General features: G+C 46.3%; 1 protein-coding gene across 4 annotated transcripts; it reads right to left on the bottom strand.

Moving 5' to 3' along the window:
• Positions 1–19970: 19970 nt before the first annotated feature.
• Positions 19971–66537, bottom strand: LBH (LBH regulator of WNT signaling pathway). Of its 4 annotated transcripts, none has more exons than XR_007889077.1 (4): positions 66321–66537; positions 65472–65574; positions 56289–56907; positions 19971–19987 (listed from the first exon to the last, which is right to left on the bottom strand). XR_007889077.1 is itself a non-coding variant. In XM_051615151.1 (3 exons), the coding sequence occupies exons 1-3, from the start codon at positions 66344–66346 to the stop codon at positions 56722–56724; spliced, it is 315 nt and encodes a 104-aa protein (XP_051471111.1). In that variant the 5' UTR covers positions 66347–66537; the 3' UTR covers positions 55828–56721. The 4 variants fall into 4 exon arrangements, 2 of the variants coding, with proteins under 2 accessions (XP_051471111.1, XP_051471112.1); XR_007889076.1 differs by lacking the exon at positions 19971–19987 and adding an exon at positions 54467–54753; XM_051615151.1 differs by lacking the exon at positions 19971–19987 and having other exon boundaries at positions 55828–56907.
• Positions 66538–71833: the final 5296 nt, after the last annotated feature.

Here is a 71833-nt window from a genome sequence, read left to right as displayed (position 1 = left end):
GCACTAGGAAATACAAAGTGGGTGTCACTGACAGGCTAAAATGTGACAATTCCATATGGATACGCTGGCACTGCTGCAAGAACCCGACAGAGAGATGAGCTAAGAACAGCACAACCAAGATTTGAAGGGATTACAATGGCTGATAAAAAGTATTAGGCCAAACGTAGGTTTTGCATTTTCTGCCGCTAGTGTCAACCTGCCAGAACCTCTTTCCTCAGTACTACCTGGAGAATGAGCTATGACTGCAAGCAGTGACTGAAAAGAAATTATGTAGTTTATGAACAAGAGAAAACTGGGGTGGTGAGATACACCTGTCACGCTACCTGGTGGCACAGAGTGGATAAATGATGGTAGGGTAAAACAGCTGGCCCTGGCAGAAGTCACAGAGGTGTTCCCGGGGCAGCCCAGGCACACAGGCAGTGTTTGGGCTGGCTGCTGCACTATGTAATCATCACTTGCTTCCTTGCTGGAAATCTTCCTCCTGCTTGGAGGTCCTCTCTGTCTCCCTCAGTTTTTCTCTCCATGTTTTAATTCTTGTTTGGGGGAGACAGAACTTTTTTTTGCTTTTAACAGCAGAGGAAATCCACCAAATGCTGTTAAAAGTGGGATGCAGTGTGCTTGTTCTGTAATGGTGAGTGGGTAGTTGTGAGATGCACAGGGGCTGCCTGGAGATGCTCAAGGAGGTGTAGGAAGTCCCTACTCAAAGCGAACTTTGAGCAGAGACCTAAACTATGATCTAAGATAAGCGAGTACAGAAAAGCCTTTGTGATATTGCACTAAGTTTAAAGCTTTGGCTTCATCATTGTGGAAGCCCCTTGTGGGGTTTGTATGGACAGGGAGCCCTAGGAAGGAGGACTGAATATTTTCAGCCAAAATGTCCAGCAGGATCTAAAGTGCTTAGGTCCCACAGAAGCCAGATCCTAAACCTGGTGGAGATGATCTCCCTTGCCAACAGGGGAGAGCAACCCAGTGTAGCAAGATTACGATGGAGCTTGGGATTTTCAAGGGAATGGCAGCATTTTATTTTGTTTCCCTTTCCTTTTAAAATCAAGATCAAAGTTGTTCCTCCCTTCTTAAACCACCAGGCTGAAGTTTCAATCTAGCTCACACCCACAAATCCATACTGATTTCAGTGTGTGAGCTGAATTTAGCCTCTAGCCTTAAACCCCAGTAGTCGAGACACCTCCATTCTGAGTTTGGCCAGCCCATTCACAATGCAGCCCTGAAAAATAAAGGAGGAGAAGCTGCTGCAACCTTGTTTTTTGGTCATTCAGGTTTTGCTGAATTTCATGCAGCTCAGGCTGGCTTAACTCTATTCTAACAAAGGCATCTACACTCCAGCATGCTAAATGGGGTTGTGTGGGTTTCAGCCAGGATCCATTATTCAATATTTAAACAAGACATTGTAGCTGATGGCAAGAGTTCAGGGCTTCAGAGAATTTGCTGTGGACTATTTAATCCCAGGGATTTTTTTAAAGGAAAGCCTGATGGCTTTTTGTTTGATTGTGGCCTCTCTGAAACATTTTCTATGAGCATGTACTTCAAAAAGCTGTGGTCTTTTTTCCACTTCCCATTTTGGCAGGTGGTGTTGAGAAAGCAGAGCTGAATTCAGATTAATAACTGTATTCTGTCATCTGGATATGGGTATCACAGTTTTTAACTGATAAACCCAAGATTTCATTGGACTGATATTTTTCAGAGATGCTGTAAGCATGTGTGGTCCTTTTCTGACTGCACTTGTAGCATGGGCATTTACCTGTTCTCAGGATCAGGGCGTGAGCGTGTTGGGCTAGAAACCTGGACACCACAGCTCTGGGAGCGCACCCTGGAAAATTTCCCATGGTAGTCTGAAGCATAAAACTAGAGGTGGGAGGAAAGGCAACTGTTTTCAACCCTGTTCTTTGTTTTCTAGCTCTTTGAAGAACTCTGAAATTCTGGGACCAAAGGAGTCTGAATCTCTGGGTGACTAATGTTGAAAGTATTCTCCACTTGCATAAGACCTTCAAAAGTTGCTGATCTTTGGATGAAGGAAATACAGACTTCTTCCACTGCAGGAAGGATGAATGTACAGGTTTGATGGAGAACCAGGTTTGACTGGGAGGTTGCGTGAGGCTGAAGTCTGCCTCTGTCACAGAGTTCCCATATGACCATAGCCAAATCCCTTAATTTCTATCCCTGTCGAATGCAGTGAAAAAACTCAAACTTCACTAGAATGGGAAATTTGGCTAAATAGTTATAAAATTAGTATATATTTGATGATTCCTCATAGGAAATGGTATCTGTTGTTGAACCTGAGGTCTGTACAAGCTTGTGTCTCTGATGTTGGGCAGCAGTGAGAAGCTGGGGATAAGGACACTTAAAAGAACAAGGCCGTGTGGGACAATAACTTTTTCTTTTTTTTTTTTATAACATGCTTGCTATCATCTTAGCAAATCCAGCATTTGAGTCATTCTGTTCACTCTGTTCCTTCTTGGTTATCTCTTTGCTGCTGGTGAAAATGATTTGACATGCAGCAAGGCCAACACAGTGTGAGGAGCAGCCTTAATGAAATTAATTGAAGATATTGCAGGGGGTTTTCTCCCACCTTCAAACAGACTGTTAAGGGAGCAAATCTCATCCACTCCCAGGGCATTGCAAGCCTTGACTTTGCTCCAGATTAACTTCAAGGCCCACTGGTAGCACAGGAGCCATGGCTGACTAATTCTGAAGCTGCTAAAACAAAAACGCCTGAGCCCTGCTGTAGACTCTGGCCCCTTTGCTCCTGCAGGAAAGTGCTTTGAGAGCTGCCTGGCTGCCCGGCCCCCTGCACTTGGATGTCTCCCTATCAGCCTGGACCACTACCTGCCCACATATCAAAGGAGAGATTTGCAAATGGCAGGGATAAGGGCAAGATTTCTGCAAGGCAGATCCCCTGGACCCCATTATCACAGCTTCTTTTAAAAGCAACAGTTGTGTGCAAGGAGGGGGTAACATGAGGGATGCCTGAAATTCTTTCCAAACCACAGCCATTTTTGACTGATCACAAATTTCCGCTTACTCTGGCCTGTGAACTCTGGAAAATGCAATTAAAAGGGGAAACGCAGAGGCCTGAAGCCTCTGATTCAGGCAGGCTCTCTGGCACGCATGAATAAGACCAGCCTTACATGACAATGATTCAATAGGAGCAGCTGTCTGCTTCCAGCCCCAGTTCATCAAAAGTTCATCAGCCCTCCCTTCCAATAGAAACTCGCCCAAAATTCATGTTGCCATCCCAGAAGTTGAGTGAGCAGATTATTTGTTTAATGCAGCTGAAACTGCCATTTGCTGGACTGACAATGGAGATGAGCCACACTTTATGTACACTTTTATATATGTATATGTATGCATGTGTACTTTTATAGATACACTATAACTTCCCTCTTAGAGCATCTTCTTCCTATACCTGGATGCACTATGCACCATCCAAATCCTGGCTGCCCAGGGGACAGCAGGCATCTGTGGCTTCCACCCTGGTGTGAACCGGCCTTTTGGAGAGGGCACAGGACACACCTCCATCATCATCAAACTCAGGCCAGCAACTGCTGGGAACATTGTCCTTCCCCCATCTGCCCACATGTCAGCAAGCAGATCCTGATACTGCCTCATGGATTTGTTGTTTGATATTTGGTTCCCGCTCTGCCCAAGACACATAGAGCAACAGGCACCCAGCTGTCTCTGAACCAATTGTTTTTAACTGTGGAGCTCATTTCCAGTAGTGGCAGGAGTGGAAAGCAGTTGCAAGATGAGATGGAGGGAAATGGATGGCTTTGGCATGTTTGGAAGTAGCCACAAAAAAAATAGTTATAATATTGTAAAATGAAGTGAAGCCCTTGGGCTGAAGCAAAGGGGCTGCACACTTCAGAATAAGTGAGTTTTATTGTGAGCAGTCCATCCATTCCAGGGCATCAGCCTCTTTCCCCAGTCAATCTGTCCCCTACCTGCTGGGTCTCCATGACATCCTGAGCCCCCCCATGGCATGGGAGGCTACCACTGCTAACTCAGGTTGTGCCACACAAAGCTCACCACTTAATCCCCCAAGGTAACATTATCTCCCTCTGTTTAATACCATTAAGCAAAACTACCTGCATGGGACCACCTGAGTAACAAGAGAACCTCCTGTGGCCACACACCAGGGTGTCCCCTCCCAGCCTGGACCCACCACTGGGACAGAATAAGAACTATCCTGGGAAGGGATACCCACCTTAGCTGGACTGTGGGCTGCTCCAGCTGCTGGTGAAGCAGGATAGAACCGCATCTGACCAGGATCTGCAAAGAGCATTGGTGATTTAGGGGCTGATGCATCTCTCCCTGAATCTGTGGAATGACACCTGGATCTGCCCACCACTGTGAAAATGGGTGGAATGGCTTCTCTGGAATGATTGGTTGGGCTTGATTTTTGGGGACAAAGTCTGCTTGGAAAAAACAGGTGATTCCTCTGCATTTCAGTGTGCAGGAGCATGCCTGCTGCCTGCAGGAGGAGCTGCCTCTTACTGCAGGCTGGTATTTCAGCCCCAAAGAGCCTGAAATGTGTCCTTTCAGGTATCTTATTTATTTCAGTTGAGAATAACTGAGCTGAGAAAGCATAGTATGGCTGGGATGAGACCTTGCATCTTACCCTGATACTTGGTTTCCTCAACAGAGAAATGCTGAAAACCGACAATTATAACCAACAGCAATATTACTTCCATCAATATTTGGTTCAATGCAAGGCTAAAACATTATAGGAATAATTTATTTTTTAAGTTTTACACCATACCAAAATTATAGAGCTTTTACAAACCACTCCCCCCCACCCCCCCCAAAAAAAAAAAAAGGTTGAACATTTACCTACTTCTCTGTATTTCACAGAACAGGATTAAGAGAAAACTGTAATGGATTTGAAAAACAGAAACTCACTCAACTTGGAACCCACTGGCTGGTTTCTACCCCAGCCTCTCAGAGCACTTTTAAAAGGTGATTAAGCATCAAACTCCATTTTACAGGTGGGAAACCCAAACCATATTTTGAATAAGCATCTGAAAACCAGTCTAGCAGTCAGTAGCAGTGTTGGAAAAGCCATCCACATCTGTAGAGAAATCCATGGACTTCTCTACAGGTTTGTCACCCAGGGACTAAACAAGCAAAACAGACTTCAAACTGGTCACAAAGGAAAGCAGATAGAGCAGGTGAGATGCCAATTAAAAAGATACTAAATTTTACCAGCTAAAACATGCAGTTAAAGCAATTAATTCCTTCCACAGACAGAAAAAAATGCTTTTGAAGTCTGTAGCTCTGTTGACAGATTCCTCCTCATGACCTGCAAATGAGAAAAGATGGCATGAAGGGTTTTTACCTTGCCTGCTGCAGTGGTCTGGAGAGCAGGAAGTGCTGGCGAGGATACCCAGGGCTGCTTGAGGAGACTGGATGGGTTAAAACACTGCATTAACAGTGGGACTGAGATTGATGGAGCTTCTGATCTTAATTTGTGCAGAGTTTTTTGAAAAGTGTTATGGTCAGATGCCAGTTGCAGCATTTTAGCTGCAAGAAATTATTTTCACTCCCAGCTCGGTGGAGTGGGCATCACCAATGAGGTGCGGAATTATAAAAACACAGAGAGAAAACCCATGCTGGCTATTCAGGCCAGACATCCACCTGTAACAAGCGCTTTCAAAGTGAGGTTGTGGCTTCTCCACCTGATGATATTTCTCTACATAGTTCCAGTGTCTTTAAAAAGGGTCTCCTGAACTACAAGGAACACCAATGTGTATTTAAAAGCTGTTTCTCACAAGCAACTGGAGGGAGGGCTGTTGAGGCAGGAGCAGCTGGAAGGAAGGCTACAGGCTCCTGGTTTGTTGCCTCCAGGAGCTCAGGTTTTGGTTATTCAGGCCCATTACACAGAAAATTACTTCCTAGAGACACTTCACTCTTCAGATATTTGGTTTTGGCTGCCTGTCTAGCCCTGTAATTTGGCTGGCCTAGGAAAGACTGATGCTAGGACCAGGCAGGGTTTGCCACATCAGGGCAGGGGTGGTGTACCACAGTACAGTGGGAGAAACATCACTCAACACACACTCCCTACAAGGGGTATGGTATATAGTTGGCACTGCAAAAAAACAAAGAAATAGCCCCAACAATACTAAAGGATCAGCTATATTTTCATTTACACCAACTTGATTTTTTTTTTTTTAAACACATCTAGGTGTACAGCCATAATTGTATTTACTGGGTCTAGCAGCTGAGTGCCAATCATGTTTCCATGGAGAAAAGAGCTGGTCCAGCTCATTTTCACATGCACTCTTATCTCCAGGTCCCTCAGAGGCACTGTCTTTGCTGCTGCCAGAGAAGTTCCTTTGCACTGAAGACAGGAGTCCTGGGGAAATAACCAGGAAGACAGAGACATGGCATGCTCACAGCATCCCAATAACCTTGTACATAGGTCTGAGGCATTTCTTTTGCAAGCCCTTCCAGGAGCAGACAGCACAGAGCTCCAAGAAGCAGAGCATCCTGCAGACACCAAGCCTCCCCAGCTCCACTTGGACGCCTCTTCTGCACCAAAAGGTACCTTATGCAACAGAAAAAGCAAATACTCTTGGCACACACTTTCACATGCAGCATCATACCAGTGAAGCTGCCCTTCCTCTTTAAGATGGGGCTGCCAGAAAGCCACAGCTAGACTTGCTCACATCTTTCATACCTTATTGTCAACAAAACTGGCTTTGAGAATCACGATGGGTCTGGCTGGTGTCTGCAGCCTGGGTCTGCTCTGTGCTGCCTTGGGAAGCTGCTTTTCACTGACCTGTACCACCTCATGCTCTTGAGAACATCGTGTGATACCCATGGGGCTTGGATGCCTGTCCATATGGAGCAGGGCTGGCAAAACCAACGTATTTCACTTAGGGCTAAGGGTGGATCCTGGCTACACAGTGGTTGTAGCCCTTCTCCCATGTTAGATTTTTTTTTAATTATTTTTTTTTTCTCAGGTTACCCTGGCAAAGTTTCTTCAAGTGCACCAATCTGTAATCCACAGCCAGCTTGGCTTTCCATCAAGATCCAAAAGAGACCTCAGGATGCTTACAACCCCACTGCTCCCCATGTTTGCTAGAATCCAAAATGCTCTCCTAGGCAAGTTCTGGAGGCTGCAGCATATGATGACAGGGAGAGGATGCAGTCTGCATGGAGATTTACCCAGGATTTGTCCACAACCATGGCACAGCAGTGGTCCTGCCATCTTGGGCATCCTGATGCCCCATAGCCTGTCCTCTTGTTGGCAGCTGCTGCCTCTCGAGCCACCTTTGCAGCCTGGCTCTGCACCCACTGCTACCAATGCCAGGCAAAGGGTGTAATCAATGGTAAGCGGGCTGTATTTTAATTACCCTTTATATAATGCAAATGTGACTGCATTAATAATCCTTGCAAGCCATGTGACCACCTTACACAATCTTTAATTACTCAGGGAGCTCAGCATTTTCCATTGTTGTACAGTTTGCTTTACCTTTTAGTATCTTACCAGGCTGCCAAGCCCTGACACACAAATGCTTTCTGCAGCTTCTCCCAATTCAGGCATCTGAAGACTTTGTGCCTGTCCCAAGATATCATGGTTCTTTGTCTCTCTCTCCTGGCTGGCTCACCAATAATGTCATGGTTTTGGACCCAATATGACGACAAAGGAACAGCCCCATGGCTGCTTACTCAACTCCCCCCCCCCAACACACACACTCTGGGATGAGGACAAAGCTCATGGGTTGAGACAAAGGACAAGGAGGGTTCTTCACCAATTAAGGTCCCGGGCAAAACAGACTCAACTTGGGGAAAAAATAATAATTTAATTTTCACACTAATCAAACACACACAGGACACAGACAACACAAAGAGCAGGGCTTGCATATGCTACTCCACTCCTCCCTTCTTCCCCAGCCCGAATTACTTTGTTCCCGGTTTCTCTCCCTCCTTTCCCCCAGAAGCACAGGGGGACAGGGGATGGGGCTTAGGCTCAGTTCACAGGCTGGTGGTTTTTGCTGCACGATCCTCCTCAGGAAGAAGGATTCTTTACAGTCCTTCCCTGCTTTCCCACGGGATCCCTCCCATGGGAGAGAGTCCTCCACGAACCTCTCCTTTGTGAGTCCTTCCCACAAGGTCTGGAGCAAGCTGCTCTAGTATGGGCTTCTCACAGAGTCACGGGCTGCTTCGGGAACAAAATCCCCTCGTGCCAGGGTCTTCCAAAGCTGCATAATCAGAGTTCACTGGCAGCAAATCCACTGGTCACAAAATCCAAGTCCACTGGCCAAGTTCACCCCTCCTGGTGCCCCCAGGGAATGTTCTACCACGTTCCTCCATGAGTGCAGGGGGACAGCCTGCTATCTCACCATGGGTTGCAGGGAAACTTCTGCTAGGGCACCTTCTTCCAGTTCTTTCTCACCAACCACCAGCACCGCTCTCCTTCCCCGGCACTGCTCTCATCCTCCAGCAGAGCTCTTCTCCCCTCAAGCCCTTCTCTGCTCAGGCATTACATTGATTCTTTCATATGTTAATCGCTGAGGGGCATCTCTTGTCCCTCTAATGGCTCCTTGGCTGGGTTTGGAGCAAGGGGAGCTTCTCAGCTTCTTACCAGAGCCACTCCTGGCACCCTTCCCCTGCTACCAAAGAACCCACCAAACCAGAACACAAGACCATCATATTTCCCTCCCTTCTTTTCCTCAGAGCAGAAAGTCAGAACATCACCCAAACACATCATTATTAGTAAGTGCATATGCACAGGGTGGCTTCCCCTCCAAAAAAAACCAAACCAAAAAACCAGCTTTGTGTTAAAAAGGTTGTCTCCAAGGAGATATCTATAACGCAGTGATAAAAGATGAGACTAATGGCTGCTTGACGCATTGTGTGGGGCCAGACCCAGCAAAGCACTTAAGAAAGTGAATAAAGGTCTTAAGCAGCACATTTTCCCATTTGCTGGAGCTTATCTTTTATTAAGCACTGAACACGAGCATATGGATGTTTGCAGAAAAGAGAATTAGGCTCTGACATGACATCCTGGATCAATCAGATTTTCCCAGTGGCTTCAGCAGCAGCAGAAAAAATAACTACTCATCAGTCTGTCTTGGAAGTTGTCCTAATTTCATGGTGACTGGCATGCTAAAGGCCCCCCACGGGACAAGAAGCAGAGCTCCTCCGTCCTCTTGCACTCCATACAATTTATAGCACTCAGGTGCTCCTTAACCTTCTTGGCCTCCAGGTCTTGGAGGAGGGTAAGATTTGCTTCATTTCATTCCCTGCCTCCCTATGCAAAGTCATGATGGACAACTTCATATGAGCCCTTACGAGTCCTGCCAGACTTGCACCTGGGGTCTACTGTAATGCTTGTAAGTCTGCTGAGATACTGGATAGTATTTGATGCAAAAAATCCCCATCACATTTTGCAAAGCATTGACGTGATCACCAGAGATTTTATCAATATCACTGCTCATGTGCATCTGCAGAAACAAGCCTAAACATAAATAAAATAAGCAAATTTCAGTATTTAAAGCATATGTGGATGCTTCCCACTGCTCCACCCCCAAACCTCTTATGTACAATTAGCTCTCCTAAGGTCCCTATTGGGGAACATTTAACTAACAAATAGCTCAATGTTGGGTTACAGAAATGAGTCTATACAATTTTACAAGGCATGTTAAATGATGCATGTAAATAAACTAGGTTAGTGGGGGAAATAGCGATTTCTGCTCTCTGGAAGGTCACACATCTCGCTCCAAGGGACATGACAGAAAGCATAGATATGTAGGAGGTACCATGGTGGCTGAGGCTGTTGGTCCTTTTCCTTCTTTCCCTTGGCCTGGCAATCAGCACTGCCAGATGTTTCACTGCACAAAACACTCCCGAACAACTTTACTGAGGCAGAACTTCTCTGAAGCACCCACAAGTTAAGACTGCCAGAGAGTTTAAGGACTTACAGCTTTCTAAATGCTCTTTAAAATATATATGGTTATTCCTGCAGATGTCTTTATTATTTGTGGATATTTTGCTCTGTTTGGCCTCACTTTTACTTTACGGTGATTTCCACATAGATTGTATTGGGGAAAAAATACTGTTTCTTTAAATGAGTTTTGAAATTATGCTTTTATCTGCTCCTTTTAGTCTTCAAGAGTACTGTGTGATACAGGTGGGAGAGGAAATCAGAGGAGGAGATACAGGAAAATCGCAGATGAACAGCAAGTGAGGCTGTAGCACAAAGCGTTAACAAGATCTCTACATACACATTCAGAAGAGTTTTAACCTGGACCCAAAGCGCAGCATATGTGTCCTGGTGCCCATGGTTGCAAAGAGAAACAGTAAAATTAAGAACAGGGCAGAATCAGGCCACAAAAGCAGCTTCAGAGCTGGAGAAGATGCCTATGGGGAGACATCTGGAGAGACATCTATCTTACTCAGCCAGTGGATTCAATTACTGTGCATGAGCACATGACTCGAGGCACTAAAAGGCTCTGACAGAAAAAGGAGAACAAAAATAAAAAGCTGTAGACTGAAGCTGGACAAACTAAGTCAGAAATACATCAACAGCATAAGCTTGAGAGTCAGAGACAAACACCAAAGGAAACAGCAGTCTTCATCTTTTGAGATGGTCAAAGCCAGTTTGGCTATCTGCCTGGAAAACATGTTTTAGCCAAAAAACAAGTTAGCAGACTCAGTACATTAGGGATGAGATGTGGTTGCATGGCCTCAAACATGGGGAGGTGAAACTGGCTGTGCCTTCTCACCTTGTGCTCTGTGGGCAGTGTATAGCAGCCTGTAAGGGCATCAGTTCAGTACAAATCACTTCCCCAAAATGCATATTTGCCTAAACATTGTACTGCTGTAGAAGCCACCAAACCACAGCTATCAAAAAAGGATTGATTTCATGGATAAGGGTGTTGAAAGGAAACAGAAACACCTCCAGGAATGTGTCATGGGAAAAGAAGGGTTATCCCTGCCTATCACAAGGAGGCAGGGACTGGGAACAGACAAGCGAGGCAGCTGCACCTCATCCATTCCTGCAGGAGAGGAAAGCGGAAGGCTTCCAAAAGAGGTTTCTTTACTATAAAGCTTCAGCAGAGCTGGTGGTTAGTAGCAGGGATGAAGATGTCCTGGCATCTTGAGCAGTCACACATATTGTGTGCCTGGGCACACTTACCTGCAGCATCATAACACCTCTCACCTGCTTCCCAGGATACCAGGAGACTTCCTTAACTTCATCACAATCCTCTGGTTCTCAACAAACAGTAGAATTAACTCCCAAACTGTAGTTGATACCCAACTATGGTCAGAGCTTTGCACATAGTTATGCTTGCAAAAAAACCCAAAAAACCAAAAAAACCCAAAAAGGCTCCAGCATGGATGCTACAGGGGCTTTCTTCAGTCTCAAGCCACCATAGTGGTCAGAGTTAGCTCTGTGCCACTGCTGGGGTGGCACAAGCACTGCCCTGAGCTACTGGGCTCAAACCCTGGTGGAGCAGTACCACATGGCCCTCACCCACAGCCCTTGGAAATGATAAAATACCGCTTTCATTCAAGGATGCAGAGAAGAAAATTCACCACATAGGCCCTTGCATGAGCAAGGAAGTCCAGGTCTAGTGAGCTCTGCCTTCTTCTTTTATTAGTTTTAGGCATGAAAATGGTTTCCTGCTTCATTCAGCTTTTCCTAGTATAGTAATTAATGTGCTTTCCTGCAGAAGGAATACCAATTGAGAGGTAAAGCCATTGCCTGGATAGAGCTAGGCTTCTAAGGAACTGCTAATTAGTCCCTATTTGAGAAATCTGGTTAAAGCAAGTGAGCAGGTGTTGCTAGAAATTGGAGATAATCTGTATAAACATGTTCTTTGCTATGTGACAGCACAACCTCCTGGAAAACCAAAATGTTGACTAGGGGAAGGCGACAGTTGACATGAGACAGGATGATGCTGCAGCAGTAACAGAAGTAAAGGCAAAGCTAATTATTGTTTATCTAGAATATTTTGCATGCAGGCATTCACAGATTCAATGGTCTCATTGCATTAGCTTGATCTCAGGCTAGTGTGAGGTGTCCACAAAGATGGAATTGAGAAAAATGGGAACCGATTGCTCAGTACAGGCCAGTGGCATGGCCATGAGGCTGGCAGAACTGCTATAGGATGGCAGCATGGCCATGGGACCAGCAGCAGGATAACCGAGGCCAAAGCCAAGCAGAAGAGGTGTGTGCGCTCTTCAGTGATGCAGCTGCCATTGCAGTTGCTCCCAGCTCTCCTTGTCCCAGCAGCTGATCATGGCTGGGCTGGATACAAAGGGAAGAGGGGGCCAGACACCCTTTGTAAAGCTGATTCCAAACACCTTGGTCAACACACACACCCTGCAAAGAGGCCTGTTAAGTCTCAGCTAATCAGAGCTGGGATTGCACTGGGGATGAAGCGGCAAAAGCATAGTGGTAGCTGGTATTGAAGACAAAGGGGTGAATTGTATCCTCATAGAAATGCATGGTTTGGCTTCTGTTTCTCCTCTCACCCTCTTTTAACTGCTTCAGAGGCACAGGGGGAATGTGCCTTATTGCCTGCAGAAGAAAACAGCGGCAGCTGATCAGGGAGGTGTCTGTCCTTCTCTCTCTGAGGAAGAGCCCACACTCATGATCAGTTTTTCCTAAAGCCACTTTTGACGTCTGACTCTGCATCCACTCAAAGCTATCAATTTACACATCAGAGGGACTGAAATTACAGCATCTGATTACTTGGTCTGTTAACATGTATAAAGCAGAATTAAGGTGATGTTCCCATTCCTGAGATGAGGAGCAGAGATATAGAAGAAGTAAAATATTTCTTCACTGAAGTCTTCGTCAGAGCCAGAGCTAATGCCGACTGCCCCGTTGTCCCTTTTCAATCAGGGATGTCCCTGTACTGGATCCCACGGAGGTGGGATGCAAGAGTCTTCAGTCAACAGCAGAAACATATCTCCCCCTCTCAGATGGCATGTTGTGCCTTGGAGACATGTCCTTCCCTCATCTTTCTCTTCTTTCAGTCTCAGTAGGTCTTGCTAGTTTAATCTTTTCTTGTGGACCACATTTCTAGTACAATGTTTATCTTTTTCATAATATCATTTCAGTGCTGACTCATGTAAAATTAAAGTTCAAGTCTTATGCAAGAGGCTTAGAAATGTCCTACCTGAGACATGGGAACTGGCTCCAGACTGAAGACGGCTGCAATTCAGGCCTCTCCCATCCATGACGCTGGCTTTAAAAATATAACTGGTGGGGATTAAAATAAGAGCATACCTTGGATACACCTTCAGGTTTTTGAGCCACCTAGGTCAAAGCTGTGAAGGCTGGGTATGTGATAATTTTAAGTGAAAGCTGAGATTCATCATTCAAATGACATCTGAAAATGAGATTTTAAGCAAGTATAAACATTTCCTAGGGCTTCTGATAAGTACATTGGAAGTACTTTAAAACCCAGTGCAAGCCGGGGTCACCATACATGAGTTACCCCAGCCCTGAGGCCCTACTTTATCCATAGGTGACTCACCAGCTCTTGACACTATGGAGAAACCTGGGCTCTGTGCTGCTGCACATTGTGACTTATCCAGGCATCCTGCCTTTGTAACATGGGGCAAGGATGGTGAATATAAATCTGAATTAGCTCAGCTTAAGAGATGAAGAACACAATACTGACTCAGTAAAGCTTATGTGAAGAGTGGTTTCAGAGAAGTCCTGCTGCCAGCATGCGTGTGTGTGTGACACTGTCAAGCTTTCTGCTTAGCAGCTCCTCTTGCCCCTTCATCCTGGAGCAGCTCCTGTTTGCTGCACAGCCACGTGATCTGCTGGCACTCCGAGAAGAGTCCGGAGCCAGAATGGACAGGATTTGGGATCGGTGAGGGAGAAGGCCAAGGTGCAACCCGGCTACCTGTTATGACTGCAGAGGAAGATAAAATAGAAGCACACTCTCCGCTGCTCCAACAGTCACAGTCCAGCTGCCGAGAAGCGTGCTTTTCTCCTGCAAACAAAGCCTCTTTCCCCTTCCATCCCTGATGCTGCTTCAGTTAGGAAAGAAAGGCTGCTAACATGCACACCTGTTGACAGAGCAGACTTGCAGGATATTTTATGGCATGTACTGTACTCTCAGCTCAGAGCTGTAAAACAATATTCACTGTAGCTACTGTGCAGGACTTGGCTAGTGCAACCACATCCAAAAGTATCCAGCACAAAAAAAAATAATGAAGCTATTAAAAACACTCACACACGAGCCAGGAAACATCTTATTATAGATCTTGTTTTGAAGAAGGGAAATTAAAAACCCCTACCCACACTCAGCATATGCCCAGCTATATTTGTCTGATCCATTTATTTTCTTAGCCAATGCAGTTTCAGTATTACACTACTCCTGTCTTTCACATTAAAAAAAACCAAAACAACCCAGCACACAAGATGTCACTGCTGGCTTACAGCTGTGGCCTATCCTGTTTCTCTGAATATTTGATGATTTGGCATTGGTACAATACCGACGGAAGCAGAGGGTGGGGGCTGGGATTTGACTGTAAGATGTGGATCACAGATCCACTATATTTATAGCAGCATTCTGTTAGAAGGGCACTAATTTGTTTGTGCACAGCTCTTTAACATTGTGGTGGAGAAGGCATCACTTTGAATGAGTTGTTTCACTTGTGTATGCATTTCTTAGGCCACAGAACTGAAAAGAAAAGTTCTGGCAATGGCACACCAGACATACAAAGTTAAGTACACAACGGAAAACATTACAGCTTGGCTAGTTATTCCTCCCATAGTGCAAAGACTGGAAATTGATACTACAAGTGTTTCATGAAGAAATAGGAAGCTTGGCGCTGGATTAAAGAAGTGTGCATGTTCATGGGTAAAAGCGTGGAAGAAGCCTGACTGTGTTACAGGCTGGGATTCTCCAAAGCCAACTATGGGCATAGCCAAGCAAAGCCTTCAGTCTCCATGGGACAGTTCCAGGGTGCTCCATGTTGCTTCAGGGGGAGGAAGGCCATCCTGTAACCGCACCCCTAGGGCAGGTTTGGACCAGCTCCTCTTGCAGAGAGATGCCAAAATGTTGCAACTTCAACATGAGCTAGAGCCACTGTGTTGTCTGGAAGAGTCAAAGTGGTTTGAAGAGCTATTTCTGTGTCCTTGATGCAGCAAGCCTATATGGGGCTCTGCAGCACTCACTTTTATTAATAGCCTGGACATGCTGAGCATTTTTCTTTTTTGATTCTCACAAGTTATTTTCACTACACAGCTTCCCATGATCACTCAATTTTGGGAGCTAACTAGACCAACTGTGGGATAAATCCTTACAGATGAACCCACACCCAGAGAATCAAGACTGTATCTATAAAAAGTTACGAATATGTGCCTGTTATTGTGGGTATAAACAAGACTCAGCATGTATCTGTCTTTCCTCTGCTGAGAAAAGTTCATTTGGTTACATGGAGTTTTAAATAAAGACAGTTCTGGCCACTTTTGATGATACATGGCCCTTGACTAGCCCCCTCTTGGTGCAAGCACTCAAGGTACTAAATGTAAGGGGCAAGGAAATTACATACATTTCCATGCTAGTTCTGTTCTCCTGTTTGTAATACAGTGCTAGGGATCAGACTTGTCTGTGTCTTGCTTTTGCAGGAAAATCTGTCCTCTTTTAATACTTTGAACATCCTAAGAAAGACCATTGCGCAGGGACAGAAAGTCCTCTTAAGATGCAATAGGGGTAAGTATGTTTGCTTTATTCCTATAGCCTGCCTAGGCAGAAATGTACAGTTGCCCAGCTATAGTAGTCATTTTAATGATGACATCTTGGTCTTGTAAAAATCAAAAACAAAACCTTCTTTTATCCTGGACTGTATTCAGGCTAAGGAAACAATTAATTGTGCATAACAAGCTATCATTAGACCAGAGATGCAGCCCTGGCTGCAGCCCTGCCTTTCTCAGAATCCATCAGCTTCACAGTAAATGTTTGTTTGCAATCATGCACATGTACACTCACCACTGCTTGCCTCTCATTGATCGGATGGTTCCCACATGTCTCTCCCCCTCAAAACATACATTTCCCTTCAGACCAGAGAAAGACCAAAAAGGTGATTGACTTGAGAAGGTCTGATAGCAAAAGGAAATCATTTGGCTTATCCCCATGATGGGTTTCTGGCCTTGATCTCCAGTGAATCCCATGAGCTTCTGTGGTTAAAAATGTCTTCCCAGGAAGACATTTCTTCTTCCTCAGCGCAGGGAGGTCAGTTATTTTTAACCAAAACCTATTCCACCTTGATGTTTCAGGAAACCATACACGCTTAGCAGAATTGGTCCTTTAGAGTCAACAGGTGCTATCACAATCTAATGTTACTTTTGGCAAACAAACAAGTATCACCTAGTTGCCCAGGCTCATCCATGTACAGCATGGCCGCCAAGGGAAAACAGGATGAAGAAAGGATGACATATTACTAACCTCTTAACTGTGCATGTTCGAAGTACAGATGGAAAAATTGAACACCCTTGACCCTACACTCCTGTTTATCACCAGAATGAATGAAGCCTGGCTGTGAGCGAGTAACTTTCCTCATAGCACAATTCTATCTCTGTTCTGGGCAGGCAGTCAAGGAGAGAGCTGTGGTTCCGGAGCTCTTCACCCAGAGCTTCTTGGCTATGAATGTTAATCACAGCACTCAGGGATGCAGGGACAGTGAAACTGGGGCTGTATCAAATGACCAACAACTCCCACTGCAAGGCAACAGAGAACAAGAGCTCAGTGACTGGACTCTGCCTACCATTCAAGAAAACCTAAACAAAGTAAAAACCAGGAACACACATGAACGCACATGAATGCACAGGAATGCAAATCTTTCCCTCATCCTTTCCTCCTCCTGCCCAGTCAGGGGCAAGTGGGAAGAAAGAGGACACATTGCCTCATCTGCATCTTTCTGCTCTGGACAACAACCTGCCTCGTCTTTATTGCAGTGGACCTAGGATGCTGCTTCACACGTGACATGACATGCCTTGTGCAGAGAGAGAATCCTGTGTAAGCACTGCAAATCTTGACTTCACATTGTGGAGAAGTGCATACACACCTGAGTCATGGCTTTCATTTGATCAACAGCTCTGCTCCAGAAGCCTTCAGAGAGCCTAAGCTGTGGGAGTGTTTTGTTAGCAAGGATGTTATGTGAGTGGAGAGCTATTTGTGTTTAAAGTTTAGCTCTGTACTCTTCAAGACTAAAAATACATGCACACCAACCTAAAGAATATGTTTCTAAAACACAGCCGTGGCCTTTGTCCCGTGATCCTCTTTCCTCTTTGTGGCAACTGTGAAAGGTTTTCTGTGCACTATGGAGAAGGGAGGCTTCTCTTTTATAACCAGTTGCCTCCTCTGCCTTCATCATCGTCCAATACCACTGTCCAGCACTCAGGACACAACAAGCACCTCCGCCACAAGACAAGTGGTCACAGGCAACTGCTGCAGCTGTGTAACCAGCCTAGGCTCAGCATTTGGGGTAGCCCCTACCTGACAGCTGCAAAGTCACTTTTGCTAAGTGGTGGTAGTGTGACCCCAGGCAATGGGGAGAAAGGTTATCCTGCCAGGTAGATGAGGGCAGCACAAAAACTTGTGGGCTCCTGGGAAAGGAAAGGCAGCTTCATGACTAGCAACTACTTTATTTTGGCAGAAGTTAGTGCTAGAAGGATGCAGGTCCCCCACAGGTCCATACCCTGGTCTCAGAGCATCATGTAGAGATTACATGGCAATGAGCATTGTCACTTCTCTGCTCTGCCCAAAATTTTCTGAGGGATCTTGAGTCAGTGCACAGATCCACAGAGGTTTATAGAAAGGCCTTTGGGAGACAGACAAGCTGACAGAAGTCAGCATGCCTTGGTTCTTCCCTCTGTAAAATTCAAATGGTAACATGGCTCTACCTCCCCCAGGGTCAGCATCATACATATCTTTTTGGCTGGGAAGTGATCAAGGAGGTGGGAGTCAGGAGCCAAAATGAATAGCGTGTAGCTGAAGTGTAAGCTAAGCCTTTGCTTCTGTCCCATGACATTTTGTAGATAGAATAAATCAGGCCTGTTACCATTTAGATGCTTTGGGGGAAAAAAAATCCCGCAGAACTTCTAGAAGATCATCTACTGTTAGATAAAGACTTCAGACAGTTAAATGATACTTGCTAATTCTGGTGCTCCACTAAGTCCAGACATCTATCCCTGTTGGCAGGTCTAATGAGGACTTTAGTCTGCACAAGAAATAGTTATTCATCATCAGATCTCCTTGCCCTGTATGTAAATGTTGTGCTTCATTTCAGAAGAAAGGAAGGGGGGGAGGGAGGAAAGAGCTATAAATAAAAAGTGGTTATTTTTGGAAAATAATTTTCTTCCTGGTGCATGTGTCTGTGTGCATGTGCAAATAATTATCTTCTGCATTTCTGTCAGTTCATCTAATCATTTAAAAAAATACCAAAGTTGTTGAAGTTTTTTTTTTTATGGCTTGGTTGTCTTCCTCAGTCTCTCTGAAGGACTCCTTCAGAGATGGGGTTCTCCAAGCACCACCACGTATCAGTAGTGCCTGTCACAGTAATCAAACTACAACAGATGCACAAGGCAAAATCTGGCCCTTGAAGCTATTGCTTAATCCCATGTCCTGTAAAGACATAATTCCCTACAGCTATTGACATGTATATTTATACCTGATTATTGCACGTGCTGTAATTTCAGTCACCATCATGTTAAGAGGGTACACATAGGGGTGACATTTGGCTGTGGGGAGCTGCTCTCCATACCGCCAGTCCCTCTGGCCATCATCAGCATCCTCTGAAGCTGCCTCAGAGAAGGCAGCCACTGCCTCAGAGAAGACTCTTTTCAAAGCTCTTAGGTGGAGGACACTGGCCAAGTGCCCCTGCAGCAAGCTGGAATAGCCGGCCCTGGGCTTGTGGGAACAGGCAGGCAAAAAAGGATAACAAAGAAAATGAGGTGGCTGCAGCTAGAGATGGATGAGTACCTTGTGGAGGGGAATGCACAAGTTGTATATAAAATTAAAAGCAGCTTTAGGAGCCGAAACAATCTGCTAGTGACAACGGAAAAGCTCTCCACAAGAGACATCAGCCTTGTGTGTGCTGATAAGAGATAGGGTTAACTTGAGTGGAATATCACATGCCCAGACCCTTCATGGCTCTCCTTTCTAAGAAACCATCAAGCTCTGGAGGTTGAGAATGCTGGAATTTCAATGCTGAGCTAATAAAAAAAACCCGTCCTGTGCACTGCTTTAAATATCCCCAGGAGCTTGGGGCTTGCTCTGAAAGCATATGATTCAAAGCATAGGGAGGGCTCTTCACTCAAGATTGAGATAACACTGCTTACCATGCTGGAAGGCAGGCAGAGGCAAGGAGACTTGAAACACTGTGTTGGCCTTGCTGCATGTCAAATCATTTTCACCAGCAGCAAAGAGATAACCAAGAAGGAACAGAGTGAACAGAATGACTCAAATGCTGGATTTGCTAAGATGATAGCAAGCATGTTATAAAAAAAAAAAAGAAGAAGTTATTGTCCCACATGGCCTTGTTCTTTTAAGTGTCCTTATCCCCAGCTTCTCACTGCTGCCCAACATCAGAGACACAAGCTTGTACAGACCTCAGGTTCAACAACACATACCATTTCCTATGAGGAATCATCAAATATATACTAATTTTATAACTATTTAGCCAAATTTCCCATTCTAGTGAAGTTTGAGTTTTTTCACTGCATTCGACAGGGATAGAAATTAAGGGATTTGGCTATGGTCATATGGGAACTCTGTGACAGAGGCAGACTTCAGCCTCATGCAACCTCCCAGTCAAACCTGGTTCTCCATCAAACCTGTACATTCATCCTTCCTGCAGTGGAAGAAGTCTGTATTTCCTTCATCCAAAGATCAGCAACTTTTGAAGGTCTTATGCAAGTGGAGAATACTTTCAACATTAGTCACCCAGAGATTCAGACTCCTTTGGTCCCAGAATTTCAGAGTTCTTCAAAGAGCTAGAAAACAAAGAACAGGGTTGAAAACAGTTGCCTTTCCTCCCACCTCTAGTTTTATGCTTCAGACTACCATGGGAAATTTTCCAGGGTGCGCTCCCAGAGCTGTGGTGTCCAGGTTTCTAGCCCAACACGTTCACGCCCTGATCCTGAGAACAGGTAAATGCCCATGCTACAAGTGCAGTCAGAAAAGGACCACACATGCTTACAGCATCTCTGAAAAATATCAGTCCAATGAAATCTTGGGTTTATCAGTTAAAAACTGTGATACCCATATCCAGATGACAGAATACAGTTATTAATCTGAATTCAGCTCTGCTTTCTCAACACCACCTGCCAAAATGGGAAGTGGAAAAAAGACCACAGCTTTTTGAAGTACATGCTCATAGAAAATGTTTCAGAGAGGCCACAATCAAACAAAAAGCCATCAGGCTTTCCTTTAAAAAAATCCCTGGGATTAAATAGTCCACAGCAAATTCTCTGAAGCCCTGAACTCTTGCCATCAGCTACAATGTCTTGTTTAAATATTGAATAATGGATCCTGGCTGAAACCCACACAACCCCATTTAGCATGCTGGAGTGTAGATGCCTTTGTTAGAATAGAGTTAAGCCAGCCTGAGCTGCATGAAATTCAGCAAAACCTGAATGACCAAAAAACAAGGTTGCAGCAGCTTCTCCTCCTTTATTTTTCAGGGCTGCATTGTGAATGGGCTGGCCAAACTCAGAATGGAGGTGTCTCGACTACTGGGGTTTAAGGCTAGAGGCTAAATTCAGCTCACACACTGAAATCAGTATGGATTTGTGGGTGTGAGCTAGATTGAAACTTCAGCCTGGTGGTTTAAGAAGGGAGGAACAACTTTGATCTTGATTTTAAAAGGAAAGGGAAACAAAATAAAATGCTGCCATTCCCTTGAAAATCCCAAGCTCCATCGTAATCTTGCTACACTGGGTTGCTCTCCCCTGTTGGCAAGGGAGATCATCTCCACCAGGTTTAGGATCTGGCTTCTGTGGGACCTAAGCACTTTAGATCCTGCTGGACATTTTGGCTGAAAATATTCAGTCCTCCTTCCTAGGGCTCCCTGTCCATACAAACCCCACAAGGGGCTTCCACAATGATGAAGCCAAAGCTTTAAACTTAGTGCAATATCACAAAGGCTTTTCTGTACTCGCTTATCTTAGATCATAGTTTAGGTCTCTGCTCAAAGTTTGCTTTGAGTAGGGACTTCCTACACCTCCTTGAGCATCTCCAGGCAGCCCCTGTGCATCTCACAACTACCCACTCACCATTACAGAACAAGCACACTGCATCCCACTTTTAACAGCATTTGGTGGATTTCCTCTGCTGTTAAAAGCAAAAAAAAGTTCTGTCTCCCCCAAACAAGAATTAAAACATGGAGAGAAAAACTGAGGGAGACAGAGAGGACCTCCAAGCAGGAGGAAGATTTCCAGCAAGGAAGCAAGTGATGATTACATAGTGCAGCAGCCAGCCCAAACACTGCCTGTGTGCCTGGGCTGCCCCGGGAACACCTCTGTGACTTCTGCCAGGGCCAGCTGTTTTACCCTACCATCATTTATCCACTCTGTGCCACCAGGTAACGTGACAGGTGTATCTCACCACCCCAGTTTTCTCTTGTTCATAAACTACATAATTTCTTTTCAGTCACTGCTTGCAGTCATAGCTCATTCTCCAGGTAGTACTGAGGAAAGAGGTTCTGGCAGGTTGACACTAGCGGCAGAAAATGCAAAACCTACGTTTGGCCTAATACTTTTTATCAGCCATTGTAATCCCTTCAAATCTTGGTTGTGCTGTTCTTAGCTCATCTCTCTGTCGGGTTCTTGCAGCAGTGCCAGCGTATCCATATGGAATTGTCACATTTTAGCCTGTCAGTGACACCCACTTTGTATTTCCTAGTGCCAGTGAGTAGTCTTTAACAAAAGGCTGGGAGCATCCAGGTATTGCTCTGGCAGGGGGGTTGGACTAGATGATCTTTTGAGGTCCCTTCCGACCCCTATGATTCTATGATTCTATGATTGAGACCATCAGTACCACTGGTGAGACTTAGGAAGACCAAGGCAAGGATTGACCGAACAACCATGTCTCCTACACCAAGTAGAAACTGGGCCACTACCAGTCATGAAAATTAACAACCTCAACAAGTTAATCTCTGACTCTGCAGAGAGGGAGAACACTCCAGTTGCCCTCCTTTACTAAAGCTGAATTAAAGGAGGCCAGTTAGATTAGGGAGTGGGATGAGACCAAATCTTCAACACACAATTTCATATGGCAAAGTAGCCTTCAAATATGAACTGACCTCAGATGTTTTATACCCCGGCCAGAACAAAAACAGATACCAGTATCTTCAGATTCAATGATAAATCCTTTTCCCATCTGGCCTCCTCTTCTGAGAGCTTCAGAGGACTGAAATAACTTGATGTCTTTCTGAGGTTTCCTGGTGACAGTTCTCCTGATAACGCTAATAGCTCAGTGGCCTCGTTCACATTGCACAGGTGTATAAATGTTCCTTGGGCAATTCTTACAAATCACTTTTCAAGTAACAAACGTTGGTCTTTGCATTTTCATCTTCTGCAGCTTCAGCTGATAACTTGAATTAGCACCTAAAAACTAAGAAGCATTAAAGAGAATTCCTAGTAACTGGGATGTCAGTTATACTAGCTCATGGGCACAACTGAGTGAGCTAACCAGTATGTGAATTATTGCAGAAATAATTTTTATGTCAGTCATCACTGTTCTGTGCACACAAAGACTATCTTCACTTGGACACCCTTCCAAAGATGATGAAACACTTTACCCCAAAATATTCTGCAGAAACTTTAAGAGCAAGAGGAAAATCAGTTATCCAAGGTTATTTTTTGTAGTAACATGCAATACAGAAAAGCTAGGGCATATTCCATTGTCACATTGGAGCCTCATTTCATTACTGACATATCGTAAACTATCTTCAGCACAAAAATCTAAATACCCCCCAAAAGCTAAATGAAGAAAATAATTCTTCCAAGAGTCTACATTTGTTTAGGTACTTTATACCTAGGTCCATACTCCTCTCAGAGAAACCCTTATATCTGCACATGATGGCTCACCTTTGCACATCTGCATCACAGTCCATGGTCTTTTAGTTAAAATTTAGACCAACATGTTTTGTTTCTACCACAGCAGAAAATCAGGCTGCAGAGAGGCATGATGTACTCCAGATGTGCTAACCTGACCAGAGTAGGAGTTGCAGAAAAACAGATGTTATATAACTTTTGTAGGCACCATAGTGCCAAGCCTCAGCACAGCCCCAGCATACCATCTTGATCTAGCCCATAGGGATCTCTAACCAGTCTGATTCATGGCCAGAGGTGTCCATTTCACACCTTTATTGGAGATATTTCTGGGCAAGAAGGAGGACCCTGGAAACTACAAGCCAGTCAGCCTAAATTCACTGCCTGGTAAAATTATGGAAAAGATTATTCTGGGAGGCATTGAAAAACACCTGCAGGACGATGCAGTCATCGGTCACAGCCAGCACGGCTTCACGCGGGGCAAGTCCTGCTTGTCAAACTTAATTTCTTTTTATGACAAGGTTACCCACCTAGTTGATCAAGGGAAGCCAGTGGATATCATATTTCTGGACTTCAGCAAAGCTTTTGATACTGTCTCTCACAGTATTCTCTTGGACAAAATGTCCAGCATATAGGTGCTGGACACCTGTGTATGGTGTCCTGCTGGACAGGTGTACCATACAATGGGTGAGCACCTGGCTCACAGTTTAACAACGGCAAGTGCTGGATTCTGCACCTGGGACAGGGCAACCCTGTTGGTAAGTACAGACAAGGGAACGAGTGTTTGGAGAACAGCATCGCAGAGGGGGACCTGGGGGTCCTGGTTGATGGCAAACTGAATGTGAGCCAGCAGTGTGCCCTGGCAGCCAGGAGGGCCAACGGTGTCCTGAGGTGCATCAAGCGCAGCACTGCCAGCTGGTTGAGGGAGGTGATTGTCTCGCTCTGCTCTGCACTGGTGCAGCCTCACCTTGAGTACTGTGTTCAGTTTTGGGCACCACAATATAAGAAGGACATCAAGTTATTGGAAAATGTCCAAAGGAGAGCCACGAGGATGGTGAGGGGTCTGGATGGGATGTGTTATGAGGAGAGGCTAAGGTCACTGGGATTATTCAGCTTGGAGAAGAGGAGGGTGAGGGGTGACCTCATTGCAGTCTATGGCTTCCTCACGAGGGGAAGAGATGGGGCAGGTACTGATCTCTTCACTCCTGTGACCAATGACAGGACTTGGGGAATGGCAGGAAGGTGAATCAGTGGAGGTTTAGGTTAGATATCAGGAAAAGATTTTTGCACACCAGAGGGTGGTTGAGCACTGGAACAAGGTCCTCACGGAAGCGGTCACAGCACCAAGCCTCCTGAGTTCAGGAAGCATTTGGATGATGCTCTCAGGCACACGGTGTGATTCTAAGGGTGCCTTACACAGGGACAGGAGTTGGCCTCGATGATCCTGATGGGTGCCTTCCAACTCAGCATATTCTATGACTATGATTCTATGATTCTATGACTCCCTTGCTGACTCAGCTGGCCTGGGCAGCTGGCCTAGTTAATCTTAATAAGCCTGTTAAGACTGAAGGTTAGGAATGCCTCTCATTTGAAGATTTGCTTAAGGGCTGCAAGATTTAGTTAATAGTGCCCCAAATTCCAGCAGTGTGTATTTTTTACCTAGAGGGTCCATTGTGCCCCCTCAGCTCTTCCCATGCTGTAGGCTTTCCTGGAGGCCCGCTTCAGATGCTGGAAGGCTGCTATGACATCTCCCTCCCCAGAGCTGTCTCTTCTCCAGGCTGAACAATCCCAACTCTCTGTTTTTGTAGGACAGGTGCTCCAGCCCTCTGATCATCTTTGTCCTGGGAAATGCTACTATCCCTCAGCCCATGACCAGAGGCGGCATATTGGTCCATCTTTGCCTGCATATTTGGGTGATCAAAGCATGCCTCAGAGCTAGTGTCACCCTAGAGCAGCAGCACAGCACCTCCCTGTGCTTTCTCACTCATGTTTTCCCCGATGTATGGCCTCTAACAAAGCAGAGCTCTATTCCCACAAAATCACAAAATCCAGATTTTTCTCCATGATAACAGGATAACAGGAGCCTGTTGAGATAGGGACTGTGTGAAATCATCCCCAGACCCCAGAAAGGGCAGGCAAGGAGCTGTGTTGCCCTAGTAGGCACCTGCAGGAAGGGTAACAGAGCAGCTGGAGAGGAAGGCTCCAGGCACCACTGGTCCACCCTGCCTTCATGGGGATCATCCATCACAACAGCTGTGATGTGCAAGTATTTATCAGGCATGGCTTCATCTGCTCAGAGAGCCAACGGTGGCTGCAAGTTGGGTCATGGCCTTCTGTGACCATCTGCACTTCACCCGTGGGTGCTCCTCAACCAAGGCAGAGCAGCTGAGGATGACCTGTGCACTCTTCTCCTGTCCCCAAGTTGGTCCTGTACAGACACCTCCCTGTGCTGGACCAGTGCTGGAGCTGGGGTGTTCCTCTCACCCCATGGAGACATGCTCTGCAGGAGGTGCTGCTCTAAAACCGTTGTTCTTTGCTGTAGATTTTCCTCCACCCCTCTAAAAATACAGAGCTATTTCTAGGGTGAAAATGTCCACTCTCCAGTTCCCAGGAGCAGGCACTATTTCCAGGTGGGTTTCCAGCTGTGACCACCCATGCAGAGCCCCAGCATTGGTGACCACAGCACTTGGCACCTTGTCTGGTGCTGGCAGGAGCAAGGGGGCTGTAGCAGCTATTAGAAGCCATCAGCAGGCTTCAGCCAGGGTGGCTGCAAGACAGGGAAGTGATTAGGAAATGGAATGTGAGTGATAAGTCATCTATCAAACGGACTCATTAACCTAAAGTGGAAGTTTCCACTGAAAGGAATTTTTTTCTTAATTTGGACTGATTTAAACATGGAGAAAGAGGCTAATTCGTAATTATTTTTTTTTCTTAAGTAAGCAATATTGCTTATCAAAGCTTCAGATACCACATGCTTATTTGTTCACCTGCCTCCAGCTTGCAAACAGCTAGCAGGAAAGAAGGGCAGATTGTGACTGCAGGGAGATGAGGGTGAAGAGAGTCTAACTTCTCACAGACACTCTCATTCCAGGGATGATTACATACTTTCTAAGAGATTAACATCTCTGCATCACTCTCTGCCTCTTGCTTTTGTTGCCTACACCATCTCTTGCAGGCAGATGTGTTTGCAGTGGGAGGACCTGAGCCAGCTCAAACTGCAAGTCATAGAGCTGTGACCAGTTTGACTTCCCTCCAGCTGGCTTGGTGTATCGAAAGAGCAAGCCTGTGTATGTCGGCAAGGACTGCAAATAAAGCCTTTTGGTGGCAGAGAGACATGACACAGGACCTATAGTTCTGCTGGGAAAACACATCCAGCTCTGGGAGTAGCTACAACAGACAAGTACTGGTTAACCTTGCAGTCTTGCTAAGGTAAGATGTTGCTGCCCACCCTGCTCGAGATGTCCACATCTACAGCAGATGACACAGTTAAGCCCATTCTGTGCATACGATGCTGTTGCAGCAGTGACTGATGTTAGCTTTAAAATATCCTGGGTGAGAGTCTTTATTTTGAGGTGTCTCAGTAAATATGGTATTGAAGAAAATGAGTGAATTTTGAGGTTTGGTGTGCCACATCAGTAATTTTCTGCAGCAAAAACCTGCTAAATTAGGATCTGCAACTGGTTGTTACGTTCTCAAATTCATTTCTGCTTGGAATCTGGGACTTTATTTTGACCATTATACAGAGGTTTTTAAGATGGCCAATTTTAGGAGAGGAGATCCTTTCCGAAGCTTCAGGAATGTTCATACAAGGGGGCTTGATTTCAGCCTAATCCTTGTTTCAGATCTCTCTGAACAGAACAAGTGCATAATTATTTGTCTCTCAGGAGAAGAAAAAGCGGTAGCTTCCACACTGATGGTGTGGTGATGATTTTTTTCCATCCATCAGACTTTATTCTGTGTAACACACTTAACTGAAGTCAGTTATCTTTCTGCTTTCAGTGGCAACCAGGACCTGCTGCCTCCCTCTCAGGAGTAGGTGGCTCGTGGTCCCCATCTGTTTTGCAGGATGCCCTTGTATAGCCACTGCTCTTCCTCCTGTGGCAGCCATGTGCCCTACAAGGTGCAGGTGCAAGAGGAGTTGTGCTTCTCCTGTGGAGGTCAGGACTGTGCAGAGGTGACCACTGCCAAGGCATGAGGCTATCAGGGCTGAACACTGGCTTCAGAGTCACAAGGCTGTGAGAAATCAAGCAGCGCTGGATCACTCCAGCGCACTGCAACAGTTTACTATGAAACCAACAAAGAGAATGAACCACAAAGCTGGAAAGACTAGAGCCAGTTCCTGTTGTACCCCTTGCAAATTCATTCCTTCCCCAAAAGTAAAAGCTAACCCAGCTCTTCTGCTACCTCTGACAAACTCCAGTTATTTTTATAAGTAAATAGCAAAAGTGAATACAAATATTTTGAAAGTCCTGATATGTTGATTCACTTCATGTTCCAGGCATAAAGAAAATAAAGGGCTAAAGATCAAAACTATTTTCATGGCCTTGTCTAAAATGGGAAAAGAAATCATGACAACTGAAATGTGTTTAGATAAACTTAGTCTCTAGTTTTGGGTTCATGCCTGGCTACGACATTACTTTTCTGGTGTTAATTTCTGTCAGTGTTAGAGGCATGTTGCTGTTGGTCTTCTGCTGGTTAAGGCCTCTTCGTTCAACCTTGGCAAGACAAAAGAGAGCCCTGGCCTAGGTATGTTAAACCAAGGAAGCTTTATGGGCTTTCCAGAGCTGAGGTCTGCAAAGTGCTGCCATGGATTTGGGTGCTTGTTGGAGCTGGGTTTGACACTTAAACTCTCTCGTTGGCTGTATCTGTTCTCACACTGAGCCACCCCTCAGTGTGTCCCCAGACCACAGGGGTACATAGTGGCCAGTGTCAATGCTGCTTGAGGCTAAGTTCCTCTGGAGCAGCCTGGCTGCCTCCATGCTGCACAGCTCCTGGCATAGGTCTTTCCTGGGCCACAATCACGGCCTTGATGCACTGTCATTATTTTCCTGTGGATTTCTGGTTTGTTGGGGTTTTTTGTTTATTTGTTTTTGTTGTTTTTTTTTCCCTTTTTAATTTTTTTTTTTGTGGTCTTTTTTGCTTTTGGTTGGTTGGTTGGTTTTTTCGTGGTTTGTTTGTCTTCCAACTCAGCATATTTTATGAGTCTATGATTCTAACCCTATCACCCGGAGAAGCTCTAACTGTATTTAGTTGCCATACCCATTTCTGGTATTTTTTAAGTGCCAGTAATGCTTGTTAGCAACTTACATGGCAGCCCAACAGACACTGTATGTGTCCATTTGCCTTTCAGAGTCCCATATTTCAGATCTTGAATTACCCAGTGACTTCCTGTTGATAATTCTCAACAAGGAATATAACATCAGTGGATCAAACCTATGAATTGAGCCACTTGCACATAAGGAATGAACACCACATCCCCTCCAAGCTTTTTGCAGGAGCTACTTGATTTATTCACCCCATGCCTACCCCTTGCCAGATCTGGTATCCCCCATTGGAGCTTTGTTAGTTTGCGTGTAAGGAATCCAGGTACATGCATTGCTTCCATTTCAGAAACAGCAGTGCAACAAGACCTGGAAAAGGATCACTGAGGAACAGAAGTTCTGTTTGGAGTTTGCAGTTCCAGGTTGAATCTCTGCAAACCCTTCTCCTGGTAACAGAGGTATTGCTGCTGGTAAGCAGCAGTTCATGTGAAGCCATCTGGGACACCCAAGGCACAAAAGTTATGGTTGTAACCACTTCATGTCTGATGTTAAGACATAATTCAGCTGAAGGATATTAACAGAGAAGGCAGTGGGATGTTATAAGGCATGTGCATGCTGTGACTGTGTGACTGACTACTGCTGCCTGCAATAATCCAAACCTGTTCTTAGGAAAATTCCTGGAAATCAGCTTAAGATCAGCTTTTTCATTTTTCCTATTTATTTCCATTACTTCTTCCAAACAAATACAAGATATTCTTTACAAAAAACCTGAGTTGTGCAGTGAGACAGGAAAACTTCAGAATATTGTGTTCTGTGGGCACCAGTTAACCACACTGAGCATCATTTTGTAAAGCCCAGAACTCCCTCTGCTTTGTAATCTTCTAATACTTGTCACACTCTCTCCAGGATGAACTTCATGTCCATACATGCGCATGTGAGGCTCGGTAGTCTTATAATCCAGATCTCCCCCAGGCTTCCTTCCCAGTGATTTGCCTTTTTTCAAGTCATTCAAAGTTATATCCCAGGAACTTTATCCTTGGGCCCAGCACTTCTGTTCCTAAGGATCAACCCCAAATAGAGCATTTCTTCAGCAAAACATTATCCAAATTGGGCCCTGTGCAAAGTTTTCACCAGCTTCTTGCTGGCAGAGCCCATCTCATTGAAGACTCCTGAGCCAGATGAGAAAGTTTAAACCAGAAACCAAGTTTATAATTTGAAACAAAACTCAAAGGGAGAAGAGTTTCTAGTCTCCTTAAAACAGCTTTGAAGTCTTCTTGTCCATGGAAAGGATACACCTGGTGGGAATCATACAATGGTTTGGGTTCGAAATGACCTTAAAGGTCATCTACTTCCCACTAGAGCAGGTTGCTCAAAGCCCCATCCAAACTGGCTGTCACGAACAGGCATGATTTGTCAGGATGTTAAAACATAGTTCGCCTTCCTTATTAGAAAAATTTGTTAGTGGAACCAAGGGGTCTGCACATGGCACTCGCCTCTTTCAGAGGAGCAGCCTCCGCAAGCTGACTTTTAAGGTGGAATACTGAATCATGCCTCCTATCACACCCACAAATTTAGACTAACCACAAATTCATAGTTTAATGAATTAGAACGGTTTATTAGGGAATTTAACACAATTTAGGGGAGGGAAGGTTCAGGAGAGATAGGGTCTTTGAAACACCGAATACTTATACGTGTACTAATACTTATATATGAATACACCTTATTATTTACACACCAAGATTATCTCTTACTATCTAAGAGGGGAAGAGGAAGGAGGGATATGCCTGACACCTGTCCCGCACAGGGTCGCGGTTTGTGTGGAGGTAAGCCAGGGCAAGAACACCTTATGGAAGGAATAATACCAAAACACACTTACTTTATTCCTGAGATGGTCTAGGTATTTATGTATTAGGTGCGGATTACTTCCCCTGCAGCCTGGTCTTAGAACCCATGGGCAGCAGGAAGAAGCCTCACCGCAGGTGGTTGGCAGCAGGCAGGTTCCACAGGCAAGCAGGGAGTGCAGGCAAGCAGGGAGTGCAGGCGAGCAGGAACCCCCAAAGAGCAGGCAAACCCCCAAAGGGCAAGTGGCAGCAGCAAGCTCCCGTCTGTCCAAAGAGCAGTGTCCAGCAGCAGACAGGTAGCTTCTTTATGAGTCTCGGGGACTCGCTCTTTCATCCCTGATTGGCCAGTCTCTTGTTCCTGGGTCTTCCCTGCCCATCAGGCAGGGACTTTCTTCCCCTCCTGCTGCACCATCCCTGGGCAGGGGCACTGTTTGCAACACTGTTGTGGTTTTCCCACCATGACTCCTGCTTGGGTGAGTTACTGCCTCATGGAGTCTAAGTTGTTTTGTAGCAGAGGGGGCAGGCAGACAGGAGAGGGTTTAAAGTGTCTGACGGAGCAGCCGTTTTAAATCAGTTATGACTGTTGACCTACAGGGCATATTATGTTAGTATGAGGAAAAGTCTGGTCCTTCATACTGGCCTTGAACACTTCCAGCGATCAGGCATCCATAGCTTCCCTGGGCAGCCTGTGCCAGAGTCTCACCACCCTCACAGTAAAGAAATTCTTCCTACTGTCTAACCTAAATCTCCCCTGTCCCAGTTTAAAGCCATTATCCCTTGTCCTATCACTACATGCCCTTATAAAAACCATGCTGTTGCCCACCAGGATGGGTAAGGAAGAAGAGAATGGTGATGGATAACCCACCAAAATCTTCAGGACTCAGTTCTCATCTTTGTATTACCTTTATTTGGGTATTTGGATTAATTAGCAGATTTTCAGGGTTTGAGGATCTCAAAGCACTGTTAAAGGGTTAGTACCAAGATTGTTTACACAGAGTGAAAGAAGGTCTGGCTACAACTTCCTTTTGTTTCCCTCCCCCTCCCTTCCCCACCTTCCCTCCTGCTGCTTCTTTTATGAATAGGTGCTACTGTGCCTCAAAAAAAATTGCCTCTCTGATTGCCTTGCTTTCCCCTCACTGCTTGGCTCCATCAGAGAACCAGTCACAAGGTGGCTTTTGTAATAAGGAAAGCTTCTTTCAGGCAGAGGAAGATACTGCCTGGGGTTTCTATATTCACAGCCTTTCTATTTCTGGGTCTCTCTTTTCCATAGGACTTCATTTCTTTGTTTACTAAACCCTGCTCTCCCCCCACAGGACATTAGTGAGCATACTTACCTCAGAAGCAGAATAAACTGGAAAAAAAACCAAAAACAACTCTAGCAGAGCCAACCTCAGAGTTGAGGGGCTTTGCATCTTACCTCTTTGCCTGTTTTACTTCCAGGGAGTTTGCTGGAAAGGAGACTAATTAATAGGAATGCCTTAACAACTTAAATCCTGCTCTGTGGACTCCAGTTTGCCTCTTGAGGTGGAAAGTAGAAAGTAATCCTATTTTCAATATAGACAGGGGTGGGCTGTGCTGATACTGATACTGAGCCCAAAGCAGTTTGAGAAAGGTCAGTGCAATAATGTGATGCATAGGCTCAGAAAGCCACAAGGAGCTCCAGGGAGCTGGCATGGTAAACAAAGGTAAGTTAAACAAAACGGCTCCAGCCACTCTCCTGATCCCGGATAGAAGGATTTCAGCCCATGACATCAGCTCAGATCAGCATCCCCAGCCCCAGCATCAGAGATGCAACTGCAGCCTGCACCCACACAACAGAGTGAGGGTCCCATCCCTTCCTTCCTGCCTCACACTGTGCAGTGCAGCTGGGTTTCAGTGCACACGAAAGCCGGTGGCCAGCCATCTCCCTCCATCCTTCACCACCTCTATGTGCTCCCAGACTCTTCAGCCAGGTGACAGCTCAGCCGGGGTGCCCCACTCTGCATCGTCTCACTCTGGCTGCAACCCTTCACTCCCTCAACCCACACACCCTGAAATCCAGCACCACCGATGGTGCTGGAAGTCCAGGATGCAGCCAGGCTTTGCATGGGCTTAGTGCTTTGCCATTGCTTATCTGGAGCCCCCAACAGAGAAAGGATATGGAACTCTTGGAACGAGTCCAGAGGCAGGCCATAAAGATGATCAGAGGGTTGTAGCACCTCTCCTATGAAGATGGGGCTGAGAGAGCTGGGGTTGCTCAGCCTGAAGGGAAGGCTCCAGGGAGACCTCATAGCAGCATTCCAGCACCTGAAGGGGCCTACAAGAAAGCTGGGAAGGAACTTTTTACAAGGGTATGGAGTGATAGGACAAGGAGTAATGGCTTTAAACTGGGACGGGGGAGATTTTGGTTAGACATTAGGAAGAAATTCTTCACTGTGAGGGTAGGGAGATTCTGGCACAGGTTGCCCAGGGAAGTTGTGGATGCCTGATCCCTGAAAGTGTTCAAAGCAAGTTGGATGGGGCTTTGGGTGACCTTTAGCAAAGCTTTTGACACTCTCCCATAACATCCTTGTAGATAAGCTCAGGAAGTATGAGCTAAAAGAGCAGACAGTGAGATGGATCAAGAACTGGCTTAACAATAGAGCCCAGAGGGTTGTGATCAATGATGCGGAGTCCATTTGGAGACGTGTGACTAGTGGTGTTCCTCAGGGGTCAATACTGGGCCCAGTCTTATTCAACATCTTCATCAATTACCTGGAAGAGGGGACAGAGTATAACCTCAGCAAGTCTGCTGATGATACGAATCTGGGAGGATTGACTGATACACCTGAAGGCTGTGCAGCCATTCAGAGAGATCTGGACAGACTGAAGAGCTGGGTAAAGAGCAATCTAATGAGGCTCAGCAAGAAGAATTTGAGAGTCCAGCACCTCGGGAGAAAAAACACCATGCATTGATATAGATTAAGGGTTGACCTGCTAGAAAGCAGCCCCACGGGGAAAGACGTTGGGGTCCTGGTGGACAGTAAGTTATCCATGGAACAGCAATGTGCCTTTGTGGCCAAGAGAGCCAAAGGTTGTGGAGTCTCCTTCTCTGGAGACTTTCAAGATCCATCTGGACACATTCCTCTGTGATCTGCCCTAGGTGTTCCTGCTGCAGCAGGGGGGTTGGACTCCGGCCAATGTCACTCCAGTCTTCGAAAAGGGGCAAGAAGAAAGATCCAGGAAACTACAGACCAGTCAGCCTCAGCTCCATCCCTGGAAAAATGATGGAGCAGCTCATTCTGGATGTCATCTCTAAGCACATGAAAGAGAAGAAGGTTATAAGGAGTAGCCAGCTGTGGAGAACTGGCCTCCAAAAAAGTATGTCTCTCACTGAAATTTACTGTAATAGAGAAACATACCAGAAAAAATAAAATAAAAATAAAGGAGAAACAGTGGCAATACTGCGGGGTAGGGGCCGCGGCTGGGACTTCATCACGAGCTGCAGGCAGGCGTGGGAGCAGCGGCCTAAGACAGCAAAAGCAGTGAATGCAGATAAAGACGATCGTTTGTGCATCGTTACCGCGCCCATTGCCCGCTGCTGCTGGTAGAAAGGAGAGAGAAGAAAAGAAGACAAAAGAGAGAGAAGGAAAACCAAATAAAATGAGCCGAGCTGAGAGACCACCACAGGTCGTGACTTTGCCACCAGACCCGGGTCCAGTGAGGAAAACCGCTCGTCAGACTCCTCGCCTCTCCAGCGCTCCTTAGCTTGTTGAGAAAGAAGAAAAAGAAATAAGTTCTTCAGGGCGACAGCGGTGAGTGCCCAGACTCCAAAAAGAGCCGCCCCTGTGCGCCCAGGCACACGGCAGCGCGGCTGCCAGCCGGAGGCACCGGGAGGACGAAGGCAGCAGCTGCTGCAGCCGCCCCTGCTGTCCCTGCCGCTGGTGCTGCACCTGTGCTGTGTCTGCCATCGCTGCCACAACTCGCCTCGCGCCCCCGGCTCCGGGAGGACGTGAGCACATCACCGTTCAAACCTTTCATCTCTAAAGCGTTCTCCCCCCGGGTGTGTAATTGGCCCCTTACTTGCACACACTAGGACTGCCAAGGGAAAGCCTCGGGCTTGTAACCACCCTCTTTGCAATTGATTTCATATATACATATTCCCTGGTGCATTTACGACATCTGTTTCCACTCTCCACTGCTCTATTTCATAATTTAGTAAAAGTTAAAACTTGCCTCTGCGTGTGTGTGCTTCCAAGAGGAGCTTATCAATCGGTTATATACCCGATGGAAGCAAGCTGGTTCCCAGACAGGGAGAGACCCACCGAAATAACTAAAAGGCTATCCTGAATATATATAACTGGTGTCAGAAAATCCTGATAAACAAACAGGGCAATTGTGCCCTGAGATAAGGTGGCTTCAACCCAAAATTGGGTTCAGACCATGACACCAGCATGGATTTACCAAGGGGAAATAATGTTTGACTAATCTGATAGCCTTCTCAATGTTGTAACTGAATGGGTAGATGCAGAGAGACCAATGAATATAGTCTACCTTGACCTTAGCAAGGCTTTTGACACTGTGTCCTGTAAAATTCTCATGAGCAAGCTCAGGACATGTGGGGTAGAAGAATGATCAGTGAGGTGGAACTGCTTACACAATAGAGCTCAGAGGGTGGTGATCAATGGTGCAGAGACCAGCTGGAGACCTGTAACTAGTGGAGTCCCCCAGGGATCACTGCTAGGTCCAGTCCTGTTCATCATCTTTATCAACGACCTTGATGACAGGACAGATTGTCTTCTCAGCAAGTTTGCTGATGATATGAAGCTGAGAGGATTGCCTGATTCACAGGAAGGCTGTGCGGCCATTCAGCAAGACTTGGACAGGCTGGAGAGCTGGGCAAAGAAGAACCTAATGAGGTTCAACAAGAGCACATGCAGAGTCCTGCACCTGAGAAGGAACAACATGCACCAGTACAGGTTAGGAGCCGACCTGCTAGAAAGCAGCTACGTGAGAAGGACTTTGGAGTCCTGGTGGACAACGAGTAATCCATGGGACAACAATGTGCCCTTGTGGCCAAGAAGGCCAATGGTATCCTGGGGTGCATTAAGAAGAGTGTGTCCAGCAGATTGAGGGAGGTTCTCCTCCCCCTCTACTCAGCCCTAGTGAGACCTCACTTGGAGTATTGTGTCCAGCTCTGGGCTCCCCAGTTCAAGAGAGACAGGGATCTATTTGAGAGAGTCCAACAGAGGGCTACGAGGATGATTAAGGGATTGAAACACCTGTCATACAAGGAAAGGCTGAGACACATGGGCTGTTTAGTCTAGAGAAAAGAAGACTGAGTGAGGATCTTATTAATGTATTTAAATATCTGAAGAATGGGTGTCAAGAAGGAAGGGCCAATCTCTTTTCAGTCATGCCCTGTGATAGGACAAGGGGCAATGGATGTAAGCTAGAGCACAGGAAGTTCCACATCAACATGAGGAAGAACTTCTTTACTGTGAGGGTTACAGAGCACTGGAACAGGCTCCCAGAAAGGTTGTGGAGTTTACTTCACCAGAATCTTTCAAGACCCATCTGGATGTGTTTCTGAATGACCTGCCCTAGATTCTGTGGCAGTCCTGCTCTGGCACAGGAGGGTTGGAGTCGATGATCTTCAGAGGTCCCTTCCAATGTCTGACATTCTGTGATTCTGTGAAGTGGCTCCAGTTAGACAAGCTGATACTGGTGAGCGCTTGTGACTTGGGCACACGAATGTTTTCTCATCTCTTTGGTGCCAGAAGAGGAAATGTGTGTGCCCCAATCAAAAGAACTGAAGAGATGGGCTGGATATAAAAAAAAAAAGTAACTGGGTGGGCTAGCAAGACAAGAAGAGAATATGAGTGTGTTCACATAGGCAGATCAAACCTTGTTGGTGGTAGTTGGGAGCCTGGAGAATCATCCATGATTAGAACCAAGTCCCTGACATTCTGTTCTTGGGGAAAGGATTACTTCACAAGTTGATGGAAACCACTTCACACTCTTATTATCAGTACTTTATCAAAATGTTGCTGTGCCAGAAATTTGCTCCCAAGATTAAGAACTTTCTAGCTGGAGGACCAGCTGGCTTGAATTTCAGAAAGGGAGCAGTATAAGAAACATTTACTATTCAGGAGGGCCCTGGGGAGTACTGGGAAGGTGCTATATGCTTTTGATGACTTTGCAGACATCAACAGTGACAAGGCATAAATCTTCTTGGGGGAGGCTGCAGTCAGCTGGAGGTGACAAAAATGCTAGAAGACTGGAGCAAAGTGTAAATGTCTCAGCAGCTGTGGGCAAAGAGTGAAATAATTTACTTGACCTTGGGATAGTTGTCAGACAAGGTTGTGCTCAAACAGCAGCTTGTTTCAAGAGACAATGGGAAAAAAATGTTAAAAACAACCTCTGATGGAAAATCTACAGGATGCATTCAGCTGGAGCTGAACTTGTCAAGGGATATAAAGACAAACAAGAAGGGCTTCTGTAGGCATGTAAACCAGAAAAACAAAATTAAAGAAAGAGTACCTCTCCTGATGAGCAACAATGGTGAACTAGTAACAACAGATGAGGAGAAGGCTAAGGTTCTTAACAACTTTTTTGCCTTAGTCTTCACTGGCAACCCTTCTCCTAGCAGCTCTCAAGTTGATGGCCCACAAGATGGAGACCAGGGAGACCTCACTGTAAGCAAAGACAAGGTTTGTGACCATCTGAGGAACCCGAACATACAAAAGTCCATGGGACCTGATGAGATGCATCCCAGAGTCCTGAAGGAATTGGCTGATGCAATTGTCAAGCCACTCTCCATGATATGTGCCACAGGAGGAGCACAGAGAGGGGCAGTCAGATAGCTACCTCAGAATGTAGCTCTTCAGAGTTATTAAATACAGAGGAAGCCATTTTGCTTTTGGTAGGAGAAAAGGACAGAGGCAGAGGAGAGGTGCAGCAGGAAAAGGTCTTACATCAGCACTGTCACAGCTGAAGACAAAGGCCTTTTATAGCAAAACCAGCCAGGTTAAGAAATGCCAGTAAATCTCTCTGATTATACTCTTCACCTGTGCCAGGAGAAGCCTGCATCTCCTAGGGCTGCACAAGAACGAACACAATAAAGATGCTGAAGCACTACAATAATGAAGTAATGAGAACTGTGTAAGTTCCCACATAAGTAAAACTCCCTGATTAAGCTCCCTGTTGAAACTCAATCAGTAGTAGAAACTGTCTTGGTGACCACTTTTTCCTCAATTTTGAAGCTCCTCTGAATTTTCACTTGAAGGACTGCCTTGACTTACTGCTGGTTGCATCCCGGGCACTCTTTTGCCATGGATCAGGACTTAGTCTCTCCCATGAACATCATGAACAGCCTAAGCATTTTAGTCAAAATGAGGTACACACACACAGCTTGGTCTTTGAAAAAGATCCAGCCTCCAAATTTTGACAATCAACTTCAGAGGACCCAGAATTTCCTGTGTGGTATTGGCTGACCTATCAAGGAATCATGTAATGCCCTGTTGAATAAGAACTTCTGCTTTTCTATACCTCTGGCATGGTTTTATAAATGATGTTTTAATGTTTTGTTTCCTTTCCCCATTTCATTTCCTCTTTAAATTCCAAGACAATTGCCTGTGTGCGAGGGTAGCAGCTGTTTTATTCCTGGAATAAGCACTCCAGTTACCTGACAGAAAACCACTGAGCTTTCTGTAGGAAACTTGGCTTTCCTGATTTGTTGCTGTTTTTCCTTAGACTGAAGCTAATAAATACATAGAGCCAGAACAGACCTTTGGGGTTTTGTCTCTGGAAATAAAGAGCTCACTCCTCAGCAGCAGCAACATGCATCCTTTAAAAAATAAAAATACTTTCACTCTTAGATTTCAGCAAGATGTTTTGGCAGTGTTATGAATCCAAACTTCTGGCAGAACTGTGCAGGCTGTGAGAAAGACTTCACTGAAATATGAAGAGCAAAGGGGATCACAGCTCAGTGCTGCGTGAAGGGTGCCAGGGTCCTTCCTGCATGGCACTCAGTGTCTGCAGAGGTGCTGGCAAAATGGGAGTACAAAAAAGAGCTCTGACTGCAGTAGTTTGCTTTTGCATTGAGCAGTTCCTCACATCACAACTGCTACAGCTCCATAAGTGGCCCATAGAACTGCAACACTTCGTACTTCCACATGCAAAAAGAGCTAAATCCATTCTGGCAGTTTGAGATTTTTATTTGGGACCAACACCAAAGCTATGGAGAGAGCACAGCATTTGTACCTCCTCTGTGAAAGCTGACAGCTAGTTGGGAAAAGATTAAAGTCACCAGCTTTCACTCACGGGGAAGATTCCTGGTTAGCCAAAGGGTTGTTTCAGAGGGCTGGAGGAAAGCAGCATCATGCTTACATCACCATGAGCCTGTTGGAAGCAGAACAAGGCACTGTGACAAAGCTTATTTTTTGCTTCCATGAGCCAGGAGGCTTGGTTAAGTCCAAATGTGCTCAAAGTAAGTGCTGAAACCTTTGAGTGCTGATCCAGTACAAGTTTTTCCATCCCTGGTGATATGTATCTCCAGCCTTGCTTGAGTGACTGCTCTGAGGAATGAGGGAACAGACTCATGGTACTACTGAAAGGTGCTGTTAAGACTCACAGCATCGAACAAAGAAGTCCAGAGCCATTTTCTGAGTGGAAAGGTGCATTGCCAAAAAAAAAATAAAATAGTCTCCTCATGTTCAGTTTGGGCATCCCACTGCCATCCCACCTCAGGTCTTTATAACGACCCCCCTAGGAAAGGCAGGTAATGACCTCTCATCAAGACAGACTCCTCCCCTTGCCCAGCTGCTCACCAGCCTTTCTCCTTCCTCTCTCCTCTGTATCCACATGCAGGCTTTGGCTGGCCCTCAAGTCTACACTCCTCTTGCTAAATGTGACCCTGCAGCACTTACTTAGCCCTCATATCTGTACATGCCCACTCAGGAAGATTACTCACATAATTAAGGGACCAGCTACCATACAATGGTATGCCTTTGCAGATGGTTTTCTGTCCCCTCACCTGGCCTTGTTACCACAACACTAGGGAGCTACAATCCCTCCACCTTTCCGCATGCTTATCATGGTTTCAACTTAGCTTGCACCCATAAAGAAGGGAAAAGCACAGCCAACTTTCCGCACCACCATTTTAACTCTCAAAAAACTGCCCATGCCAGCTGTAACAGCCTGCTCCTCCCCTATCTAAGCCCCTTGAAGCCTCCCCATGAAGGTTAATGCTCCTCTAGTCTCACCAAATTATCACCAGCTCTGGTGGTGAGAAGCTAATGTTCTCCATCAGCCATCCCATGAACCCTCATTGGGGTGCCAGACACCCCAAGGAACAGACACCACTAACTGCATGGACCCTGGGGCTAGGATGATGTTCATGATGGGGAAGCTAAGTGGGCAGCCAGGTGCCAGCTGAGGGCAGGGAACACAGGCAGCATGTGTGCCAAGACACCCCTATGGACATGAACTTGGATGGAAACATGGAAGAGAGCAGTGCCTTCAGGGAGCAGAGCAATGCCAGGTAGGCTAAGTCACCACACAGAGAGGTGGAAGGGGTGTAGGACAGCAAGTCACACTGGATGTGCATCAACTACACTGTAAGGGCTTGTTGTGCCAGACAGATTATATAAAAGTAGTTGACATGGCCAGTAGCAAAGCAACAAGCATTTGTGTTAGGGCACACAAACTTTTAGGGCTTACAATGCCCCTGAGAGCTGAAGAACTACAACTCTCAGGCGAAAATGGGGAGAAGGAAAAGAAAAAGACCAAGGGTGGAGTCTCAGCATCTCCTTCTGCCCCATCCTGGAGCCACCAAAGGCTGCCTGAGCCTTTGAGAAGCAAGGGCACAAGGCTGGGACAGCCAAGCACAAGTGTCTGGGAATTAGGTGTCTAGATAAAAATGCTGATAGGTTTAGCATTGAGTTTTTCCTAAAAAAACACCGAGTGAGCATGTTTTTGATAATGCACTTTTGTGCTGGTTTTCAGCTTGTTTTTAATATGAGCTGTGTTCTGTTTTCCTTCCATTGCTGAACCTTCAGCATACTTTACTTTCTCAAGGTTTTCTCTGGAGAGACAAAAAAAAAAAAAAAAAAAAAAAAAAAGGGTTGGAAGCATTTATTTTAATTTAAAGGGAAACTGAGACTCCCTGACAATGGGATAACTCCAGAAGCTGGGCTTTTAAGGATGCTCTGGAAATTACAAGACTCCTGATAAAATCATAGGAGTTGGCAAGGCACTATTTCCCCTGAACAATTATGATCTCTTTGCCTGTGGATATCACTATGTTGCAATGCCTCTAAAGTTCCTGCTATGTAATTGAATTTGAAAACATTTCTTTTCAGTTCCTTCCTTCTCCAGCCCCTGCCAGAGAGCAGACATTCCTGAAAATCAACTAACCACACTCCCATAACTTTACAGCCTGAGGACCTTGAAGCAAATGAGCCTTGAAGAGTAATTGTAGTATTACAGGTTCCAAATTATGCTGAATTATGCAGCGCTTAGCGGATGCTACTTAGTGGATTGGTTTGGGGAAAAAACAGCTGGATTAAGTGAGAAAAAAACCCCACTTCTCCAAATGATACTGCAAAGCTAGCTAAAATTCTCAGTTTTCAACTCTGTTAGCAAAAAATATTTGACTCCCCCAGTTCAGCTGCACCAAAGGGCCTGCTTGGTGGGGCTGAACCAGAGAAGTCCCATTTTAAACAGTTAAACCTGTGCTGGGAAAGGACCTCTCCTTTTAGAGAGCATTTCAACCCACCAAATTTATACATCCCCCTCCAGAGCATCTGCATCACTGTAAGAGGTGCTGAGAGTGACTATACAGCAAATCCAAGCATTTCAGGTAACAAGTATCAGGATGAATCAGGTCCTGGAGGCAGGTGAGAGCCAATGTTTCCATTCTGGTGGCTCAGATGCTGTGGGGTACATGGACCTTAACTAAGATGCATCTTCCTAGTATGATAAAGAAACTCCTATTGACTGCAAGAGAGACTGTTTTTTATTTGTTTGCTTAAAAACTACTTAGGAAACAGCTCAGTAGCATTATCCCTAGCCACACTAAAAGAAAAGAAGCAGCAATAATGAAGCAACACAAACATGAAGGATACATGTTCAGTGATGTCTGGTGATGTATGTTCATTGCAGAGGGGTTGGAACTAGATGACCTTTAAAAGTCTCTTCCAACCCAAACCATTCTATGATTCTATGTTCACTAATCATTGAACATATCTGTGTTCACGTGCAGGGTATTTTTGCGTGCTTCAGTCTGTTATGTGGTGTGACTTCTTATCAACATCTTAGGATTGTGTAGGACCTGGAAAACACAAGGCTGCTGTAATGTCTAGAGGTCCTCTTCCCCAAAAGTTTTGTCTTTTTCATGGTCAAGAATCTGAGAGAAGGTAGGAAGGGAACAGGGGAAAGTCTATTCAGGCCTTCACCACTGCTTCATGGGTTAGCAGTGAGAGTGATGGATAAGGCAGTGGAAAGAGCAGGAGCCTAGATGGGTTGACCCATGTAGCAAATACGTGAAGTGCCTGGCATTTCCAGCAGGTGAAGATGGGCAGCACATGGCTCAACTGTGCCAGCATGAGGGGCCATGCTGTGGCACCATAAGAGCAAATAACCCTGCTGCTCACAAAGCATGGCTTCACCCCAAGTATAGACTTCATGCAGCCCCAGGTTGGGGGAAGTACATGTTCTTTCCCAATGCTTACCCCCACCATTCTGCCATGTCCTTCATTCTCCTTCCTGAGTTTCCCATGCAGGCTGGCCAGATGGGAAAACAGAGAGTGCCATGCATGCGATGAAGCAAGGCTTTGATGGAAGACAGGGAGGAAGAGGGAGGGATAAGTAGGTGACAGTTCAATTAAGGAACACACGATAATGCCTAGCTGGCAGCCAGGCTGCAGGCGCTTCATGACCCTGGGTTGCTGCCAGCTTTGCCACCTTGGAGCTCACCTTCACATGGCTTTTAGATGATGACCACAGCCCTGCTAGGCTGATGGAGAGGTATCCAAGTCCATCGTCCTGCTGGCATGCAAGCAGGGAGCTGGAAGCAGAGGCTTTAGCTTACCTTTTGGCTTGCCACACATTGTTGGGTGTTTTAACACAGGTGTCTGCCTCTGTTGACACTGAGTGATAAGTGGAGACTTCATCAGAAAGGATTTCAAGAATTTCCCTGTTTTCTTTTTATTACTTTTTTTTTTTTTCCCCTCCTGCATCATGGTAAAGACACTCATAGCAGGGGGTGTGGGATGGCTGGCACAAGGCAGAGGTGGGATGGCACGTAAATAAAAATTTAGATCCCCCCTCCATTCTCTTCTCACAAGCACAGCCACTCCAGCCCCAAGCTTCAAATGTTCATTTAAATTGAAGTCTTCCTCCCTTTCTACACCTGCAGCTGCCCCTAAGAGCTGGTCCTTAATGCTCAGAGCTTGGGGTGACAGCTGAGAGAAAAGAGTTCAGATGTAAAATGTAAAAGTAACACCTTCCCAAAAGGGAAAAGCTAGGCATGAGCTGGGAGAGGAGCCCCTTTTCCTCCCTCATCTGTCTTGTGGCTCTGACCTGCCACCAAAAAACAACGCAGACCCAGGGTTCCATTACTAGAAAGCTCCTATTATTATTCTTTTTTATGCTTAACTGTGTCTCACCTCTACATCTCAGGTAATTTCTTATGTTATTCAAGCTGGTTAGATTTTTTTCCCCATGAGAAACCAGCCCTGCCTTGTTCTGCTACACCCTGACGAGCAGGAGGAAGACCCAGTGACCCCACATGCATATGCTCAGACACCCTCCCAGCACTGTGTACCATGGGGGAAGACCTTGCTTCATAACGAGCTAGCTGAACATCTGCATGTATGCATGTGCAGACACACGTGTGCAGACACAAGAGGCTGAGATACTTCTACATGCACAGGCATGTTCCTGCATGTGCAACCACTGCTGGGCAATCCTGCCTTCCAGCTGCCTTTCCCCTTGCACAGGTTCTCCCTGGCCTTTGTTGGAAAGCATGAGCACAGCCAAGGCACCTCCAGTCCTCTGTCTGGCACCCATGCCTGAGTGCATCTCTCCCTCTCAGGTGACAGTGACACCCCAAGCAGGCACCACCTGCCATAGGATGGAGAATATGAATGCCCTAAAAAAAAACCCAGTGCAGTGGAAAGCAGGCACAGGGGGACTAAATGGAGCACCTTGGGACACCAGCTTAACTAACAGTTTTGATGAGGCTTGGCCACCTCAGAAGTGACTAATTGCTCATCTCTTCATCTTCATACAGCAATTAGTGGCTTAGGTCATCGGCCACCCTCTGGTTTGGGAGCTGGGGAGGCACGGGGTCCCCACTGTTGTGTTTCCTGGAAGCCTGGGCCAGCAGAAAGCCAGTCCATCCAACAGGACTTATTTTGGTGGGAGGTTACATTATAGAAATCCCAAACCCTTGCTGCAATGCAGCGTTGGCCTCTCTTGACACATCTGCTTGTCAGCTGGGGAAATTTTGGCAGTGAAGCAGGAGTGGTTGAGGTCCCTGCTGCAGACAGTGCCAGTTCTGCTGGGGAGGATACAAAAATGAGTTCCAAAACTTATAAACTACCCTTTTTCTTCCAAGTCGCCAGAAAGGCCCCTCGCCTCCACCCCACTACATGCGGCTGCACACCCTTACCCTCAGGGAGCCTGGAAGCTGCATCCCTCCCATCTCAAAGGAGCACAGCAATGGGAGATGCAAAGGAAAAGGCAAACAGTCATGTTTTAAACAAGAGGATAAAGAGGCCAAACCACAGACGAACCATTACCACTTCACAGAGGAAACAGATAATTAGTCACCACCTCCTCAGCCTGTGGAGGTTATGAGGAGCCTTCCATACTCCTCATCCTCCTCCTTCCCATCCTCCTGCCCTGGCTCCTGCCTGTTTATGATATGGCTTATGACAAAACAACTTTTAAAGGAATTACACAATTGAGCTCCTAACCCTTTTCCACTCTGGATTTTTCCAAAACCTTACACTTACTGAGTAATTCTGCTGGAGACACAAGCTACCTGTCACAAGCCCTGTTTTATGGTGGTTGTTTTGTTTTTTAAATGAGGCCTCAGCTCTTTAACTGCTCCCACGCTTTGTTGGGAAAGCTCAGTCACATGAGTGCAAAGGTTATCCAGGAAAAGTACTATCAGCCTACCCAATTATGGGGGCTAGCACTGCCTTTGGTATTGACTCTGCCCATGGCCTCAGGACCAGCACCCTGGGTGGTTACTCAGTGAAAGGGCATCTGTACACCTCTGTGTGCAGACTGGCGCTGGCTCTTGGTCCATGTGCCCTGTAGGAAACCTGGCTCATAGCAGAGCCCACGTTTGTTGCCCTAGAATTACCCAGTAAGCCCACATGATGGCCAGAGAGGTCTACAGGAGCCTGGGTGTAGGTACCTACTGCCTTCTGAGGTGCCTTTGGGTACCTGAGGCACCTGCCCAGGGCTGGCAGATACAGTCCAGGACTTACTGGAGCAACATCCTCTTGCAGAGGCAGCCATACTTCTAGCATGCACCACTCAGAGGCACTGGGGACATCAGCCAGACCTTGCAAGGTCTGCAGTCCCTCACTGAAACAGAGGGATGGGCTCTCCATCAGTAGGGATCAGCCATGCCCTAACTTGCACTATTGCCTCCATTCAGTCTGGGAAGTTTGGATACTGATGCTCCAGCCCCACCTGGACCAGCAGTTGGTTTCCATGCTCCACTTTCCCTCCCAGCACACACACAGAGTATAGTTGTTATCCGTGTTTAGAGTACCTCCTGAGGGACCAAACACCGTGGCACGTTTTGAGCCAAGCACCCTACAGGGTAGAAGGCACATTGCATGTGAGTGTGTGCTTGCATGAAGCACATGTGCATGAAGCAGCTGGCTGAATGAGACATGCTCCTCTGTGTGCTGTGCTTTGCATCAGGGCTGTAAGAAAATAATTACCAATTATTTCAGTTTGCTTGTTTCAGACCTTGCTCTGATTTCCCTACAGTAAATAAAATTACCTACCAAGTAAATCCCAACCAAAACCAACAAAAACCTCGACCAAAAAAAAACCAACCCTCTAACTGCAGCCCACTGCATCACCTGCCACAGCTTCAAATCTTTTGATAAACAGCACACATAATGACAGCCACCAGGTTTCTCCAAGCATCTCCACACATTTGTAATATGTAAGGCAGCACATGAAATCTATATCTCTGTATAATTAGGAGTGCTCAGAGCGGTGACTCAGACATTCCAGCACACTTTCTTCTTGTTGTCAGTGAGTGAAATCTAGCTTTACTTATTTTTTCCAATGACTTCGGACTTTAAAAACAATAGTTAGCAAGGTCAGCTTGTTACCAGCTCCTGTCAGTACCCTGTCCTCATACCAGTCCTCCACTGCATTTTGGTCACAGGCAAAGCTTTGGCCGTAATTTCCCAAGGCTTTTTTTTGTCTGGAGGATCAAGGCAGCCAAATTAGGAAAATAGGTCCTAAACCTGCAAGCCCTTCCACACATCTTCATTTTAAGCATTTGAATATCGAAGTTGTTCCAGGGCGGGTCTTTATATAGTGTGGCAAGTAGTAGGCAAGACATGAAACAAAACTTCAGAGGCATCATTATCTCACTTCTCTTTCCAGTTACTAGGCAGGCATCAACAGATGCAAAATGAAAAATACAGTCCTCAGTATCAATGTTTCTCCTACCATGCCTATATGGTGGCTTTCATCTGCTCAGCTCACAAAACCTTTTATGACCAATACTTCACCATGTGCCACTGCATCTGCAGCCAGAAGAAGGGCGAATGGCAATCTGCTGTTATCGCCACTCATGGTCATTCAGCCTACAAAATGTTTCAAAGGGTGTTACAGAGCTTGGGCTTCATGAGGGGACAGGGGAAGCTGCTGTTTCCTCTACCAAGCTGATGGTCCTCATATTTTCTTTCCTGGTGGGACAGGCTGGTTGGAAGACCCTAGCAAAGGGGGTTGAAAGATTGCCATCTCCTTGAAATCTGTGGGAAGTCTCTAGTGCAACCTGCATGGGTGAGCCATTGCTGACAGTATTGGGACTGGCATGTGTGGGAGGAAAAAAATGTTCCAGATAAATGCTTAAGTCCACAGCACTTTATTATGAAAAATTAGAATGGAAAGGACAACTTGTCCTGAATAATTCAGGTGATCACTGGTAAGTAGATAGTGCTCATCAGTGAAGTTCTGATGCATGCAGAAAGATAACAGCACTGTCCAAGACTGACCTATAGCCAGAGGTTTCTCTGGGAGGGAAAGTACATGTAGGAGTGAGGGAGCAAACAGGATCAGGCCCTCCAGTCGGGCTGGAGTCAAAAGATGGGAGTCTATTTAATCTTGTGGTTTAACTACTCTCCTCAGCACAGGCAGGATGAGCCTCAAGAAATTCAAGGCTTTGTGAACCTCACTAGCTAATTTTGGGTTCAGGCAGTTCAGAACATGAGTGCACAAACCCTTTTTTACTTACAATTTAAATTAATTTCCTCCCCAAGTGAGACTGATGTTATTGAAACCACATGTTTTCCAGGCTAAAGGGAGAACTGTACTATGTGGCCACAATTCAGGTAAGTTTGCCTACATCAGGTAGCATCTCCATAGTTTATCTTTCAGCATGATCAAAGATGATGGGATGTAAATGAACACCAGCAGTTACAAGTGGAAGTGAACGTGCTCCTGAACTGGACCTGGCTGGGAGGCAGAAGCTGATTCTGCCTGCCTTGCTCCTCTCCTCCCTCAAGGTGAGCCAGTGCAAGTGACACACAGGTGGCACAAATTGCACGTGCTTTGCCCCTGCAACCTCCCCACTTCCTTGCACACTCTTGCAGTGTTTTCCTCATTCCTCCCATTGCCCAGTGTGGTTTTTATTAACCTTGTTGTGCCACTTTATGTCAACCAACATTCTGCTAGTTTGGGGTTTTTTGGTGGCAATCGAGGAATGTGAATTTTACAGCAGACTGTCTGCAAGCCACACACAGAATGGTTGGCCATGGATGTATAGACCTTTTTACACTATAGAAACAGTGGTATTGACACATGAAGGCACAAACTCAACAATGTGACAGAACAAAAGAAGCTAGGGGTGAGGTTCAGCTCATCTAGCTTCAGTTACCTGAGAGTTGGGCATGCAGCCTACATGGGTATCTACATCTTCTGGCTAGCAAAAGCCAGAAGACCTTCAAAAAGACATTCTTTCCAGATAGGCTGTTAAAATGAATCACCTTCTGGAGGTGTTTACCTCCTTCCATGGACTACAGGAGCAGATTAAACAATTATATCAGGCTAGACACCCAAGGTTTAACTAAGATAGAGGCAGCTCAGCCTAGTGCCAGGGTGGCAGGTGGCATCCCAGGGTCTGCAACTGTGAGCTTTTTGCTGGCTCTCTGGGTGAAACACAGCCAAATAAACCATTGCTCCTGACAGCAGTGGCTCTGGAGATTCCTTCTGAGTTGGTGTCCTCAAAATTGATTGCTGTTTCATCACACCAGGATGATCCCTTGTAGACACTAGTCAAAGGCTTGTTGGAAGGGAAAGGTATGGAAAGTCACTGATGACAAGTCCCTATAAAGCAACAAATACTCATTAAAGTTAAATATACTTCAGGTAAACTGTGGCCAAATATACTTTACAGGCATCAGTAATATTTACAGAGATATAGATGCTCAGATTAAGCAAGGCAGAGGTAGGAGGAAGCTCTGGGGAAGTGTCTTGGGCTGCTATCAGGAAAAACTAGAAAGGATGCTACATAGAGAGGAGCACATGGGCAGGATGCGGTCTGTGAAACACGCTGCAGCAAACACCTGCAGGGCAGCTCAGAAAGGCCCTGCAATGGGCAAGGACAGCCCAGGCATCCAGGAGTGCCAGTGTGGTGCATGGTGTCATGCAGTGTAGCTCTCACCTAACTCATACAAATGCCAGCAGGCTCTCCCCTCTACCACACACAGGCATCCATAGCAGACCCAGCCAGGAATTGTCATCTGAGTACTGCATATTTTGGCAAGTTCCCTGTCAGCTCAGCTGAGCAACCCACAGATAGACAGGTCATGAGATTGAACACTACAAATTCCCTTTGTCCTCAGGTGCACGGGATAATAACCCCAGCATGGATCAACAGCCTGGCAGAGACTGATGAGCCCTGCAAAGGCTCCCCTCAGTCCCACTGTTGGAGCACAAGACCCTGCTATAAAGCTTCCTCTGCCTCCCTCTCTTGTGAAGGTATCTTAAATCCCAATTGGCTGAAGCATTACAAGATTACACCCACCAATTCAATCTCAATGTGCCAGTTACTTAAAAGGCTGTGTGCAGAGTAAAGAAAACCATGAGCACTGGAGAATGGGAGGGTGGAGGGCAAATCCCACATGCACACACACACATGCACACATATGCACAATCCTTTTGGCACATGGGAAGGTTTTCCTCACCTGAGACCATTTGCAAGGGTGCACAGAGAGCAGCTCCACCTCTGCAGCTTACCCAGCCACCCAACTTCAGCCAGCTCACCTCCATCCCTTGGCATACAGGGGTGTTGCCTCCTTGTCCACCGAACAGGTGCTATTTTAACCACAGGAAACCCCACTGTGGGTCTTGTTGAAGCAGGGGACAGTCCTCACCCCCAAAGGCAGCACCCAAAGCAGACAACAGCCACAGAGCTGGCAAAAACTGCAGTGGAAAAGAGTTGTCAAACACTGCTCAAGAAGGCTTGTGCTTGACAAATATTTGTTGGGCTGATTGTAACCTGTCTGGCTCAAGCTCCTGAATGCAGAGCACCTATGGGGAAGAGTTCAAAACCCCTATAATACAGCTGCCCTCTTTTCCTCCCTCTGCACATCTGGAGGAAGTAATGTTTTCACCCCAGCTGTTGTTTCCAGCACAGAGCACATCTGGAGTGGGTTGTTTGTTACTTGGTGGTCACAATCTGCGATTTTATTCCCAGGTGTTTTGTATTTATCCTCACCTTTGCAGGCCAGAGCCAAAGGCATCAGCCAGTGTGTTCCCAGAGCAGCCAGGAAGCTGCTTTACTGTAGCTGGCCATGCTTCTTGTTGCTGCTCCATCTTTTGCAGCTTGCAGCAGAGCTTTAAGTTGTGTGCATGTGGATCCCAGCAGGTATGACAGGGCATCATGCACGCCAGTGTGTAACCATGAAGGTACCTGGGCCACGAGGGATCTTTGTAAGAGTAGCGCTTAGCAGCAGGACATGCTCTGGGACTGATGGAGCAGGAAATACCCAGGCTCCTGAACTGGCTGAGGGCAGAATAAAGAAGGAAGTATTGAAAACACAAGCAAGGCTGCTGTGACATTTTCATGCTTGGCTTCTGACATCCTCTCCCTCTTGTACACTTGACTTCCTTGCTTATTTTTATCAGATCAAGCTGATGGTCGCTGCTACGGTAACCCTATGTGGTTACAGCTCTGGAGTGAACAAGTCAACACGTTTCCTTTGCGGCTTCCCTCTCCTCTCTGTCTTCCCACCCCTTAGGGCTCTCAAAATAGTCCGTTTGACTTCAATATGCCTTAGTTGTGAACACTGCCTGTTGCAACGGGCAGGGGTTCACCCTTTCATGCTCTGCTCGCTTAGCCTACTGGCCACTACTGTCTCCCCCTCTTCTTGTCCTACCTTTGCTGTGTTGCTTGTCAATGGGCAAAGTACAGATCTCTGACCCCACGTATGGGCTGGGGTTTTTTGTTTTAATGTGGAAAAAGCATGAAAGAACTCTCCCAGGAATGAAAACGTGCTTTTGGGGAAAAAAGCTCTTCATTGAAAAGATAAAGTCTGATTCAAAACAAAAACAACTACAAAAAAAATACTTCTCTTGCCTTGAGCCCACTTCTTCCCCTTTTAGAGTCATTATGGGGAAGATGCAACCAGAATATAAAAGCTGATGCTCTCTCCTACACTGCAAAGAAAAGCTCATCTCACAGGGCTTCACACCTATCCCAAGTAATGATAACCTATGTCTCCTGGGGTGGTACCAGAGCCTCATCACTCATTGGTAAATTTACCAGTGCTCCAGACTCATCAAAGTCATTCCTGTTGATGATGCTTTAGTAGCAAGGGCTATGGCGTGTTGTACTTGAATAAATTTTCAGGTTCTCAAGCTTTAACTACCTCATCCTGCTCCCCTTTCTGCCCCTAGCTAGAAGCCACCCTCTGTTCCCTTCCTTGATTGGCAACACCACTCGTTTCCTCCAGCTCTGGTCATCACTGCATTCACATGATGTGCTACAACTAGTCCTAGGCATTTCCTGGGTGAGGCACGTTTCTCTGAACTCGGTTTCCCCCTTGGTGTTGGGCCTGAAATCTTTTCCCTCGTCCTCCTAAAAATAATACTCGCAAGCTTTTATTTTTGCTATAACCAGTTTGTGCTTATTGCAGCAGAGCTGCTCCCCAGCCAGGCTTGCACAGCCCTTTCTGAAGGTGGATGGTAGCTGTAGTTGTAGAAACAAGACACCTGTTTAACCCTTTCATTTCAGCTTTTCCCCAGGAGACTTTGAAACATGGCAGCAACAGCCTTCCAGTAAGATGGGCAGATGAACACCCACAATGTGCTCCTGAAAGCACAGATCCATTTACACATAGCACACATACCCACCAACCGCAGGGACATTGGACTGGTGAATCATTAAAATTTGTGGCACTTCTGTCAGGTGCAGGCCCAGGTCTTTGCTTTCTTTAAACTGCTCTTTTTCTGTCCAAACATAAGCAAAAAGGCAGTATTTGAATGATTAAACACTCAAGAGCTTTTCTCCTCAAACAAAAATTTAGGGATGATCTTTGCTCTTGTTTATACAGAGATGCTCAGTGCCCACAATTGCTTCTGGAGAGCATACGCATTTGAGGCCATTGCTCCTCTCAGTCCTTGTTTTCTTCCAGGTGACTACACGAGCAGTTGGGGGATTTTGGTTTGGCTTTTATTGTGTTTCAAAGAATAACTAAGCACATCAACACCAACGGGATGAAACTCCATGTCCTTAGCTGTTAAGAATCACAGAACCAAAGAATGGCAGGGGTTAGAAGAGACCTCTAGAGATCATCTAGTCCAAACCCCCTGCTAGACCAGGATCCTCTAGAGCAAATCCCACAGGAACACATCCAGGCAGGTTTGGAATGTCTCCAAAGATGGAGACCACAACCTCCCTGGGCAGCCTGTTCCAGTGCTGTTACCCTCAAAGTAAAGAAGTATTTACTTAAATTCCCGTTAAACCTCCTGTGTACCAATTTGTGACCATCACCCCTTGTTCTGTCACTGGACACCACTGACATGAGTCTGGCCCCATCCTCCTGACACTCCCTTTAGATATCGATCAGCATTGATGAGATGCCCCCTCAGCCTCCTTTTCTCCAAGCTGAACAGCCCTAGCACTCTCAGCCATTCCTCACAGGGCAGATGCTCCAGTCCATCATCTCAGTGGCTTGTGCTGGACTCTCTCCAGAACTTCCTGCAGGAGCTAAAATGGGAAGGAGGCAGCCCAGGTTACCCTCAACCAGCAGCTGGAAAGCAATGCTGGTTCCCCTGTTGCTTGCAATCATAAAGAGCAGTGTGGTTTCACTGGAGCAGGACTTTGACATGCACTAAGCTGGTGTGTGACCAGGGTGAGGCTTCTCCCCATGTGCAGCACTAATGGTGAATTATCTTCACACTTCTGCAGAGCAACAACCAAACATAAGCAACAATCACACACCAAAAGTTGATCTGCACAGTGCATTTCAAGTGACTGTACTTTAATAAAGCTAAACAGAAGTGGATACACACAAAAAACCAATAAACCAAATATTTGGGAGAGCATGAATTAAGCAGGGCAGTAGTGCACTGCTTGCTGTGTCATCAGTTCTAACTACAAGGCAAAGCTTTGAGAAGGACAAATGCTTGAAGTCTAAATGAGATTCAGAGGAAGATTTCTTGCCCAGTGTGCAAAGAAAGGTCCACATACCACCCATGAAGTTCTTGGGATGACTGCTGACCCATTCAGCAGCAAGCCCATTTTCATTTGGTGATAGAAGTTCGAGGTTGGAGCTAAAACAGCTGGAGCACAAGGACCAGGAAGTGCCCCCTTCCCACCATTGCTCTCCTGCCAGCACTTCTTCAGGCGGATGCAAGGCAGACCGCCAGGCAGAGTGAGCCCTGCTCAGAGGCCAGCCCTTCTGATCTGCCCCCAAAATAGCAAGATGCATCAGGAAACAAAGTTGAGCGACTTCATTGTGACTTGAGCCTGTAAAACCTGTTTGTGTGAAGCAGCACATGGAGGTAGCAGAGAAGTTAAATTCATTAGCAATTTCCGTTATCACTGCTATATTTTAACCAGATGCATTATGGGGTGGAATGGTTCTTCACTGAATTCAGACCAGCACATCATCTTGGAAATGCTGCAGTAGCTTCTACAAGGAAAGTATCTCAATGCCTAAGGATGGAAAGAAATCAAGGCACCTCAGCTACAGGCTGACTGAAGAAAAGGAGAGGCAAGCTTCAACATTACATTTATCTTTCTATGGCACAGAAGGTCCAGAAGGGTTGAGCATAACACAATTCATCTTCGAACCATGGGGCTCATGTTGAGCATGCCATCAGTTCAAGCATTAAATCAGAGGATGATTAAAGTGTATTTAAACCAGTCTCATGTAAACATAATACTCTAGCCTCAGCCCAGTTTATTTGCATAAGTAAGATTGGAGCCTATTACTTGCCAAATCACAGGAGGTTCTCTCCATGTATCTGAAAGATACCAGTATTCCATGGCATTTGCTTATCACCTGGTTTTAATGGAAAATTTAATAGGATTAAGTATACACTTTGAATTAGTGAAACCTACATGCCAGGACACTCACACTCAGAAATTATCATCATCATAGATAGAGTCATCATAAAAATGGCTGAAGTTGGAAGGGACCTTAAAGATCATCTAGTTCCAACCCCCCTGCATGGGCAGAGACACTTCCTGCTAGATCATGTTGTTCAAAGCCCCATCCAATCAGGCCTTTATCACTTCCAGGGTTGGGGCTTCCACAACTTCCCTGGGCAACCTGTTTCAGTATCTCACCACCCTCACACTAAAGAATTTCCTCCTAATGTCTAACCTAGATCTCCCCTCTTCCAGTTTTGATCCATCACTTCTTATCCTCTCCCTACAAGCCCTTGTAAGAAGCCCCTCCCCAGCTTTCCTGGAGGCCCCCTTCAGATGCTGGAAGGCCACTATGAGGTCCCCCCAGACCCTTGTCTTCTCCAGGCTGAACAGCCCCAAATCCCTCACAGCCTGTCTTCATGGGAGAGGTGCTCCAGCCCTCTGATGATCTTCATGGCCCTCCTCTGGACTTTCCCCAGGAGCTCCATATCCTTCTTATGTTGGGGGCTCCAGAACTGGACACAGTATTCCAGGTGGATCTCACGAGAGCCTAGTAAAGGGGTAGAATGACCTTTGACCTGCTGGCTATGCTTCTTTTAAAACAGCCCAGGACACAGTTGACTTTCTGGGCTGTGAGGACACATTGCCAGCTCATGTTGAGCTACTTGTCCACCATCACCTCCAAGTCCCTCTCCTCCAGACTGTTTTAGATCCATTCTTCACCCAGCCTGTATTATTGCTTGGGATTGTCCCAACCCAGGTGCAGGACCTTGCCCTCAACCTTGTTGAACTTCATGCTGTTTACACACATCCACTAGTTTCCTACAGGTCTTCCTCTAACAGTACTGCAAGCTGTTGCACCCAGCTATCAGTGTGTGGCAAGGCACAACATACTACTCAAGAAGAGCTGATCTCTAGACCCAGGAGACCCCTAGCAGACAACCCCAGATAGCTTAGCTGAGACCATAACAACACACAGCACAGCAACTCTTATCTTCATACCTGTTGCTCAGGGCAGGGTAAGCACATGCCCAGGGAGCATGCACAGGTACTGCATTAGTACTAAGAGCAGCTAAGAATAGCCTCCACTTCCCATGAGTTCATGCTCTGTAAGGTTAAGTAAGAAGTTAGACATAAATTACAGGTAAGAAGTTATATATAGAAATACAGATTTTTCAGAATCACATAAGTCGGAGCACCACTTTGCTGCAGCTCTTCACTCAGCAACTGTGAGAAGATGAGAGGCAAAGATACTGCCCCTCTTTAGGCTTACAATCCCATAGGGCATGCTCTAAGGTCAGTCATATGTGTGAAACAAGTGTCTCCAGGTTCACAGAACAGCCTCAACTGGTAGACATGAGTCTCTTCAGAGATTTGCATTAGCCTTGCAAGTCAGAACACTTCAGACCTGAAACACAAGGACTGGCCATTATCTGGAAGGTTGACCAGCCCAACCCACTTTGGCAGTAAGAACAAAGCCACTATGTTTGGAAAGCATTTTCAAACTTTATTTACAACTGTCACAGTGACAAAAATACAGTTTGAAAAAAATGCTAGCTTCTCCCTGAGGCTCAAAAAAGAACTACAGAAATATAGAACAGGAGGAGTTTTACTAAGTGCTTTGCTCTTTAGATACGTTTCAACAACAAATAGAAATATAGACAATACGTCCAAAAAAGGGATGCAGACAGCAGGTCTGAAGTCCAAGGATTGCCATCTCACTGCTGCCCACATGGTATACAGCTTTGACTTGGTGGTACAGGCAGTAGGGACCTATAAAGAGTAACACTTAGAAGTAAGAATGGCTGGTATGCAGGTGTACAAGCTCATTCCACTAAGACAGCAAGATTAGAACAAGTGTTACAGATACAACAGCCGAAACCATTGCTAGAGAAAATGGTATCATGACATCATGACCACCCACCAAGGAGGGCAGGGAGTGTGTATAAGCTAGTCTACATTGCTGGACCAGAGACCAGACACAGTGTAGAAACACTGAATTTCTCCTTCTTTGTGCTAACTCATCTCCAAACTCCTATCTGTCTGAAACAGTTATGCAGAGCTGATAAATTATTGCCTTTATGTTTAAACACAAGCAAGACAAGACTAAAACAATCCTGCCAATATGTTAAAAGCAGTTCCCAAACCCCACCAGCATTTAACTACTCATGAGGTATTAAAAATACAAATACACATCCAAATAGATTTTAAAAATTGAACCAATTATAAGCAAAGGGGGGTGGCACACTGGGATTACTATGAAAGTTTGGTTAAGGCCTTGATACTTCTTTCTCTTCCATGACCCCAGATTTTGTTTAGGTGGTAACTATTTTCATCCTATCCCAAGACCAACTGGTTCCCAAGCTGGTGCCTGAAGCTGCAAGATCATCACTTCCCAGGAAAGCAGCAAGTTACCCTGTTTGGCAGCAGACTGGCCTCCTCTCCCCAGAGACAGATGACTTCTCCTTGGATCAGGACACAGCAAAGAAGACACAACCAAAGACTTCACAAGTCAGTCTGCACTTCATCAAACAACAATGAATGTTTCACCCTTGCTATGAAGCAGAAGTGCACCTTGTCTCAGGACACTTGGGCTAATCCTCTTCCAGCAGACCCCTAATCCAAAGCCCCTCTCCCACTGGTGATCCATGCTAGATCTGGTGTTTTGTCTTTGGATTTCCTTCAAGTCTGACAGTACTCCCCACCATGCACACCCCTACCAGCAGGTAATGCACTGCTAGGGCTCTGAGAACCTCCATCCCAACCCTCAGGAGCCCACTGACCAACAAGTTGGAGACATGAAACACTACAGCCTCAAGGACACCAAGGTGGAGGAGTAATCTCTAGTTTTGATCTCAAGTTGTACAGTGCCCATCCACAGCAGCCTCAGCAAACAGGAGAAAAAAAATCCCAGAGTGTTCAAACCTACATTAGCTCTTGTTGAAGAGAGAAGCATCTTTACATCTAATGCACATTACCTCGTGCTTAACCACCTGCAAGATAAACTAGGGCCTGGCAGTATATATGACAAGCAGCAGCCTAATATTATCCTGCAAATACAGCTGTTCAGCATGGAAGAGTCTAAAGGCAAACAGAAGGGGAGAAAACAGCTTTGGGAAAAGCAGCTGGAAAACAGGCTCCACAGCAAGAGCAAGAAACCCAACTACTACAGATGCTCATGTAACCCTAGAAGGTGCCAAACCAGGGACAGCTACAGGTCCCTTGTCACTAGAGCATTTAGCCATGCTTTGCTACAGACACCCTTCTACCCCCCAACACATAATATGGAAGCTGTAAGAAAAGCAAACCTGAGAGATGATGGCTCTGTTCTCACACTTTTAAGTCAGAGCCCTCCCAGCCGAGCACTGCCGCCTCCGACTTTCCTCCCTTCCCAGATCCCCCATCCAGTGGTCCTCACATGGTCACCCTTTGCCATGTGCTTGGAATTTCACTGCTACCTCCACCTTGGGAAAAATAAAGATAGTGATCTTGAGAACAGAAAAAAAATTTCTCTGCAGTACTTCTTTCCTTCCTTCCTCAGGAGGTCTGGTTACACCGACGGCTTCAGTTCTCAATACAGAGAATACAAAAAAAAAAACAAACCACCAAAACAAAAAGAAAAAAGATCTTGCAGGTGCAAATTTGAACTTGTCTTTTTTTAAAAAAAAACAAAAGACTTTCAAAAGAAGTGCAGCTCTTCCTTCAGAGGGGTGCAGTCCCTTGCCATTCCTCAAATGCCATTTATTGCTCCTCCTTGTCCTTTGCATCTTCACAGTTTTCTTCCTCCTCTTCCTGCACAAGGAACTCTTCAGGGGGCCATCTCAGCTCACCACTCTCTACATCACCCTCTGTTGGCTCCACCACGATGGAGGGCAGCCGGTCCTTCAGCTTACAGTAACAGTCAAAGTCTGAGGGATCAGGGAAGATCTGAAAGAGCCAAGAAACAGTCTGTGAGAGGGGCTGCGTACAAGCAGTCTCAGCCAAAACCCAACTCTCAAGACACTTGGGTCTTCAGGGCAGATGAGTCTGAGCACAGTAAACTGCTGAGTAATGGAAAGACTCCTGACCTTGTAAATAAACTTTCTTATCTCTGAGTATTGGGAAAAAGTGCTGCCCAAGAGGCTTCCAATGCACATGTTTGCTTGGATAGTTCTCAGCATCTGCCTTTTTGGATATTTATCCAAATTCTTCACCTCCACCACCACACTTCTGCATTAATGCTCAAGAAAGCTTGCATCCTAAGCTATCTTGATCAGAGAATCTGAGGTCTCATTTCCTGCTGCTGGGCAAGCTGCACACAAAACCAGCCTTGTGTTCCATGCTTTGCTGTAAGAAGGGAGAGGACACAGTGAAACACCGTGCTAAAGCAGTCCAGACCCTTGCAGCAAATGCCTGCAGCCGGTATCACTCTGGGGCCACAGCACCAGACCAAAAGAGAAGTTCAGCTGCATTTTAGAGACAATTTCGGGACTCTTCTTCATGCTACAGCTACCAAACATCAGTAGTGAAACGCAGCAGGATACTCATTTTGTGGATGGGTTGGAGACGGAACCATTTTTCTTAGGGCAGAAGAAGCCTGTGGCACAGCCAGCAATTATGTTCCCTGGTGCAAGGAATGAGAACCTCTTTATCTCCAGGCCTCCAAGGTGTACAAAGCAGTACCTTACCCCTTCCCTCCCACCCACAGGTGGGAGGTGCACATGGGTGCATGTGCTCACGCACGGTAGCAGCACCAGGGCACAAACTGACCAGTAGTACCACTAGGATGCACACTGTGATTGTACTAGGATCACTGAGGCAAAGACACAGGTATAGGAAAAACTGCCACTGCAGTGCAGTATGAGGTTTGAATGACAGAATTGCAGTATAAAGAGAAAGGCTGCTGTTACTTATAGGAATAACCTGTAAGTAGGGGAACAGGTTCCAACCCAACCTCACCCAGAAGAGCTGCCACTTCAGATCCCCTGCTTGGTAACCAGAAAATGAAAAAAATTGCCACCTGCTTATTTCAAATAATTTAATCAGAGTGCTCATTTCACATTACAGTTGCATTTACACACCCCACAAAACGCATTTTCCTCTCCAGGTTGTAGATGAGGCGAGAAGCCAGGCACTGTACTGTTCTTTGAACACAGCTGCATTCCAGAGAGCTGTCAGAGCATCCTGGCAGGGAACAGCCTCAGACAGGCACACTACTTGTGGATGCCTCAGCTGGAGCCCAAGAGCTCATCTGCTTTTATCTTTTTGGTCCCAGTTACAAAAGCAGTTTCCTCATCCAGGAACCCTGAAGCATCAACCCTGGAGCATCATACTCTTCATGCCAATCATGCAGATACCCACCACCTTGGGAAGGCCTGGCCCAAATCCCAAAGTGGAAGAGCATCCTATCAACTTGTTCTTCAGCCTAGGAAGTACTAACCACACCATTTCCTCCTTGTCAACATTCAGTCTTTTACTACACCTCTCCTTCACACCCAAAGCTTTGTCGTAGCCAGGTTACCAACCTAAGCCATTGGGTTGCTACCTAATGCAATGTCAGGCAATATAACTGTGGAAGGAGGTGCCCAGGCATGGAACTCAATATGAAGGTAACACAGAACCCCAGGACTGGTCCATCTGGTCCTAGGGACAGTAGTGCAGAAGCCCAGCCCACTCTTCAGGTGCACAAGAGGGAGCAAGGTCTTTGAACATGGCCCCATTAACAGTATGAGCTACTTAGTCACTCCCAGCACAAGTGAGACAGTAACTATTTCTTGGAGGTCTGTCTCTTCTCTGCCAAACAAAAGCAGTTTCAGAACTGCAATGCATTAATAGAAGTACACTCAGTAAGCGTCAACTTGTTATCTAAACTGAGGATAGGAAAAAATACTCTTGACATTACATGATTTAGAAGATTGCAGTGGAAAAAGAAGTGTGGTTCAGGAGGTTACATAAGCTGATAATGTCATGAAAATAGCCTCCTGTGCAAGAAAAATAGTAGTATAATGACTGAACTAACCTTTGGCTGCTATAATTTTAAGCACACTAGGTCAAACCAGAACAATTTCTTTGAAAATAGCCTGCTAGATTTTTTTCCAGAAATTAAGTAGTAGTCATTTCCTTACAAACAAATATTCCCCAAAAGGTGATATGCAGCTTTTCTATTACAAAAAGTTAGCACAATCTTATCTCAAACAGCTGCAGCACAGGCTGAACCCAAGAAGGCCAGGATTTTTTCCACTAAGTCATGCTTTTTAATCATCTAGGCAGCATGAAGTGAGATGTTACAACTGCACTGTTAAGGGGTGTGGACAGTCAATGGAAAAATACACAAAGGCAGATTTCCTCACATGTGACAAACAGGGGAACACAGTAGGCCAAACACAGAGAATGAAGGAAAAAAGTTTTCAGATTAAGACTGCACATTCGGGGAAGCTGATGGAAAAGTTACCCCAACCAGCCTCCTCACTCACTTTAAAATAAGCCACATTCCCAGGCTCTTTATAAAAAATAGATAAGCAAGCACCAGCTTTCTGCTGTCCCACTACAGCAGTGCCATGCTGCATTTATTGGTCCTGTATGCCTAATCCACTCCAGATTTTGACAATGGGAAGCAAAAAAGCTCTAAAACTTGCAGTAAGGTCACTGCTAGAAGTGCACTAGCTCAGCTCTGACCTGCTAGCTCTGCACCCTTTTGAACAGCAGCCAGGACAGCTTGCCTAGCAAAACCTGCCTATGAGCCTTTCAGCTAACATTACCCAACTCAGGCACGTTCAAGGAGGACTCTGCATCTCCCCAGCACCCAAGGAGAACAGCAGCAAGTTAACTTCTCCCCCTCATTTATAAATAAGGGAGCCACCTTGCACAACAGCTGAAGCAGGTTCCTGCTTCTGGCTGAGTTGCTCACTTGCTAATCCCCACAACAACCACTACCAGCTGGTAATGACAGTTATCTAAAAGCAAGTTTAGCAGTAATTGAAAAGTATCTTCTTTCCCCTCTCTTGCATGACACAGTACAAGGGGCTGCAACTGCTTAAACAAAGCTCCCTCCCTTCTGTAGCTGAGTCCCAACTCCTGGCCCCTGGAGAGAAGCATCCAGCCCCTTTAGAGCCCACAGAAGACAGATCTTGCTTCTTACACTACTTAACACAGCTTGTCAACTTGCAGCAAGACTGGTTTTCACAGACCTCTCCAGGTTATGTTTTGGGAACTGCTCTCTTCGTGGACCAATCTGGATCACATACAAATTGACCTAGCTCTTGCCTTGCAGCTGAGAAGGACAGTGAAAAGCAGAACCTGACATAAAAGCTTGAAATTATTTTAGAAAGATAATGTTTGCCATCGTTGCAGATGATCTAGCTCTACTATCCTTGAATGAAATCCTGGCAACAAGAATGGAAAGTTTCCTTTGCCCTGAGGACACTCTTATCCTCTCTCAGCATTCTCAGGGACAAAGAAGCGCCAAAAGCAGGAGAGATGTCAGACAACTAAGAGAACTACCTCAGAGCTACCATAAGCCAAGTGACACTTGTAAATTCAAAACAACTTCAACATGTACTCCATGCCAACATGCATAGTTAAAATACTTGTCTCCCCTACCATGAGGCTGAAAACTACTTCAATTATGTTACAGGGAGATTAAAGTAATGAGATCTTTCCAAATTAAGTTACTGTTTTGGGCAGAAGCTTGGCTTCACTGTGGTAATACAAGACAAGACTGAAAAGTCTGCATTGAGAACCATACCACTCCAGGTATAGGATACACACCCCTGATATACACATATCACATACCCTCCCACTACTAAAAAGCAAAGTTTCGTGCTTCTTCAGCAGTGTCAAGCCAATATTCCAAATCCCAAATCAATATTTTAAGTCCTTAAAGTAAAACTTTATAGCCATTGAGAAGCATGGCAAACTCATTTCAGGAAATATTAAAATAATCTCTCAGTGTCCTCTTTGTAGGAATTTTCCAGCTATAAGCAGCAGTGCTAATACATACATTTATTCACACTGTAGTCATGACTCAAAACAGAGCTGACAGCAGCCTATGACTCAGGTTTATGAACAATTACAACTCTCCAGTCATAGATTGCACTGTCTTGGAGAACAGTGGCAGATAAACTTCATAAATCAAACAGTTTTCCAGCAGAGTAACAAGGCTTCAGAAACATGCACCGAGTTGTTCTGAGTAGCTGCTGTCTTGAGTCTGCATTTCAGCGGAACTCTTTTGCATTGCATAGCTTTTATCATCATTAATTGTGGCTCTGTTTATCCCATATCCTGCTTCCGACTCCATTTAAGTCCCAGACCCTGGAATACACATTGACTCAGACTGCTAATAATCTGGTTTAATAACCAAGCACTGGGTGTGCTACAGTTATCCTAAATTAACTTGCTATTATTACCTTTTTGGAGCACGACTCCACAGTAGGGAGTGCCAGCTCTAATAAGGACTTCCCTTGCACAAACTAAGGCTGCACAGACATGAAGCACCTTACCACCAAACAAGACAATTACATAGGAAGCTCAATTTCTACCCTTCACCATCAGTCACCAAGGCAGTAACATGCTGGTCCCCCACTTGCTTTGGGGGGATGCAGTGGATGCAGCTCAAACCCCTCAGTGCTGTGCACCACAGCTCCCTGGGAAAGTCAGTGCTCCATTGGTACTGGTGAAGGTTGCACTCACCAAAAATGTTTTCCCCAACAAGACAAGATGACCCAAGTTTTTGCCAGACACTGGATGGAGCATTAAGCCTATTTACCTCGATTGAGTCAGTCTGACATGATTCACAGCTTGCTGTGGCTGTGATTAACCTAGACAGATCCCAGCATGGTGAGATCATAACTTAAAGAGCTCAAGCTCTCCACAACAACCAAACCCCAGCTGATGGCATGAGGCAAGCTAAATCTCCTAAAAGGGAGCCTACAGTTCCACAGGACCAGAAAGCCAGCCAGCCGGTCTACAATAAAATAGCACATTTAACTCAGGACACAGCATTTGGTCAAAATAAACACTTTGGGCATCATTCAGTCGCACTCAGACCCCACTCCACTTTCAAAAAGCAAGGCAGCAATCAGGCTGAGGCACTTGTTTTGACAATACTCCACGAAATTATTAATTCAGTCTTTGTTTCAGTAGCATCATGCATGCTGTTGCAAGATGGCATTAAAGCACAAGTATTAGAGTGCTGATGCGGCTTTTGGAGAATGGGCATATCGAGAGGCTGGAAAATAGCAAGTGCTGTATTAGCTCTGACTGGCAGTGACAAAGGCCCAGATTGCTGGACACTGCCAGACAGGGAGCACACAAAGCCCTTCATAAGCACATCTGTTTCTAGCAGGGGCATCTTGAACCATCAGCTAAATTTCAATGAGTTTTTTGTTTAGTAAGTCTCATGGGAATTATGGGACATCTATTAAAGACCCAGAAATAGCTCCTCACTGCAGGCACATGACCTAGAATGACATCATCTCTTCAGCTGCATCTTCTGTTTTGTCTATGCCACCCTGCTCTGAGACTTAAGTCCCGATTTCTCCACTCACTTCTGTTCAGGCCCTTTAAATTGGTTGGCTGACCCATCTTCAGGAGCCTCAGAGAGCAGCTTTACATCACAACTACAGAAAGAAATACTGCTTTATACAGAAAGGTTTTGAAATTAGCACATTAGCTTACAAGTGTTTTGCATATTAACTGGAAAAAAAGGCAGTTCTGTGCTGAGAATGCACATTTTGCAAGTGAAACAATACACATCACTAAGCCTACAAAGGCAACTTGGTTATACCCAATATGACTTCTGCAGTCTGAGTTTTTACATCATGGTTTAAAGAACCAGCCAACCAAAGGCTGGGAAGCCTCACACCTTCAGCTGATGTCTAGACAGACAGACACACTCCAGAGCACGAGCAGGGGCAAGGGGTAGAGGAAGCAGAAGGATTAAGTTGACAAGCCAAATTCCCTCTGTAATCAGCAAGACAGAGAAGAGACCTGAAATTCAGTGCACTCCACAGGAGAGAGAAATCAAACTGCTTTAATTTATACTCTGTATGAGTTTACTTGTTTCCTCAGTTTACTTCAAAGTAACAGCAAAAATACTTTGAACTAGTACTGTTGGTAGGAAAAGTCCCTGCTTTTTGCAGGGGTGGTTGAACTAGATGACCTTTAAAGGCTCTTTCCGAGCCAAACTACTCTAATGCTTCTAAGTCTGGTTGCAGCAGATACTGATGTGTTTTGCAGTTCCGGCAAAGCTGCTGTACTCCTCTGGTCCAGACAGTTTAATGTCAGCATATGGTGGCAGAGGCAGCCCCAGGGCTCATGGACCAATTCCCAGGCAGTCCCTGCTCTACACAGCCAGAAGGGGGACATTTTGAACCTTTGTTTGAGGTCACCTCTGCAGTAAAAGAGATCCAGGTTCTACTACTAGAGCAAAACTTTTGAAACTAAAAGTTTGCCTCTCCCAGGTCTGGCTCCACTTTTTTTTTTTGCCTCTGGTAGCTAGTCAAGGGTTGTTATACTCACATAATCAGTGCTCAACTCTGTGGATGAGTAGAGGAAGATGTTGCAGCTTAGAACAAGGCTCAGTGTGAGAGCAGCCACTCTCCATTATCACTGTCTGATTTTAAGCTATTGCATGCACTACAGCCCTCAGAGTAGCATACAATTTTCTATGTACCAAACTCTCTCCATCAGCAAGATGGAGCACGAAGTGCCAAAGCCTGAGGTATAACAAAAAGTTCATGGTGCAAATTGCATAGGATATGTCCTTGCTCTTTTAATCTGAGTTTTCAACCCTTTAGGGATGCTTTCAACTTAGCTTGAGGTACACTGTGACATTCTCAGCCAAGCAGCCAGAGAAGGAAGGCTAGAGCCTGCTGCCCAATCCTCTTTACACTAACCCGATTAAGAAACAGACCTCATTCACAGCCCACACACCACTAATGCCCCATCAGGATCTTCCATGTCAATGCCTCAAGGCTTTCTACCATCAGTTTTGTTTACATCAAGGTGACATACCAGTAGGCAGCTCCCAATTCTTGCAGGCATTTGAAAAAAGTCATAGACCACTACAAAGAAGAGATCCAGGATGCATAAGCCCTGCAAGCTTTGTTCATCCACTCAAAACTGAACAGGCCTGTTTTCTAGCTGACCCAAGTAGTCTTATCAAGGTCATTAGCACTAGAAGCAAAACCTCACTGAAGCAATTGTTAAAACAAGCAGGGCACCTAGATTCTGCCTCTCACTCGAAAATTTGAATAGGTAAACAGAGGCATTTGACCTGACTGGGTTAAGCCTCTTTATATGGTGACCCATAAGCACAAGTGAACCTCCCACAAAGGTGAGTTCAATTCCTTCCGATTTAACAACCATTCTCATTGCTGTACACTCCCTCTCCCTCTATAGGGGAGGGGAGAGAGGCCATATGCTTTCCACTAACTCAAGCACTGAAGCACAGCACAGATATTGCCACACACAGGCAAAAAACCAACCAACTTCCACTACTGAGATGCAGAATTCTGACCCAAAAAAAGCAATGCACCCCCTTTTCTCCCCACCGCTTTGGGCTTCTGCTGGAGGCCTCAACTGTGGCCCAAAATTAAGTTGATTTCATTCTTCAGTGCACTATTACTGCCTTTTAGCTCATTTTTCAGACATAAATATGCAAGCATAAAACAGAACACCTTATCTGAATGCACATTTAGAGCAACTGCCTCTTTGCAGGTTGTGTAACATCCACAAAGGAAGAACCTGCACAAGGATCTGCCGGTAGGAGTCACCCAATTCACAGACCAGATTCAAGTCATCTGCATGCACTGGTGCATGTGTTAAACCTCATCAACAAGTCTCCTGAAAGAGCAAAAAAAAAAAAAAAAAAAGGGTCTAGCAGGGTAAAATACACAACTCACCCTGCTATCAACTATAAGCTAGGAAATTAAAGGGATATTGAGACTAAAGGATTAAGGCTTATCCTATCTTCATCTCAGTCATTGATCTGGAGGATGACAGGTAATTAATTATCTTCTTCACAACTTTCAGAATGGATGCAGCTCATACCTTCAGGAACTGATAACTCTAGTGATTTTTCAAGGCTCATTTAGGCTGTCCCTGGCTTTAAAGAATCTTATGTAATAAAAAATGTGCCTTAGAAACTCCTCCCTTCCTGCTCTACACAGATTATTCGTATGCTATGTTACAAAGAGATCTCAGAGTCTTCTTGGCCCAGGGAGTGGAATGAACCCTTATTTAATCTACCTCCCACAGAGTCCTCACGAAGGCTGAATGAGTGGGGGCTCAACCACTTCAGAAACAACCAAGTCCTTTGCCAATCCGGTCCAGTACCAAGTGTTAGACAACTGGATCCTGGCAAGCAGGCATTCCAGTCTGTTGACTAGCTCTCACAACAGCAAGACCTGCTAGTATTCAGGCTATGGAAAGGTACACTAGACCAAGTTTGCCATCTAGCCCCGGAAATTCCATAAGAGATTTACTGCCCAAGCAGCCAGCAAAGCACTTACCTGGTACGACAGGCCATCCTTGCGGGGGCTTAACCCAATCTCATCCATAGCTGGGGTGTTCATCATCACTTCAGTCATTTCAGCTGATGCCAGATAATCAGAGCTAGAAACAAAAGACAGCATTCAAATCACCTAAGGGGCGCCAAAAGAGCTGAGTAAGATGCAAGTAGCATGGCAAAAGACAAGCAGGCAGAAGAGGCTGTCGTCAGGCTATTTCTAGTCCCTCCCTTCCTTCCTGATCCCCCTTGGAAGAGGTCAGAAAGAGCGTGTAACCCGGCACTACATCCTCTGCCCCTGGGACCAAGTCCCTGACTTTCTCCTCAAGAGCACAGATCAAGAACACCTTGGGAGGCTTTTAACAGCAGCCGTTTATTTTTAACTCCACTTCCTCCAGCTCTGTCCCCCAAAGGGAGAAAAGTAAAAAACCACAATAAATAAGTGCAAGAGCTGGTGTGCTTTAGCTCCTTCTGACTTACTTTACAACCTGAGGGACTCCCACACCAGCGGAGCGCCAGGCGCCAATTCCAGCTCCGCTTTTACTGCCTTAATGGTATTTCCAGCTCGAGAAAGTGAAGTGGGTTCCCGCAGTTCCTCTACTGCGGATCGTCCCGCTATTGCTCAGCTCACACCACCCGGCGTTGGGCACCGCCGCTACCAGCCCGTTCTACCCCGTTTTTGGAAAATTCACGACCCGGGGCGTCACACCGGCCCCGCTGAACCGCCTCCCCGTGGCAAGGGCGGAGACTAGAGCCCCTGGAAGACGGGCGGGGACTCAGCTCTAAACCCTTACAGCCCGCCGGGGTTAAGCCTCCCCCTTCCACCCCCTCGCCGTGGGAAGCACCCACTCACCAGGGCAGGGGACACAGCACAGACATGAAGTCTCGGCGGAGGCTGCCCCCAGGGGCAGGGGGTGGCGGGAGGAGCACCCAGCGCTACCCCGCAGGACAGCGGCGGACCAGACCCTTCGGGACGATGTGCACCGCAGGGCTATTCCAGAACGCACCAGCCCCGAGTCTCGCTGCTCCCGCCTGTGACCAGCGGCTCCTGCCGCGACGCGCTAAATGGCCCCGGGGGGCCTGGCACCGCGCGCGCCCCGCCCCTCTGTCTGACGTCAGCATTTTCATGAATGGCATCGGCGCGCGCCGCCGGGGAACCGAGGGCAGGGGAGGGGGGAGGGCGCGCGCGCGCGCGCGGCGTTGCGCTCCCTCCCTCCGCCTCGCGAGCGGGAGGCGGTGCCGGGCCCGGCCCGGCGCGATCTCGCCGGTGAGAAGCGGAGGATTCGCTGTTTCTCCTGCTGGCAGCGCGGGCCGATTTTCTTCCCCACCAGCCTCCCCGCTGCCTCCACGCCCTCAGAGCTGCCGCGGGCTGGCGAGCATCATCCCGAGCCGGGGCTGGGTTTCCTCTGCGGGAGGCGAAGCTCCCCTTCACGGGCGTGGCGGCCGCTGGGGCTCAGTCTGAGCTTGAGCCGACCCCCTGCAGCGCCGCGGCTGGGTTCCGGCACACGCCCGTGTGCGGAGGGGAGGTAGCAGCCGCCAGTCCCTGCTCCACTGAGCACCTCCCGCGCCCAGCACCTCCTGCTGGAGCAGAGGAGTGAGAAGCTTGACGAGGGTGAGCTCTGTTGGGCCCAACAATGTGTATCAATCACGGGAAGGCTCAGGAGGAGAAAGGGGTGAAGCTGTTGCCTGGGACGCACAAGCACTGTGGGCAGCAGTAGGCGAAGGGTTTTGCCGACCTCCGCCACACCGGCATGAAACTGCTGGAAGGCAAAATGCATCTTTGGGCAAGAGGCCTGGGTACCCCCAAACCCAGCCAAAGTCCTGACTGTGTGCATCAATCTGCTGACAAGGCTCATGCAGCCTCCTGAGGAACAGGTTCTGCCTCAAGCAGGTGCCTGTGGCTCTTGGCAACAGTACAGGCCCTTCAAGGGTGGTGAGAGATGCTAGGTAGTTTTTGGGGACTGTTCTGCCCTCCATGGTGAGCAGTGTCTTTGCCATATGCTGGCAGGTGAAGTACAGCACAGGGACTGTTTGTGTTAAACCTGTTACTGCTGTTCAGTCTTTGTCAGGAAAGTGGATAACCAAGCACACAACTACAAATGCTCCATGCTACCCTGCCTCACCTTCAAATGCAGAGCATACAGCTCCTGCAGCACTTCATAGACGTGCCTATGCATGGGTGTATGCGCAGTATTTGCCTTGGTGTTTAAGTACTAACAAGTGCAAGCTGTGTGTTTCAAAGGGGAAGCTCTGCCCTCCGCTCCACTCAGCCAACCCCCAGACTGCATATACTTGTGTACATACATATGTGCGTGTGTTTCCTTAGACCGGATAATTTAATCTTCTTATATTCATATTATACAATGGAGCATATGTGGGTGTATTGCTTCAGCAAGGCTGCTGCTTTGTGCCAGATTAAAATAAATCACAAGAAGCTGATGTGTGGAAATTCAGGTGAGTGTAGGTGAGCTCACTGCAATGGTCCACCAGTGACCTTTCACAAGGAGGCAGCAGAGTGGACTCGGTGCACACAGTCCCTTCTCTCCCATCAAGCCTCCTGACAATGAGGTTTGGGATCCATGGAGAGAAGTAAGACAACCAAGTACCTCAGCCTGCATGTGTTCATGCTTACTGGCTTGGCTAATTTTCTGCCCTAAGAGACCACCAAGACTTGACTTTTTTGAAGCTGAACAATGTAATGCCTGGTGGAACATGCAAGGGCTGGGAGACCACTCTGGGCGAAGGAAAGGGGCAGGGTGCTTCAGGCAATGCTGATCGATATTGCAAGGTCTCTTAAAATTAACTTTACTGGCTGACCCAAGTGCCCTCATCTCCCACTGTGTCCAGCTGGGAGGTGAACAAACATGGGAGGTGATATGAGGCCACAGCTCAGTTCCCTGGGATGTTTAATCAGAAACTCAGATATACACTTGCTTGTCATGGGTTTCCTGGTTTTGTTCTTAAAAATCAGTCAAGAAAAAATCCACAAGCCCCTCAAGTCCCTCTCTCACCAGGCACATTGAGTCATCTCTCTAAATGCCCTCCTACATTCAGCAGGGCTTGAGGTTGTCCACTCCTTGGAAAGCATGTTCCTTTAAATGTTTAATCCTTGACACACCCTAGCCCCCAAAGGAGACCTAGGGACAGGACTGGGGCTCACCCTCCCCTCTAACTGCACTGCAGGGCTCCCACAGCCACAGTTGCTGAGCCACAGCAGCTCAGCTCGACTCTTTGCCTGTGTTCTCTGGATGCCTGTCTTGCCATCCCAGCTGGCAGGGGCAGATAGTTTCATGGTTTCACCTAGATAGCCTTCTGGGGGGAAAAACAAACAAACAAAACCAAACCAAAACAACAAATGAACAAAAATCCCCAGGCATGTATGTGCTGATGGCGTAGATTACTTCCCAGTGACTTGGTGAGAACATCGGCCTCTGGCCCTGGCCGATTCCCATCAGAAGGCCTGGGGATTGGTGCTTTTATTGTTTGCTTTGGCTCAATGCCACAGCGAGATTTCTTTGTGTGATTAACCAGAACCATCAACTGCACTTGGGTACCTTGCTGGATCAAGAGTGGCTTACACCCTGCCTCCCCAGCAGTGCATACTGTTTCTTGGGTGAGGTGTGTACCCAGAATGCTTTACCTTTTCCCCATTCTTTGGCGGCAGTGTTTGTGAAAGTATTCAGGTATCCCAAGGATGGGGGATGATTTCTAAGCCTGGGGAGGTGTTCTCTGCACAGCGAAGTTTTCCTGTAATAGCCATGCCTCCTTCTTCTTTAGTTGCCCCAGCCGGTATGACAAGATGAAGTTACAGAGGTGGAACAGGAGAAGCTGTTACACCCCCATCTCTGGTTCCTATCTTAAGAACAAGCTTTCCCTTGTAGATAAGCCTTTATATGAACACCTCAGCTGAAAGTGGGGAAGCCCCATTAACCCTTGAGCTGCTGAGCCTTAGAAATCCACATGTATGAGCAATGTGTTTTCATTACATCCCATGACTTCTCCCACTCCTCTCAGCAGGCAAAGCAAGAGGAGTTTCCTGTCCCTCATGGCCCCGCAGCTGCAAAGCAATACATGGGAGGAGAGAGTAAAATGGGATCAGATCAAAGCATTTAATTGTAAATGAGATTGAACCACTGTGCTCTTCCTCTGCTCCAGTAACGGGAGCAAGATGCAAGCACTTCAAAGTGCCATTTTTTGGTCTTTTGTTTTCAGCCAGATCTAGTAAATGGAGGCCAGCCTGCCCTGATCTCCACTTCTTTCCTCATGTGCTCACCAGGCCCATTTCACTGCTGCCGTTTTTGCATTAAGTACTTGTGACTACTTTGTCACCTAGGGGTAGAAGAAGCAACACTTGGACTTCCAGCATTTTTTATTTGTTGTTGTTGGTTTTGGTTGTCGGTTTGGTTTTTTGTTTGTTTGATTTTTTGTTGTGTTTTTTTTCCCCTTCAGTTAGTTTTATAAATCCCTATAGCGTTCAATTTTTGGGATAATATAAACCAACAGAAGACAAACAAGTGATAACAGCCACTCACTTCTACATTATGAATCAGGAAGAATCTAGCAGGAGCCACATGCCAGAGAAGAACAGACTGCTAGAGTGTAGATTTAGGCTAGAAATTAGGAAGAAATCCTTCACTGTGAGGGTGGCAAGACACTGGAACAGGTTGTCCAGGGAAGCTGTAGATGCCCCATCCCTAGAAGTGTTCAAGGCCAAGTTGGATGGGGCTTGGAGCAACCTGATCTAGTGGGAGGTGTCCCTGACCATGGCAGGGGGGTTGAAACTAGATGATCTGCTTCTGCGCCTAGACATTCACAAGTCTCTGGGGCCTGATGGGATCTACCCTAGAGTGCTGAGGGAGCTGGCAGGGAAGCTCGCGAAGCCTCTCTCCATCATTTATCAACAACTCTGGTCAACAGGGGTGGTCCCAGATGACTGGAGGGTGGCTAATGTAACGCCCATCTACAAGAAGGGCCAGAAGGAGGATTTGGGGAACTAAAGGCCTTTCAGTCTCACTTCAGTACCAGGAAAGACCATGGAAAGGCTCATCTTGAGTGAGCTCACATGGCAAATGCAGGGCAGCCAGGGGATCAGGGCCAGCCAGCGTGGGTTTATGAAAGGGAGGTCTTGTTTGACCAATCTGATCTCTTTCTATGACCATGTGACCCACCTATTGGATGAGGAGAAGGCTGTGGACATTGTCTACCTGGACTTTGACACCACCTCCCACAACATTCTCCTGGGGAAGCTGGTGAATCATGGCATAGACAGGTGTACTCTTCACGGGGTAAAAATCTGGGTAGATGGCCAGGCCCAGAGAGTTGTGGTAATCAGGGTCAAATCTAGTTGGTGCCAGTCACCAGTGGTGTCCCTCAGGGCTCAGTTTTGGGGCCAATCTTCTTCAATATCTTTATCAGTTATCTGGATGAGGGGGTTGAGTGCACCCTCAGTAAGTTTGCAGATGACACCAAATTGGGTGGAAGTGTTGATCTGCTAGAGGGTAGGAAGGCACTGCAGCAGGACCTGGACAGGCTGGATTGATGGGCCAAGACCAATTCTATGAGGTTCAATAAGGCCAAGTGCCAGATCCTACATTTCAGTCACAAAACCCCCAGGCAATACTACAGGCTTTGGCAAGAATAGCTGGAGAGCTGCCCAGCAGAAAAGGACATGGGGCTGCTGGTGAAGAGCTGGCTTAACATGAGACAACAGTGTGCCTAAGTGGCCAAGAAAGCATCCTGGCCTGCATCAGGAATAGCGTGGCTAGCAGGAGTAGGGAAGTGATCATGCCCCAGTACTCAGCACTGGTGAGGCCACACAGTACCACGAGTACTGTGTTCAGTTCTGGGCCCCTCACTATATGAAGCACATTGAGGTGCTGGAGAGTGTCCAGAGGAGAGCTACCAAGCTGGTGAAGGGTCTAGAGAACAGGTAATGAGGAGCAGCTGAGGGAACTGGGGATGTTTAGTTTGTACGAAGCTGAGAGGAGACCTCATTGCCCTCCTGAAAGGAGGTTGTAGAGAGGTGAATGTTGGCCTCTTCTCCCAAGTAAATAACAGCAGAACTAGAGGAAATGGCCTGAAGCTGCGGCAGGGGAGGTTCAGATTAGATATTAGGAAGAATTTCTATACTGAAAGAGTGGTCAGACACTGAAACAGCCTGCCCAGGGAGGTGGTTGATTCACCATCCTTGGAGGTATTCAAGAAACGCGTAGGTGTGGCACTTGAGGGCATGCTCTAGTGGTCCAGGTTGTGTGTGGGGGGGTGGGGTTGTTTTGTTTTGTTAGGGTTTTTGTTTGTTTGGTATTTTGGGCTTTTTTTGGTGGGTGTTTTCTGGTGGAATGTGTGTGGTTGTGTTTGCTAGGGTTT

Source organism: Apus apus, chromosome 3, assembly GCF_020740795.1.
Source record: "Apus apus isolate bApuApu2 chromosome 3, bApuApu2.pri.cur, whole genome shotgun sequence".
Lineage (NCBI taxonomy): Eukaryota > Metazoa > Chordata > Aves > Apodiformes > Apodidae > Apus > Apus apus.
Note: the sequence above shows the minus strand (reverse complement) of the source record. Positions and strands in the feature narration are given on the sequence as shown.

Bases quoted from the DNA above. Each gene is read 5' to 3' on its own strand.
- LBH (XM_051615151.1), bottom strand. From the start codon at position 66,346: ATGTCTGTGCTGTGTCCCCTGCCCTG. The intron at 65,575-66,320 runs GTGAGTGGGTGC...TTTTGTTTCTAG, and splicing joins GTGCTGTGTCCCCTGCCCTG to CTCTGATTATCTGGCATCAG. The intron at 56,908-65,471 runs GTAAGTGCTTTG...TGGCTCTTTCAG, and splicing joins AGGATGGCCTGTCGTACCAG to ATCTTCCCTGATCCCTCAGA.